The 69,775-nt window shown below is 32.3% G+C and overlaps 9 protein-coding genes and 1 pseudogene across 14 annotated transcripts in view; 5 read left to right on the forward strand and 5 right to left on the reverse strand.

Annotated features, from left to right (window-relative positions):
- The window catches only part of LOC124841834 (putative serine/threonine-protein kinase PBL15), a 3,223-nt gene extending 1,101 nt beyond the window's left edge, over positions 1 to 2,122 (reverse strand). Inside the window, exons 1-4 of the mRNA XM_047318198.2 lie at positions 1,659 to 2,122; positions 678 to 813; positions 169 to 302; positions 1 to 57 (exon numbers count right to left, since the gene is read on the reverse strand). The exon at positions 1 to 57 is cut by the window's left edge and continues 67 nt beyond it. Coding sequence (XP_047174154.1) covers positions 1 to 57; positions 169 to 302; positions 678 to 813; positions 1,659 to 2,075 — 744 coding nt within the window. The 5' untranslated portion in view covers positions 2,076 to 2,122. The remainder of the gene's footprint in view (positions 58 to 168; positions 303 to 677; positions 814 to 1,658) is intronic.
- A 7,926-nt stretch (positions 2,123 to 10,048) lies between these two features.
- Positions 10,049 to 10,681, reverse strand: LOC148193526 (uncharacterized). Its single transcript, XM_088098633.1, has one exon. It carries the CDS (start codon positions 10,528 to 10,530, stop codon positions 10,225 to 10,227), a length of 306 nt encoding a protein of 101 aa, XP_087954759.1. The 5' UTR covers positions 10,531 to 10,681; the 3' UTR covers positions 10,049 to 10,224.
- A 2,163-nt stretch (positions 10,682 to 12,844) lies between these two features.
- LOC124841769 (uncharacterized) lies at positions 12,845 to 14,041 on the forward strand. Its single transcript, XM_088098632.1, has one exon. The coding sequence runs from the start codon at positions 13,081 to 13,083 to the stop codon at positions 13,783 to 13,785; it is 705 nt and encodes a 234-aa protein (XP_087954758.1). The 5' UTR covers positions 12,845 to 13,080; the 3' UTR covers positions 13,786 to 14,041.
- A 1,056-nt stretch (positions 14,042 to 15,097) lies between these two features.
- LOC124841813 (SH3 domain-containing protein 1) lies at positions 15,098 to 20,056 on the reverse strand. Of its 3 annotated transcripts, none has more exons than XM_088098631.1 (11): positions 19,801 to 20,056; positions 19,630 to 19,697; positions 19,191 to 19,304; positions 19,035 to 19,104; positions 18,807 to 18,955; positions 18,336 to 18,437; positions 18,057 to 18,257; positions 17,304 to 17,366; positions 17,001 to 17,144; positions 16,323 to 16,397; positions 15,098 to 15,607 (listed from the first exon to the last, which is right to left on the reverse strand). In XM_088098631.1, exons 2-11 carry the CDS (start codon positions 19,687 to 19,689, stop codon positions 15,497 to 15,499), a joined length of 1,089 nt encoding a protein of 362 aa, XP_087954757.1. In that variant the 5' UTR covers positions 19,690 to 19,697; positions 19,801 to 20,056; the 3' UTR covers positions 15,098 to 15,496. The 3 variants fall into 3 exon arrangements, with proteins under 3 accessions (XP_087954757.1, XP_047174120.1, XP_047174129.1); XM_047318164.2 differs by having other exon boundaries at positions 19,630 to 19,718; XM_047318173.2 differs by having other exon boundaries at positions 19,630 to 19,721.
- A 5,221-nt stretch (positions 20,057 to 25,277) lies between these two features.
- Positions 25,278 to 33,524, reverse strand: LOC148193527 (LRR receptor-like serine/threonine-protein kinase FEI 2; annotated as a pseudogene). The gene is made up of 13 exons (XR_015782137.1): positions 33,086 to 33,524; positions 32,500 to 32,635; positions 31,819 to 31,890; positions 31,651 to 31,722; positions 31,150 to 31,221; positions 30,800 to 30,874; positions 30,621 to 30,692; positions 30,149 to 30,243; positions 29,253 to 29,419; positions 28,821 to 29,152; positions 27,310 to 27,555; positions 26,546 to 26,679; positions 25,278 to 25,973 (listed from the first exon to the last, which is right to left on the reverse strand). The product of XR_015782137.1 is annotated as an LRR receptor-like serine/threonine-protein kinase FEI 2 (transcript).
- A 789-nt stretch (positions 33,525 to 34,313) lies between these two features.
- LOC148193528 (LRR receptor-like serine/threonine-protein kinase FEI 1) lies at positions 34,314 to 42,527 on the forward strand. Its single transcript, XM_088098634.1, has 13 exons — positions 34,314 to 34,709; positions 35,162 to 35,297; positions 35,907 to 35,978; positions 36,076 to 36,147; positions 36,578 to 36,649; positions 36,925 to 36,996; positions 37,108 to 37,179; positions 37,557 to 37,651; positions 38,385 to 38,552; positions 38,653 to 38,985; positions 40,252 to 40,497; positions 41,126 to 41,259; positions 41,832 to 42,527. The coding sequence occupies exons 1-13, from the start codon at positions 34,613 to 34,615 to the stop codon at positions 42,048 to 42,050; spliced, it is 1,788 nt and encodes a 595-aa protein (XP_087954760.1). The 5' UTR covers positions 34,314 to 34,612; the 3' UTR covers positions 42,051 to 42,527.
- A 5,243-nt stretch (positions 42,528 to 47,770) lies between these two features.
- Positions 47,771 to 52,718, forward strand: LOC148193529 (SH3 domain-containing protein 1-like). 3 transcript variants are annotated; one of them, XM_088098636.1, is made up of 11 exons: positions 47,771 to 48,015; positions 48,098 to 48,186; positions 48,512 to 48,625; positions 48,712 to 48,781; positions 48,861 to 49,009; positions 49,379 to 49,480; positions 49,559 to 49,759; positions 50,450 to 50,512; positions 50,672 to 50,815; positions 51,419 to 51,493; positions 52,209 to 52,718. In XM_088098636.1, the coding sequence occupies exons 2-11, from the start codon at positions 48,127 to 48,129 to the stop codon at positions 52,317 to 52,319; spliced, it is 1,089 nt and encodes a 362-aa protein (XP_087954762.1). In that variant the 5' UTR covers positions 47,771 to 48,015; positions 48,098 to 48,126; the 3' UTR covers positions 52,320 to 52,718. The 3 variants fall into 3 exon arrangements, with proteins under 3 accessions (XP_087954762.1, XP_087954764.1, XP_087954763.1); XM_088098638.1 differs by having other exon boundaries at positions 47,986 to 48,015; positions 48,095 to 48,186; XM_088098637.1 differs by lacking the exon at positions 47,771 to 48,015 and having other exon boundaries at positions 48,037 to 48,186.
- A 1,056-nt stretch (positions 52,719 to 53,774) lies between these two features.
- On the reverse strand, positions 53,775 to 54,974 carry LOC148193530 (uncharacterized). Its single transcript, XM_088098639.1, has one exon. The coding sequence runs from the start codon at positions 54,733 to 54,735 to the stop codon at positions 54,031 to 54,033; it is 705 nt and encodes a 234-aa protein (XP_087954765.1). The 5' UTR covers positions 54,736 to 54,974; the 3' UTR covers positions 53,775 to 54,030.
- Positions 54,975 to 57,134: 2,160 nt separating this feature from the next.
- Positions 57,135 to 57,767, forward strand: LOC148193531 (uncharacterized). Its single transcript, XM_088098640.1, has one exon. It carries the CDS (start codon positions 57,286 to 57,288, stop codon positions 57,589 to 57,591), a length of 306 nt encoding a protein of 101 aa, XP_087954766.1. The 5' UTR covers positions 57,135 to 57,285; the 3' UTR covers positions 57,592 to 57,767.
- Positions 57,768 to 65,692: 7,925 nt separating this feature from the next.
- On the forward strand, positions 65,693 to 68,916 carry LOC148193532 (putative serine/threonine-protein kinase PBL15). Its single transcript, XM_088098635.1, has 5 exons — positions 65,693 to 66,157; positions 67,003 to 67,138; positions 67,514 to 67,647; positions 67,759 to 67,882; positions 68,346 to 68,916. The coding sequence occupies exons 1-5, from the start codon at positions 65,741 to 65,743 to the stop codon at positions 68,792 to 68,794; spliced, it is 1,260 nt and encodes a 419-aa protein (XP_087954761.1). The 5' UTR covers positions 65,693 to 65,740; the 3' UTR covers positions 68,795 to 68,916.
- Positions 68,917 to 69,775: the final 859 nt, after the last annotated feature.

The raw sequence follows: 69,775 nt of genomic DNA on the forward strand, positions 1-69,775 counted from the left end.
GGATCCCTCTGGCCCCATTTTAGCAAGTCCAAAATCTGACAATTTTGCTGTGAACTCCTATTTTAAACAGAAGCAGATGATGCATAAAAACTCATTGGATTTAGTTTGTTGTGTTATTTTACAGTTTTAATCAATAACAAAGAGAATGATCGGTAGTTGATCACGTACTGAATCAAGCAAAACATTGGAAGTCTTGAAGTCTCTATAAATGACTGGCTTCTCAGCTCCATGCAAGAAGGAAAGGCCTTTAGCAGCTCCTATTGCAATTTTTAATCTTGTCCCCCATGGAATTGATGTTAGCCCTGCAATTACATGCACTGAGTAACTGAGTAACTCATTGTTTGTTTAATGTTTTCAGAAACAAATTTCTACTTTCTCAAATTTCTTTGTTACCTCAACACTATTGCAAGTATTGTGTCATATGAAATGAACACATTTCTGTTTTCTAAGAATTTGTCTCTTCGGCATAAGAACAGAGAGGACTTGAAGAGATTAAAAAACATCTCCCAGTTGTTTCTGTAGTTTTGTTTTTTAAATACTTGCATTGGAAACAATTTTCATAATTTAACAGAATTTGGATGATAAATTGTTTGCCAAGTAAACTGTTTTAGAACACAGAAAATAGTAACAAGTGAAAATCAAACAAGTTAAAAATGTACAAGGATTTTGATGCATACTTCTGAAGAGGTGATTCTCCAAACTTCCTCGTGGCATGAATTCATAGACAAGTAATCGTTCTTCATCTTCACAACAATACCCAATCAACTTAACCAAATTGGGGTGTCTTAGCTGCCCAAGAAAAATCACTTCTGCCTGCAATCCAATGCAATTATTCATTTATACGTGGTTCATTCCCCAAATTTCAATATAAAAATAAGTACAAAACAGTTCATTTCTTTTCACTATTGATGGAAATTTGATAAATTAAAAATAAAAACAAAGAACATAATAAAATTGTCCCATGCATTTATGACATCTAATAGGATCATCCTTGTTTCTTTACTCTAGTTTCTCTCAGATATAATAAATAAAGGTCATTGCAGACTATTATACATTACAGTATATATACTAATTTATTTAACTTTTCTTGTACTATAAGCGATTGACTTGCATCCATCCTTCAAGAATCAAAATAATAAAATATGAACACAAAAATGATATAATAATAGTGCAGGACAATGCTAAAGTCTTGTAAGCTAGTATAAAATTCCCTGACTTTTCTCTTTGGATGCCCAATCAAATGAGTTGATGATGGGTTTAGTCAACTCCCACTAGTTGCATCACACTCATTCCTAAAAATAAATAGCCAAGATTCTGATTCCAACAACTACACCACCAAAATTAAACGACCCTGATAATGACTAGTAAATTTAATTACATGAATATATTAAAGGTTTCTTTTTTCCTCAAGCGAGTTAATATTCAAATTGAATCTGGTGAAAGAAAAGATGAAACACCACTAAAAAATAAACTTGTAATTGAAGAATGGTGTTTAAGATAATTATATAATAGTGGTGGGTTAAATATGATTTAGTAATGAACTTTATTAATTCATTTTTAGAATAGGTTAAGGATAGTAATGAATTAAGTTTAAGAGGGAAAAGAATTCCTGTAAAAACATAATATAATAGTTAATGAAGAATAAATGTGATACTCACCAGCCATTCACGGTGTCCTTGCAAGCCTTCAATGTCAAGAAGCTTGACAGCAACAGGTTGTGCCTTCAAACCAAGCCTGAGATTATCATCTACGTAGCCCTTATGCACAGTTCCAAACCCTCCTTCTCCCAGCAAGAAGTTGCTGCTGAAATTCTGAGTTATGGCACGCAGCTCACTCAGCTGAAAATCAAACAAATCCGACCCAAAAGACTGTGCAAGATCCTCATTGATTCGCACAGACGAGGAACGACTGAGATCAGAGAAGGAGAGCCTCCTGAACGATGGCAAAGGAGCAATGTTCTTTGACAAGTCAGAACGTGAAGGCTTGCACCTGCTGAAGTTCTTGAACACGGTTTGGTCCTCTGTGGAGCAGCAATTTGCAGTGAAGGGTCTCCATGCCTTTGATGGTTCCTTCATTTCCTAAGTTAAGGTCTTGTGAGAAAGAATTCTGATGTTCTGCAAAATATAAGTACCAAGAATATTGTACAATATATGGTAAAGTTTTCCTACATTTGATGGAGACTTAGGAAAATATATTCTTTCTTCAACTGCTCTAACCACTCTAGTAATTTTTGCAGACATTATTATTTGTTTCCATATGTTTGTTTACTTATGTGTAAGTTGTTTTGTTCTCTAATTTGTCATCTATGTCGTGTCTTCATGCACAATACACCAATGTCTTTTTGTACGTAGTATTACTATATAGGTCCACGCCACACACCTTCCTTTTCCTTTCCTTAATTGTTTCGAGTAATGTAAAAAGTATATATATATATATATATATATATATATATATATATATTTTGGTAAGACATATATATATATATATATATATATATATATTTTGGTAAGACCATTTAAATACTTTTTTCTTTTTTATACTCTTTGAAATGTTTTTTTAAAACAAGATCGTGAGGAAGTTTTAAAATTTTTAAACAGACAAAACCTCAAATGTACGGGATTAATTTTAACTATAATTGTCGATAAAATCTAAAACATATATAATATATTGGATATATGGTAATTAATTACAATAGTCACTAGTTACTATAATCATAGCTAGGTGGCATAAGGATTCATTTAATTATGGTGTATAATAATTCAGATAATAGAAGCTTATCTGTTCCATGAGGAGAACATATTAAGTTTGATGCATAATTTATGTTAACAGGTGTGATTAAGAAAAGTTAATGAATGTAATTGAATAGAGTATATAATGATTTGGTAACCTAAGTAACGTATAAATGAGAACAGTGTGACGAAGGGAATGACATCAATTTGTGTCTTCATTCAGAAATACAAGAATTAATGTGAAGAGGAGCAGTTGCATGTTGAAGTGCTGGATAAGGTATTCGACAAGCTGGTCCAAAAAGTCAATATTATAGTAAACAGAAAACTAGGTAGTGAATGAGGTATACACATAAGTATATATGCTACGTACTCATCACCACCAATTTCAACTACCAGATAAAAAGTTAAATCATTCATCAGTCCGATGTCAATTTTGTAAAACTTTGAAAACTTGGTCATATCATTTGAATCACTTTCAATGTTGCTTTGTGTTTATACCCTTGAAAAAAACTTAAATCAACTTTTTAATCTTATAGTTTTATGATGGTGTTATTTTACTCTCTAAACAAACCCACATTTGAAAATTATTGGAATTTTAATTCTTTTAATAGTTTATAGTCCATTTTCTAAAAAAAATGTATTTGTTTACATCTAATTGATGACATGAGACTTAGTGACAAATTATAAGTTAGAACGATGAATAGGTTATGTTGTCACTCACAATGCATTAACGTGTCAATAAGAACTAAAATTACATTCATCATGATATTTTAAAGATTAAATTTGAACAATTGCAGATTTAAAGGTCAAAATAAAAATTACATACTTAATTTTTTGTCCATTTTATTATTATCAAAATTAAATTTTCAAAAAATCAAATTCAAATTCAAATTCACAAATAAATAAATAAAATTTTAAAAATTTTAAAAAACAAGAAAAGAAAAAACACATGAAGAAAAAGGAATCTTACTTTTTAAATGTCATAACACTCAATTTTATCTGGATAAATCAAAATATTAAAGATAAAGTTTATTATGCCAAGTTGGTAATAGTTTATCAGAGAGGTTCTCCCTACATCTCACTCACTTTACCTTGCACTTTCCTTCTTTTTTTATTTACAATTGTACCCTTGTCAGAAAAAATCTTTTTCTTTCAAAAAAGCTGACCCATTCAATGATAAAAGAAGCATCAACCCTCCTCTGCCTTACGCATTTCAGAATCCTAAACCTACACTCCTTTCTCCTCCCTTCCTCCTCCTTGTCTCCTTGCCGCAATTTATATCAAGCTTACATTTTTTTTTCCTCTGTACTGGTTGTCGTCCCCTCTTCCCTCATCACCAACTTCATTTGTTTTTATTTTCTTCTGGTGGAGTGGTCCTCACTTCCTCCCATACTATTTGATTTGGTGGTTGTGTGGTGTTTAGTGCAACAGTGTAAATCTTCTTCTCCTCAGACAGTTCACTTTAAGTTTTAGGCGTCTAGGTTGGATTTTTTTTTCAGATTTCCTTAAGGTCATTGTATGATATAACAGAGTATATGATGCCTTGAGTTTGATAAAATGCTAGATCTATTGTTATTATAGAATATGTCTTTGATATGCGTTGATCTGTGCTTGTTTCGTTTTTTATCTCTTTGTTTCGTTTTTGATCTGCGTTAATCTAGGATAATGGAAAAAATTGGGACCTTAACCGCGCTTGGAATTGCAGATCAGGCCCCGCCACACATGGAAGTGTGGCTGCCACACATGAAACTGCGGCTGGGAGGGATGGGAACTGCACTTGGAGCTGCGGTTGATGGGCCACCGCAGTTGGACCTGCGGTTAGTGTTCGACTCTTTTGCATGCAGTCGTACTTGGAAGTGCGGATGAGCGGTTGCGTTTTTAGAGTTTCTTTTATTACTTTATTTTTCTTTATTATATTTAATTAAATTTGTTTTAAATTTATAAATTGTATTTCTTTATATTATTTATTATTTTGTATTTTTGATATTTATTTATAGTATTAAATTTATTTAAAAAATATATGTATGAAATATTATGTTAGTATATTTAATTTATTTTGGTTAATATTTTATATAATTTTTTGTTAATATTTTATATTTATATATTCTGTAAATTTTATTTATATCTTATATTTTATGGTTAAATAATATTTAGGTTTAATCCTTTTCGACATCCCTATTTATGTACGAATGTCTCAATTGGGTCCTCGTTTTTTAAAGTGTATCAAAATGGTCCTTAATTTTGAAAATTAATATCAATTGAGTCATTTCCGTTAAGTTGGCTGGACGGCGTTAAAAAAATTGATGAGTGGATGCTGAGATGACGAACGAACGCTCGTCCACCAGCGAACGAACGCTCGTCCAGCAGCGAACGAACGCTCGTCCACCAGAGAACGAACGCTCGTCGACCTCTTACTGTTGGACGACCGTTCGTTCCACACTGGACGACCGTTCGTTCAGTGGTCGACGAGCGTTCGTTCGCTGATGGACGAGCGTTCGTTCGCTGGTGGACGAGCGTTCGTTCGTCATCTCAGCATCCACTCATCAATTTTTTTAACGCCGTCCAGCCAACTTAACGGAAAGGACTCAATTGATATCAATTTTCAAAATTAAGGACCATTTTGATACACTTTAGAAAACGAGGACCCAATTGAGACATTCGTACATAAATAGGGATGTCGAAAAGGATTAAACCATAATATTTAATATGTTTTTGGAATATCTTTTCATTTTTTGATTTGTTTGTTATTTTTTTTAAATTGTTGTTTTTTTTTACTTAAAATTATGTTATATATTATTCATTATGTAAATTTTGTTGTTTAATTTTATTTTAGTTGTTTTTTAATTTGTTTTTAATCTGTAATTTTTTAAAATGATTTATTTAATTAAATAATAATTGTTATGGTTAAATTTTTTATTTTTGAGTTATTATTTGGTTTCCTAATTTATTTTTTATTTTTAATGTTTTTGTTATAATTTTTAATTATTTAAGTAATATTTATTAAGTAATTTTTGTTGTTATTAATTTTTTCTTCATTATTTTATTATTAATTTTTTATTTTATATTTATTATTTGTTTCAATATTTATTATTATGTAATTTTTTTATATCATTTGTTAATAATATAATTGGTTAATAAAAATGGTTAGAACGGTGGATCATCTTCTCATAGTGAGGCTTCATCTTCTCATGGTGAGGCTTCATCTTCTCGTGGTGAGCCTTCATCTTCATCTCACGATGAAAGGAGACGACCTACGGCATTTGCTCGTAGAAGACGCGTAGAAGAATATCGTGTGGATATTATTCATGAGGATGAGTATGAGGAGCATGACGAAATTATACAAGAGAGATATGGTGAGGACGACTATGTTGAGCAGGAGGATGTTCAACAACAGGATGACTATAGTGAGGAAGAAGATGAAAAGGAAGATGATGGATTTCCAGGAGGTCCACGTGACACCTCCTTGCTTACACATTATACCCAGCATGTTGCATTTGCTCACATAATCAAAAAATAGAGGTCATGATGTAGAGGCATACTCAAAACGATGAACATAAGCACCAAACATCGACTGGTCGTCACAATCCATCACATTTTCCCACACTTCCATCAACACATCCCATGCCTAAACATTATCCATTAACATCTTGCATTTCGCTTTCACATTCTTCATAATGTGGAATGTACATAGCATCTGATACATCTCAGGAAAGACATTGCTAATGTCATTTATCAAAGCAAGGTCTCTGTTAGTGACAACAACGCGTGGACCGTCCTCTAATGTCAATAGTAATCCTTTGAACTTTTCCAATGCCCAAGTGAAATTATTTTGGCATTCACTTGAAAGCAATGCAAAGACGGCTATGAATGTCAATCCAATGGATGTGACTCCTATAATCTCAAGCAACGGAAGACGATATTTGTTCGTCTTGTACGTCGTATCCATTAAGAAGACGATATTAAATGAATTTACTAGGTTCACTGAATCGGGATGTGTCCAAAACAGGTCACTTACTATGTCTGAATCGTCCAAACATCTACTTCTCTATATGTATTTGTCTCTATCTAACAACATCATCAATTGCTACATTTAAGTTCTCGACCCTCTCAAAGATCATTTGTAAGTGTATCTCGTTATATATTTGTTGTATAGTCGTCATGTTATCTTCATTATGTTCTTTAAGAGTCAAAAGAATATTTGAGGACTTAACTTGACTCTTAGTCATGTCAACAAAAATTGATTGTTCAACAGCATTTAACCTCCCCGCGAAAGGATGACCAACCAAAGTCTCTGCTAATTCATGGTTGTGATAGCCACACATAACCTTTAACACCCAACCGTGTCCTTTAGGTTTACCCCTCAACCTAAACGGACACTCACATTTTCTTGTGCCAGACACACTAGCTTGAACATCTGGCTTATACTTCCTATGCTTCCTATACTTCCCACTCCTTTCATAGCCTAACACAATGAATGTCTTTCTTCCAGCTTCACTAGTTGTTGTGTCAGATCTTATAATCACGACAACAAACCCAAGGTTGAATGCAATCTTTCGAACCCATTCAATTAAATCGATGCGTGATGGGAAGATTTGATTAGTGGAAAACTTATTTGTGTAATTACCCTTACCGACTTCATTTAGAAAAGAAGAAAATTTCAACATAAAATCAGAATTTATTTGAGAATTGAGAAATAGATAGTTATTCATCTTATATAATTAAATACGACCTACAATAAGCATTACAATATTAAAATTTAACAACTAATAATTAAAAATTTAAGGAAAGCATTTAAAATTTAAATAAAAATTACCAAATTAAACTTATTCTAAATTAAATATAACTTCAAATCATTAACACGTATAAAACATTGAAAAATGAATAACAAAAAAAGTTCATAACAAAATATTAACTATTACATAAAACAAACACTTAAATTATTAACTAATACATAAAAAAGATACAATACAATATAACATAAAATTTTTATAAACTAAATACTAAATAAAAAATTAAATGAAATAATAATTCATTAACACGTATAACAAAATCAAAGTTATATGTGTTAACATATAGTTTAATATAAATATAGTTTAAAATAACTTTAATATGTTAAAAATCTAACAAAATTTGGTAAATGAACTTTTGTTTCTAACTCTACTTAAAAAAAATTAGTTGAAGATTATCTTGCTTAGTTGCTTCAAATTTACGAGTAAGAAATATAATGAAGATGAGTAACCTTATGGAAATGTATTTGTAATATCTAATCTAACATGACTATAGCATGTTATCTAAAGATTAAAGCCATATAAATAGGTATCTCAACACTCAAAGTTAATAGACATTAGGTAAAGGAGTCTTGGATATGAAGCCAAGATAAAAAATGGTAACAAAACAGTTACACTTAGGTCTCTTTTGAAACTTATTGCTATCAACTTATTGTCAATCTAACATTCGCATGATGTAAATCAAACTGGATGCCAAACATACTCAAACATACTATAAGCCATAATATGACAATAAACGAACAACAAAAATGAGACATGATTCAGAATGCAATGTCCAAATAAACATCAAATTATCATAAGCAAGCATAAGCTATAATATCACAATAAACGAACAACAAAAATGAGAGATGATTCAGAATGTAATGTGCAAATAAACATCAAATGATCATAAGCAAGCCTGTGAAATTGTAGGCCTGGGTAAAAAAAAAAGTCCACACAATGAAACCGCACTTGGAAGTGCAGCACCCCTAAACTGCAGTTCGAAGTGCGGTTGAGGTGAGCTGAAATTTGAATTTCGGCGTTGTGTAACCGGCGTTCGAACTGTGCCACACTTAACCGCATCTCCAACGACGATTAAGGTGTTTACTTCAATAATATACTAACCCCGTGAGCTCTCGTTGCCTTCTTCCTCCTCCGTCCATAGCACCACCAGCACTGCCTTCTTCCTCTTATAGCACCACCAGCACGGGTACAACCACTACTGTATAATCTTACAATTCTGAACTTAGAAAACAATTTAACAGTACAAGTGAAGAAGTGAATAATGAAAGTCAAAAAATAAGAAGAGGGGAGAGGATGCATGTAGGATAACAGATGAGATTTAGGATTTATACAATCAATTGACATTTAAGGTTGTTGGTGGTTAGGAGGGTTGTTGGTGGTTACAAAATTATTAACTCATCATTAATTTTCATTTGAATTTAATAAATGAAGGATAAATGTATAAAATCTGAGGAGAAATAGGTGAGGGGAGGGAACATTGCTCTAGTTTATCTTTTGCTTTTGTACTTTTCTTTTTCTGTGTTGGATTTTCTTTCTTTTTAATCATTATCCAAACAAAATTGGTCGTAGATTTGTCACAGCAATGTGTTGCACTTTTTTTTTCATGACGTGGAATATAGTTAATAGGTATGATGTGTCTGACATATCATAACACAAGGAGAAGTTTACATCTTCATAATGTTCTTTCTTTTCATTTTTTTATATTTTCCAAACAAAATTGAGTGTTAACTAAAATATTATGTGTCTCCTTTCTTTTTTTTGCTATTTTTTCTTTATTTTATTTATAACCATTATTTAAATTTTAAAATGTCTCGTTTTAATAATTATAAAGAAAAAGAAAATTAAAAATAAACAAAAGTCAATTTATACTTTTGATGTTAAAATACAATTAATATATACATTTGAATCATTAATATCATAGACTTAGAGCTTATAAATACAGTTTTTTTTTTCAATCCCAAAATAAGAATTATAATTTTTTTAATTAAAATTTAATAAAAATGTATTAAACTTTAAATATAATCTAAAATCACAAAAATATAATACAATCCAAATACATTTAAACATAAAAAATATTTAACATTTTTATATTTTAATATAATTTAATATTTAGAATTTATAAATAAACTAACGAACAACAGTTCACCATGAATTCAATTTAAATAAACCGAATTTATATTAGAATAAATTATTTTTGTCCACGCTAAAATTTATAAAAAAATTTAGCCAATTTAATTTGAATAAAATTGCTGGCAAATTTTAATTTATTTTAAAAATTTATCGTAGACTAACTATAAAATCACAATACTAGCTAGAAAAAGTGGATTTCAAAAGGAGAGAAATTAAGATAGTATCTCTTTTAACCTTTCTTAATTTCACCAATAATTATGTATAAAAGTCTAATTTCAATTCTTCATGCATATAGATTTTTCTCTTGAAAAGTCCAACACAGTCCTTTGTGGACAAAGTCAACAGGCATATTTTCTTCAACAGTTCCTTCTACAATACCAATGATTCATAACTTGAAGCTAAAGAAACCAGAAATTATTAAACGATCCAATTTAAACTTGACAAATCTCAGCTATGTATGACACAAAAATTGATCTAAAATGAAAATTAAGGCACCCAACAAAGAAACCATAATACTATGAAACATGTACAATAATTTCTGAAAAGGAATGAACAAAGAAAGTGACAATTATCTTTTACACAACATTTGATTCTTTTTGGGGTTCATTAAGAACTGTTTTGACTGCAGAAAGATGAATTTTTGCTGATTCCTGCTTGACCCATTGGACAACCCTCTCTGCTTCCTTGCTAACCTTTTCTTCCTCTTCCAAAGCTTTCTTCAATCTCTTTTCTTGTTCTTTCACAGAAAACGTGCTTCTGTCAGATAGCATCTCATCATTCTTTTCCCACTGAACGTCTTTTGAACTGCTTCTGCCATTCCTTCCATCAACAACACTCTTCTTGCTGGAGAAGAAGCAAAAACAACATGCTGATTCCATCATCAAATTCTTGGGGTGACAGAATTTGTTGAATAACTAATTAAAGTTCAGATGATTGAAGAATGTGAAAATCTGTGGAGTTGTTGAGATGAGGTGTTATTTGAAGAATGTCTTGGTTTTGGTTGATTCATATGTGGTAGTGGGTGAGATGTTGGGACCCATTTGAAGCAATTTCATTTTTATAAATTGAATAGTACTCTTTGAATGGAATTGGATTACTTTTTAAATTAATGATATTTTAAATTTAAGATGAGGGGCTTAAGTCCTTAAAAATATTTATATAATTTCATTTAATTTAAATAAATTAAGGTTTAAAGGAAAACTTATAAAAATGTCATTTTTATAAGAATTCGTCAATAAAACATAAGTTATAAGAGTTATATGGATACTATGAAAGGATGAGACCTACTTAAATTAAAATAAAACCTACTTCAATAAAAGTGAAATGTATATTTATTTTATTTAAAATAAATAATTAATCTGGTGCTTAAAATTATGTTTTATAATCATATTTTAGTACGACAAAGTAACTAATATGAAAATAAAGTGTGACAGTCGATCATTTTTAGATATTTAGTTAATTTTTAAGTTAAAAAAATAGTTGAACATTTTTTATTTACTTTTGGTTTTGATGTGAGATATGTGTGAGATTTTCAGTTAAAAATTTGAAAAATTAATATATATTTAAAATTAACTAATTAATTAAAAATGTAGATATTTTTAAGAGAAGAAATAAAGTTGAGAAATAGACAATTTACTGTACTAATACTAATTAAAAAGTGTTTCGGTTGTAGGGGCTCAGTCGTCCAATGCCTCCACATCCTTCTCCTCTCGACTGTCTGACTCTCACTCCTTACTCCTTGATTTCCTCCTTTGCGTGTGTCAAAGTCAGTTTGAGAGCAATGACGTTTTTCGATAGAACAATAATAAATGTGCAGTAAATACAACTTATCTACCACTCACCCTAGATCTGTATTTATAGTTTTTGCTATGGGCTTGGGATTAGTGAAAAGTTAATCACGGCCCAAAATTCAACCCAATAGCTTTTAACCATTACTTACCTTAAACTTGATTAATTAACGATGTGGTCGGCGGTCTCCCAAAGTTTGGCCTTCCAACCAGTCGGTCCATATAGGCGATCTGGTTAGCGGGCGGTCTCGCATGAGTTGTAGTGTATCCGGATGGAGAGCGGCAAGGTCGCGTGATTATGGACATGAAGTCGTCCGGCCTATTCGATGCCCGATCCCTCCAGAGCGAGCAGAAGGGTAGCATGGCTGGCCCGTCATGGTTATGTGGACGTCCGGTTTGTTTGACGTCCGGTCCCTACTGATACAAAAGGAATTTATAATAACGTCAAAATTATTAATACCAATTAAATAATGACGGTAAAATTATATTTTTCTTCATAAAATTAAAGGTTAGAAAGGTATTTTACCTGGTTTATCATTGGGTAATATAATTTTTTAAAATTAGAGGAAAATAATTTAAGAATTTTAAGAAGAAAAAAGATCTTTCATGGCAACTTTATTTTGAATTTTGATAGTATTTTTTTTTTTAAATATGATTAAGAATATTAGAAGAAAATATTTAGAATATCAGTGATAAAGTAAAGGTACCTTTAAAAAAAATAAGGTTGATATTTAATTAATGATAATATTTTAAAATTTGTTCAAATAATTGTTTTAATTTTATGGTATAGATATTTATAAAGGAAGTAAATTGTGATATAGTAAATAATACACTCACTATAATTCTACTTTTATTCTCCATCACCATTTCTATTGTTTTATAACTCTAATTTTACATCCACCCTAATTCTATATTTCCTCTTACTTCCTTCTATACTTCTTGTTATATTTACTATTTTATCTATTTCTTTATTTTACCAAAGAATATATACCATTAATGTCAAATTTTCATTCTTCTAAAATAAATTACATTTTTTTCACCATGAACATTACATTTTTATCTCCAAAAAAGTATACATACTAAAGATTAATATATTTCACACTTTCACTTGAATTGAATTCCTATTTATTAAATTTAAAATTTTAGGAACTTTATTAAATTTAAAATTTTAGGAAATGGAACAAAATATTTGGTTGTAGTAAAACTGTACAGCAATTTCATTATATATATCATCAATTAGAAAACGGTACCAACAATATATAAATGTAAGTTTTGTCAATTAAATCATAACACATCAATTTAATCACATTAACTCTTCAATGTAATTACTCATTATAACTGTAATTAACATAAATACTTTTTTAATTTCATTACTGTAAGATGTAAAATTAGATAATAATAAAAAGTCATAGTGTTCAGGAGAAAAAAAGGCCACGTATCCGTATCTACAGGCAGTATGTGAAGTAGTGGGTCCCCAAAAATACGCGCGTGGCCCCACTCTCCAAAACGGCCCAATTAGCCGTTGGCAACCGAACCTCGTCACGCTCTTGTTACGGTCTCTCTTCTTCCTCTTTTCCATTTCACACAGACTTTACACAACAACACACACTCACCTTAAGCAACACAGTGCATTCCCAACAAAACATGGGTTTCTACGACTTCTCCGACACCGACAACGAGTCCGCCATAGAAGAAATTATCTCACTGGCCCAAGATGCATGCGTGTTGGACCAACTCTCCGCCATCAACTGCGCCGGAATCACCAACTCCGTCCTCCCTTCCCACCTCGAAACCCGTTTCCGCAACCTCAAATCCTTTCCACCAACCAAAGCTCGCACATTTCCCACCCCCACTTCAAGAAACGAAGCAAGTTTCAATTTTTCGCCCTCCAAACAGAACCCAGATTCTGGGTACACTTCTTCGCATGACAAAAAGGGAGTGGAAGAAAAATCTAAAGATGAGTCTGTTTCTTCGCCCCCTTTTACCCCTTCTTCCTCTGAGAAAAGTTCCATGTCTTCCATTTTCAAACCGGCGCAAAAGGACGGTTCCAAAAAGCACTCTCCTTTGCGGTCTTCAAGTTCCCCTTCTCCTTCGCCTCCTCGGAGGAGGGGTTGCTTGTGGTGCTCTCCCAAGAAGAAGGAGCAGAAGAAGAAAAGTAAGGAGAATTGGGGTGACGAGATTTTGTCTTCATTGGGAAGCTTCTCCATCAAGGAGCAGCAGAAGATGCTGAAGAAGGCGATGAAGGAAGAAGAGAAGGTTAGCCGCGAGGCTGAAAAGATCGTGCAGTGGGCCAAGCTAGCATCTGCAAGAATGAACGCTTCTGACATTGATGATGAACTCAGTGATTGAAGCATTGAATTTTGGGGTCTCTATATCACTTTACTCTTCTGATGTTCAGATAAAAGAAAAGCAAAATTGTATTTGTTGCCTTGTTTTTATGGGGGGGACAGTGGGTCTGTCAATTTCATTTTGCATATTGTTCCCAATATTGCGTTTGTTATACTTTGCATCAATATAAAGATTTTACATAGTTAGTGTGGATTACCTCATTTGGCTGTATTGAGTTTATACAAATGATAATAGAGATGTTTTTTTTGCAATGTTATTTCGATTTGGTGTATTTTAGATGTTATATTACTCTATTCGTGGCTTTACTATAGTTTGCAGATTGGTAATATGTCGCAGATTAAGTGGTGTAATATTCTTTGTTCCAATTTGATGTTTGTTTTGGACTTCAATCTTATGTGTCAAGGTTATATGATTAACCATAAGCATAATTTAGTTTTCTGAGTCGTTATGAACTTTAAAATATATATTGCACTGATTTTCAATCTAGTTTGTGGGTAGGGGGACTTCGATTATGTACAATTATTTTTTAATACTGTCCTTTGCTATATACATTAAAAAAATTGTAAATAGAAATAAAAGTACAATATTATATGCCTTTCATGACATTCTTAACTTTATCTTATTTATTTTTATACTCGATCTCATCTTTGATGGCAAGTCATGTCACTGTTGCCATACGGCATATTTCGGAGGTGCTGTTTACAAGGAAATTATCTAAACATTCTTGATAGTTTAACTTTGTCCTCTTGGAAGTTAACACGATGAAAAAGAAAACCATTTATGAATTTATCAGACTTTCTGCTCTCTTTTTCTGTCCAAAGAGACCTGTTTGGCTAGAAGTACATCAGCCGAAGGCTTTTGGTTGGAATGTGTGTTTAAATTAATTTCAACCACAGTAATTATATTTAGAACTTATGTTATAGCATAAGAAATTGATTTTATAAATGGTACAGATACAATATGTGATATTAAACAACAAGCTGCAAATGAATCCAAATTTATTAGCTGTCTCAGTCCGTCAAGCGCAGGTAACTTTATTTGAGTGCTCGAGTATGCAGGTATTGCATACATGTGAGAACATATAGATAGAGAAACTGCTATGCATTTCAGGGCAAAGATAAACCTTTCAGGAACTTATCCTGTAACTTGTAAGCTAACACGTGTGAAATCCAGTTTATTTGAATCTATGATTCTAGTCTTGTCTAAACCTTCATTTAGTTTTCAGATAATCCATTAACACCATTTAAATTTCTGGGTCCCAGTAACATGGCCCATAATTTATTTCTGCCAGACTAGAAAGACATCATGCAACTAAAAAATAAACTACTTTTTCCATATAGATAAATCGGAAGATTTCTTAATACAGTGGTTGTTGTCATGTCTTAAGAATTACAAACAATCCTATAGAATATGGACACATAAAAATAATATTTAGCCACCTCACTAAGCTTTTCATCTCCAAAACTAAGTTCCTTAGAATGACACAAGGGTCTAAGAAAATGCATATAATATATCAATCTACATATTCAAACAGCTATTTCCTATTGCAATTATGCTCACATCACATATACAACACACTGCACAGATGACAGAACCACCCAAAAATAATAGCAAGCATATGCTATGGCTTTTCAAATGCACCTATTCCGTGAGTGTAATATACAATTTTCACCTCACCTAGTCAAAAGACCAATGTTGGTATTGAGTGACGTTATTCTGGTACCTTACTGGCAGGTATCAAGTCCTGTCTCTGTACATAAGCAGTGGGAAACCATCCAGCATTGCCTTGGCATTCTCCTTCTGACCATCCATTTGGACCAACCTGCAAATGTAACATCCGAAAGGACAAGACAAAGGCAGCTCAAATCAGTTAGCCTGGTACTGGCAATATAGACTGTAACTTAATGTCTGAAAAGGTAAAATCGCAATATCTTCTGTAAATACTGAATCAAGTGTGGCAACAAAAGGTCTTAGTCGAAATTAGATTCTGACTCCATAAAACCAACTAGTAAAGTAAGAACTGCCCAAGCTTTTAGACTAAATTAGTTATACTCAATGTGAGATCTCTAAAGTATGAAAATGATGCATATTGTACACTTCGGCACAATAATATATTAAGGAGTAAAGGTGTTGCCAGTATTTGCATGTTACCAACATATAGTGGTGAAAAGCTTCAATATTTCAGTAATCTATTTCTTATGTTTAAGTAACAGATATAAGGTATTAGAGCAGTTGAATGTATGAAAATCAAATAAATAAATTAACTTCAAAAGATTATTCACTTTTGGTAATTTTATCTTGGAATAAATATTTTATACAAGTGAATTTTGATTTAATTTGAATGATATCTCTACTTTGCCCCTCTGCTTCTGCATCAAAAGCCAAATGCTTTTATGAATCACAAGTTCAACCAACGGCAAAAAAGGTCCATCTTTAGCTCTTTATACAAGCTTAAAAGTAACCTTACAAAGGGTCTGTTTATGTAGAGTACGAGTGAAGATGGATCACAAATAGCTGAACAGTTCTTAAAGAAATACCTGACGAACTATAACAAAATCATCAACTGATAGGCTTAACTCCCCCTCAGCTTGAGCGTCAAATGGATGTACCACCTACAAGACAGATAATGAGGAACATAAATCAGTCTAGAAGATTAACATAAATGGAAGACTGCACGGCACTGAGTTCTAACAAATTTTGGATTATATCATATGACGAGACAAACTTTTATTTTGTACAAGTTTTCTTTGTCCTAGACCTCAGGTGAGACAATTATGCTATAATTGGGAAAGATAAGAACACTATTATTAGCAGAAAATACTTTGCACAAAGAATCGTCAATGTTTGTGTATGAACGTGAATGTAATGATCTCATAACATTCATTATTTTACACATATTGTTTTCAGCAGTACCTTCCTCAAAAAGTATATGACAATTTGATAATGAAAAGAGGTATCTGGAGTTAGAAGCCAAATACTTTATGGCTTAAAATATATATAATGTAACAAATATCCATAAATTCAAATATGCTGATACAGGAAAAATCAGTATTAGCTAGTAATAGTAATATGAAGATCTGCATAAGAAATTGGTACCATTTAAAACAAAAAAAAATGTAGGTCTCATCTTGAGTTACAGTGAACTGCAAGAATATAGCTGTGCATTATAAGAATATGTAGAGATAGTATTATTCATATGTTCACACATGACTTACCTTCGCAAAAAAGTAGGCGCCTGTTTGACTGTTGTGTTTATAATCAATGCCATTTGAAGCAGTATTCTCATCTGCAGGTTGATTATGTCCATCTCTTGGCAGTGGAATTGATGTAGCCTCTTTTGGTTGTCTCTCCTCAGTTATCTAATTCCACATGACATCCAATATAGGATCCAGATTATTAACTTGGTCGGTAACCTAAATAATGGTTAGAATATATTCCAGAATACAGAATGGGCACAGGAACTAGTATTTATTTATTTTTCTGATTTGAAGGAAGAGTAAGGCTATGTGCCGACTGACCTCAGTATATACTTTCTCTAGAATAATAAGGACATGTTGATGATAGGCTCTCTCTGCATCCACCTGCCATAAGGGGGAACAGATGAAACAAGAATAGGTTTAGGGGAGGAAGATTTCCTCAAGGTTCAAGAACCATACAACACAAAATTTAACCAGAAAATAACACAACCAACATATTCAGTTAAGCAAACATCAGTTACTATAATGAATTTAGATTGTCGTTATGGTTTTAATCATCATCATGTCAAGAAATCTAATTAGTTCATAACCAACCAAACCATAAGTATAGTGTAAAGATATTTTCTTTTCTTATCCTAGTTTTCATATAGGAAGCAACTTGGTCAATGGCACAGTAAAAAAGAGTACAAGACTCCCACCTAGTGGGATCTGTTGTGGGCAAGTCCTACCCACACAACCACAAGTAGAGATAGTCCTAGGATTTAAACCCATGACCTCTAGGTCACAAGGGCTGCACTAAGGCTCACCCTCTGGTCAATGGCAACAACTTTTGTAAATGTAACATCATCTCTTGTATGAACAACAAATATTGATGTTAGAATCCTGTGGATATGTTAGAATCCAACAGATATAGTTGATATTAGAATGAATTATTAGGTTGGCTCTATATTTATATTATATATAATAATAATACTATAATACTAAATTTTATTGTCAACCACCAGTCAGGCACATTAAAGTCCAATCAGCAATCACATTGCCAAGAGAGTAACTGCCACAAGGAATTAGAAATACCATTGTACGAAGGCTCTGGAGAGTCATCTGTTGCTGTTGTTCTTCAACGGACAACATCGCAGCGGTAGCTTCTTTACCAAGTGCTGCCAAGGCAGATTTAAGTTCTTTCAACCTTGTTTCTGCATTTTGAAGCCTCGCAGAACTCTCTGCAGAAACAGAAGAATTCCTCAACTTTGATCGACGCCTCAAAACTTCAGCAGCCTGATGAGAAGATATCTATGATAAATATCATGCATAGCATACCACCACATGCATGCCATTGTAGCAGTAGATTATTACCTGTGCTTCTACTTCTTGATGAAGTTTATCATACCGGTGAGTGAGATGGCGTGCATCCTCCAAAGGAGCTCCTGTTATCTGTGCCCGCAGTGGTTCAGAGATCTATACAGAACCTGAAGCAGAGTTAGAAGCAAGAAAATTGGGGATGGAACATGATTGCTAGTCTTTATGTTTGTTTTTATCAAACAAAGAAAAAACTAATATCCTAATACAAATATGGAGAAGTTGAATTCCAGACTCCATGTACAATGTACTAATCTTGGCAAAAAGTATTTATGCAGAAATGCAACCACCAGTAAATCAGTTAGATATAATGTTACACTAAAAAATATTAATTGAAAATATATATATATATATATATATATATATATATATATATATATTATATGGTTCACTGAAAGGCTATATTTCACAAAATGACCTCTTCAAGACTATACTTGAGGGTACAAAAGAAAGTCCCCAAAAGATTACCTGATCACCTAAGATCCCGAGCAAAGTCTCCCTCTCATTTTCCATCATATCATACGAGTTACCAAATTGAAGAGAAGCCCTTGCAAGGGGATAACCACTACCAAGATTCTCGGTCCCATACCTACAGCAGTCCCTAGCCAACTTCCTCACTGAATCACAGAGAACAAAATATTAACTGAGGCATAAACCAAAATAACAGAGGTGCAAAAGGCCAAAAGCAAAAGTTACCTATCTCCATCTGCTTGGAGCTAACTGAGATGAACCCTTCAATAGCTCGAACAATATGCCGCTGAAAATGCTGTTGAAAGACACAGGTTAAAAACATGACAAAAAAGTTTGCTGAACCAGTTAAAGAAGATACATGGAGTGAAAATACAAAAGCACCTTAGCTGTCTTTGTGGAAGTGTATAACTTATGAAGCTGCTGGTGACGTTCAATTTCAGATTCATCAGTCATGAGCGGTTCATTGCTAATTTGACCCAACTGTCTAAGTATGGCCTGCAAAACAACAACATCATGGTAGAAGACCAAAGTCAAATAAATAAAACCACTAGATTGACCAGAAAAACCAAACCCAAATACAACCAATAGAAACAAACACGCAGAATAAATACTTCTTGTTTAAGGTTCCCACTCCCATCACTTCAAATCAAACCAAAAGTAAAAATTATCATTTCCTACAAAATCCCACTATTAAAAATTCATGGTGAAATAAAAAAAAAATTGATATTATGATCCCACGCTACAGAAGCACTCATAACCCAAAGAGTCACAAAAGAAATTTCCAGTTTCATCTAAAAAGATGGATAGGAATGATAATGACCTGCTGTTGCCTTGCAACTTGCTCCCTTAACTTGCTTGCTTGCTTCCTTATAGCATCCATTCTTCACCCTTTATTGACAATAAAAACAGCTACTTTGTTGCAGTCCAAACAGAAAATCATCAGAAAAAGATAGTCTTGTATTGGGTTTTCAATAAGAGGATTGATAATTACCTGTAACTACCTGGCTGGCTGGGTCTTTCTAGATAGAGAGAGGAAGTAAAAAAAATAAAAAGGTGCCCACTTTGGAATAGTTATGAGAAGAGAACAGAAGAAAACAGAGAAATTGTGATAATAATTGAATGAATGAGTTATGAGTATGAAAGTGAAAACTGAATCATGTTGTAGGAGAAAGGAGAGAGAGAATCTTGGGGCAAAAAAGCGTTCTTTTTAGACTTTCGCAGCACCGCACACGGACACGCGCTTGACTTTTGGACGAAAACCTAGTTAAAAAATGTTTCTTTGCTTCTTTTTTTAATTATAGAAATGAAAGATAAAAGAACAAATAAGACCATGTTATAATTTATTACTATAATTTAAAATATTTTTCTTCGGCCAAACTCGAACTCTATATTTTACAATTCTACCACTTAAATAAATGATTTTCCGTTGACAAGGTTAAATGGATTAAAACGACTTTTTTTCTAATAAAATCAATTACATTCCAAAAAAATACTATTTAGCACATGCATTTACTAAAAAGTCGATACATAAATACTTTTTCTCTGTGCTATACACAAAAAATTAAATGATTGGAAATTAAAATTATTTTTATTATGTGTATAATAAAAAGAAATTGTTTTTTATTCATAACTAAAAAAACAAAAGTTTATGTAGTTAAACCACTTCTGGATATTACACTTTAAACAATTATTCAAATATATAAAAGATTTTCTTAGTGACAAGGGTTAAATGAAGTAAATAAATTTCTAGGAAAGAATATTACATTGGGATAAAATATGCTTTTAATGTAAAGTTCCATTTAAAAAAAAAAACCGTCAAGATTACTTTTTATTCCCAATAAAAAAATTTGCCTTTCTGATTTTAAAATTTCCTGAAAGTAAAAAAAGAAAAAGTATAGGTATAGTTTTAGTTTATTAAATTCAGACCTTGTGACCATGACAATATATGTTTAATTTAAATCACAAGAAAGGAACTTGACTAGTAATCCATCAAAATAGCCACCATTTAGAAAACTTGATCAGAAAGAGCAACATCAATTAGATTGTTTTTGTTTATGAAAACATTTGATTTCATTTTAAAAATACTAAAAAAATTTCTTATTTTATATATACCATACACTTGGTTAAATTAATTTCTTATCTATTATTTTTGTAAAAAAATAATGAAAAAATATTTATTTCCCTTATTTTATATAATTTATAATATATATGTGTCAGACCTCGTTAAACGCACCCAAAAATCCCTCCTGTCAGACTCATTAAAACGCACCCAAAACCCCTCTGAGCGGATGCCAGGTGTCCAACAACAAGGATTTGGAAATCAGATAGTGGAAGGCAGGTGTCAGCAGACGAGTGGACGTTCGTCTTTGACGTGGGAAGCAAAACTGATTTTTCTGAAACACCGTTCCACTCTCTGCATGCACCCTCCTTCCCCAAAACTCTGAACTTCTCATCTTCTCCTCCTTCTCACTAAAAGTTCTCCCTTCTTTTTAAGCAATCTTACCCTTTCTTTTCTCCGATCACCATTCAGGCACCGTAGAAACGTTTCCGGCGCCTTAAGCTTCATTCTGAACCGAACAGTTCCGAGTTTTGAACTGGTAAGTCTTCTCGCCTTTAGTCGTTCGTTTCCGGGCACATGCAAACCAACTCCTGGTTGCATGAGCTCATAGTATCATTCTGAACCTGTTTTTCTGTCGTTTGTTTCGGTTTGAAGAGTTGATTGAACGTGAGGGTAGAAGAAATTTTAGTCAGGCAAATCATACTTCTGCCTCTAGGACGATCGTTCACACTAGAAGTAAGGGAAGCTTATCTAATTTAATTATATGTTGTTTATACGTTCGTTGATAATAAATGCATGTTGCTGAGTGGTTGAATGTATATAAAGTATGATACTGATATGATTGTTTATGTGGAAAATGATTTATTGGTATGATATGGATTGGATGAAGCATGCAAATTGATTTTGATATGTATTTTATATAGTTATGAAATTATGTACTGAGAAATGAATTGAAGATAAATGAATTTCTGGATATGAATTTTCCTATGATAGTTTACGTTCGTCATTGAACGGTCCTTGACCGTTCGATGTTTCTATTAAAATTTGTTTGGAATTGAAGTCTTTCATTTGGAAAGAATTCTAGTTGAGGACGAGCGTCTTCTTGTAATAGTACTGTGCTTGAGCGTTCGGCCAAGCGTAGTTGCATCTGAGTATTCGGTGATAAACTTAAACTTTGTAAATATATGTATTTGTATATAGTAGTTATTCTTAAACACAATTCCGATAATATCTCATTTATAAATATTTCTATTATAAATTTTAGTAGCGCTCGGTCTCACACCAAGCTCTCGAAATGAGTGCTGCTCGGTCTTATACCAAGCGCTTGTACTCGTTTATAATTAATCAATCATGATGAAATAACGTTCGTCCAACTTCAGTAGAATTCCCTTTTACCGCGTTCGGTCATTGACTGGCGTTGGGTTTCTGTATATGAATTATTATAAGTATTGGTTTGAGCTCACGAGAGTCAGTTCATTTAACTGATTCATGTTACAAGTAACGTTCGTCATATATTATATAATTGTATTTGGGTTCTTCCTACCTCTAGCAGTAATCCTCTCGGTTTTATTCTATTCTGGAATGGGATACTTCTCAGTCCCGTTCCTAGTGTTCATCCTTGTTCCGAGTGAGGATTGAACGTTCGGTATTTGATGTTATTAAAATTGGTGATAAAGATGAAATTAAAATGATGGATAATAAAAGATGAAGAGTATATGAGATGGATGAAATGTTGTGGAATATGAACGAGCGTTCCGGGGAGGAACGACTCATGAGTGAATATTGGAATTGGTAAAGTATGACTGTGGTAATGCTAAGCTGTCGATTCATCCTGATGTTCCGTGAGTACTCGTCCTCGCGTAGAGGAGGGTAGGTCATGTGTGGGAACGACAGGAGGTCCTAGTCCTTAGGGGTACTTTGGACAGATAGGGCTAACCTCGAGTGGCAGCTGATGAGAGTATTCCAGTTACTACATCACCCGGGTGCACGAACGTCGTAGCTACACATATTTCATACAGTCCGGACAGTCAGTCTAGTAGTAGGACTTGCTTGAAATGTATATTGAAATGTATCTTATGTGTGTGAATGTGAGAAATGTATGTTTATACTTGAATTAAATTACATAAGCTTACCCTGTGTTTTTCTTGTGTTGTCTCGTTTTGTACGTCCGTCTTTGTCATTGCAATGATCATCCTTGTGGATGTGAGCAGAAGGAGACGAGCTGCTGGAAGAGGCGCTGGAAGAAGAAAATTTGGTAGAAATTGAAGTAAAGACCGAACAGTAGAACGTTCGGTCAGTAGTGTAGTATAGCAAGGTGGTTGTTCGACCACCTTCCCTTTTGTTTATATTTGACCGTTCGGTAGTTCCTTGGTAAATCGTTCGGTCAGACTCGTACTTGTATTGTTTATTTATGAAAACTCTTTATGAAAGGCCGTTCGGCCGAGACCGTACGTTCTTGTATAATGTAAGACTGATCAGCTATATTATTAAATGTAATTATTCGATTATATGGTTTATTACTGTATTTTTGGGATGTTACAATCTGTATTTCATATCTTTGATTAAAGTAAAAAAAAACATAAATAGTATTTAAATGATAAAAATTTTAAACAGAATAAAATTAAAATTAAAAACCAATCTGCTAAGATTAAAAATCTTAGAAAAATACTGGTGTACAAGAACAGATGAAAATGCATTAAGTGGGACAAAAGATTTTATAAAAGTTTTAACATATAATATATCCTTCACTTTTACTTTCAATCATTTTCCTTATGACACTCAAAAGAAAGGCTATTCTAAAATTCTTTCTCTTTCACGACTTAAAACATTAACTCATAGATCTTTATAACATAAATTTGATAAAAACAATTACCTTCTTTTTTTTAAAATAAAGTTACTCTCATAGTTATATATAACTGCATAAATACATGTACTTCCACACGTCACCAATTATGTTTTATATTAAAAATATAAAAATAAAATTTAAGAAAATATACAAGTATTTGTAAATTAAGAGACATTCCATTAGTTTCTTAGACAAAAAAAATGTGTAATTATATATTTTATCAAATAATAAAATTATTTAATTAAATAAAAATAAAATTATCTAATTAAAAGTGAAAAAAAAACGCTTATAAAAATTTATATTGTTTATGTAACCTTTTATATATATATATATACACATATATGTATATACATATATGTATATATATATATATCTATATGTATAATATATATATATATATCTATATGTATACATATAGATATATATATGTAAACATATATACATATACATATATACATATATACATATACATATATACATATACATATGTATACATATATACATATACATATGTATACATAGACATATACATATGTATACATAGACATATACATATGTACATATACATATATATATGTATATATATATATGCATATGTATATGTACACATATGTATATTGTATATGTACACATATATATATGTATACATATACATATACATATACATATAGGTATACATATACATATGTATATGTATATGTATATGTATATGTATGTATATGTATACATATGCATATGTATACATAGACATATGCATATGTACATATGCATATGTATATGTACATATGCATATGTATATGTATACATATGCATATGTCTATGTATACATATGCATATGTCTATGTATACATATGCATATGTCTATGTATACATATGTATATGTATATATGTATACATATGCATATGTATATATGTATACATATGCATATATATATATATGCATATGTATACATATGCATATATATGTGTATATGTATATATATATATATATATATAAGTTTACATCGCATTGATAATAATTTGGCCTATTCTTGAAAATTATCGTAAAAAATTAAGGGATCCGTAATCTAATTTGATTAAGAAATAGTATTGCATATCTTCTTTCACGGTGAATGAATATTAGTTTAAATAGCTTTACTGTAAATAAATAATTTGTTCTTTTTGAACGCCTCTAGTGTATATGTATTCCTTAAAAAATTCATTTAAGTTCCTAGAACTATAACAAATTAGTAATTACTTCGCATTATTAAGTTTTAAAAAAGTATTTCATTGTTAAAATATAATTTTAAAAACTAATTTAACAGAAACAGGTATACTATTTTATTATTAAACTATAATAATTAGGAATCATTTTTGTAAATTTTACATAGTCAGATACTAAGATGTTTTATTATTTCACTAAATTAACAATGTACCACACATTTAAGAATCAATTGATAATTTACCTTTTGTTTTAATCAATAGAGAGTGAACGTTGGTCCAAAGCAGTAAGTTTAAGACAAGCACAAGTCGATAAAAAAAATGTAAAACACTAGACCAACCTGAAAGGTGAGAAGCACAGTAGTTAGATGAATTCTTTTATGGGACATATATTACAAAAATAAATCACAAGAATCACCTGCAATTGTAAGCCATCTGCACTTGTACACATTCATATACACTTAAATTGGAGTGAACAAATAGTAACAAAGATTACAATGCTAGCAAATAGAAAGGGGAAAAATAAAAAGGTAAAAGAACAACACAAGGGGGAAGACTGGAACGGCAACCGATCGAGTAACACAAGCAACTCCATTCACAAAGACTTAGAAATGTTTGAACATGTCCAATGATGACATGTGACAGGGAACCACAACTTCTATCGTGACGTGGTGTAATGAAGGACCTCTTTCACTAAATTCCAGTTAAGAATGAATGCAACCGAGATGAAAAGTGACACTGCAGACTCCGAGCCTCTTTCATAGCTTCTGACTTTCAAGTAATTTGCAGTGACATGGATGCAATCACAATAGCATGCTTTTAGTTTGTTTTTGCAAGCTTTCTAATCGGAGTTGGAATCATAGAAGTCACTAGGGCATGGAGTTACGACCTCTGATTCAAACAATTGCACTACTCGATGCATAGTGGGTCGATCTTCTGGACTTGAGGAGACACACTGAATAGCCACAGAGAGCAAGGCATCTAGGCTCTCCACTTGCACCCCATCACATAGTGGGTCAACAATTTCCCTCGGCCTATTTTCTGTAATTAGAAAATTCAACTGCAAAGATAGAAAATATGTTGAATTGGAGTGGTGATCCATTACATTGGAATAGCAACATGATCGGCTTGCTTAATAATCACCTAAAAACTACGCAGCAGCTGTATATACTAAAACATAAAATTTGGCTCCTCTGAAGTGCACTGCACTATAAAGCGTATTGTGCGGAGTGATAACCATTTATTAGAAAACAATGCGTTGGTAGTGGTAAAATTTATGCATATGCTGAACAAATTATGAAATTGTTAAAAGCCTCAGTTATTGATTTTCCAGTGAATTATTATCACTCTACACTTTACTCTCTAAGTGTGGGATACCTTTTAAGAGAGCCAAGCCCAACAAGATGACAATAAATTTCAATTACTCACTCAACCCACTGTATGCTGATTATATTGGCAGCCATAAGGAAACCCATTGAACAACATAACGTGTTATACTATCTAAGTTAACAATAGATACCTTAATGGGTGTTTATATAAAAAAAAGAATTAAATATTTAGTTATTAAAAAACAAAACAAAAAATGGAGATCAGAACTTGTACTAAAATCTAATATTTAGGTAAATGACATACCCAACCAACAATATTGAGACCCTTTTCAATGAATGCTGCATCTGTTGGCCGCTTTCCACTCAGCACTTCGAGTGTCAACACACCAAAACTATACACATCAGACTTCTCAGTTGCTCTGCCACTTTGCATATACTCTGCCATGAAATAACACATGCTTGGTTAGACAACCATGGAGTTAAAAGGAGTGAAAAATGAAAGAAAAATTGAAAATAACTTCTCCATAGATAAAATTAGTTTACGCAAAAACTAATTTCTAGGAGTTTTCTTATGTAATTTTTCTAATTTTTACTTTTAACTTGCACTATTATTAGCCTATAGAGAAAGTCCATGTTATTTTTTATTTTCACTTTTTCCCCCACAACTATGGAGCTTATGTGAATTCAATCCTATGCACTACTTTATTCAAATTATTTTCTAAACAGAGTAGGAACAAAATTTGATTGTTTGACACCCATATTCTAATAACAGAAGCAACATTTTAACACTAAGGCATTTATTCATAAACCCCATCATATAGAGTTTCGCATCCACTTACTACAGAAAGATAGTCATGTGAATTATTATGTTATATGAACTGGCAACCTCTCTTCATACAAATGCTACATGACAAAAGAGATAACGGAGTACACGTCCATGCAGTTTAAAACATCCTAGTGACTAGTTATACACATACACTTAACAACAAAAGAACTTCATTAATAGTTTAAATGCTAAATACCACCAACCATGCCCCCAGTGGTAATCAGAACTTCTACATTGCTTACCTGGAGCAAGATAACCAAATGTTCCAGCAACAATAGTGGTGATGTGCGATTCTTCATCCTCCAGAAGTTTGGCAAGTCCAAAATCAGATACTCGAGCATCCAAGTTTCCATCAAGTAAAATGTTACTAGATTTTATGTCTCGGTGTATAATCCTAGGGGAGCAATCATGGTGCAAGTAAGCAAGCCCTTTTGCAGCACCCATGATTATATTTAAGCGTGAATCCCAGTCTAGTTGCTCAGCCCTTTCTGTGTGATGCATCAAAAACATCATTATCGCACCAAAATGATTTAATCAAAGATAAGATCAAGTGAAAATGTAAGTTCAAAATGAAAACTCGTTTTCTGAAATGATTATAGTTGATATCGATACACAACACAACGTAACATCCACTTCAAACATATTAGTATCTGTATGACACTTCAGCAATGAACAAAGCTTTAGAAAATATATCCAATTAAACAAACTAAAAAGAATAATGCATTGTATTGGAAACCAAGGAAAGCCACATTGAGCAATATTTAATACCTTTAAGAAATACCGCTTTTAGGCTCAAATATATGTAAAAATACATAATTTAACACTAATTAAAGAAATTACTTAAGTTCATTTGATTTTCTTGATATCTTATAATAAAAGAACTACATGCTCCAAACTATCCATAATCAAATTTATTTTGAAGATGCTGCTCACATTTGAATTAACTTAAGAGTATTTTTTGAATAATGACATTAAATAGGGTTCAACTAGTTTAAAATTGCTTATATTTAAGTCCACCAAACCTTTTACTTATATTTTTCAGTCCAAAGGAATGACTATTAAATAAAATGGAACTTCCTTTTTAGGACAGATCGAAGGACAGATCGTGCTTCCTGTAAATGAACCCTTTTCCAGGAAAACTAGTTATAAAGCATTTCCCATTTGGAGTAAACACTATTATACAGAATATAAATTCACAAATAATATTTTCAGATTATTGATGTCTACTTATATCCACTATTTAATCTGATATTGTGCTCCTGGAACTAGAAAGAATGTCAACTAGGTTGAGCAACAATGGCTGCTGTACTAGCTTCCATTTTAATTGAATTTGTACCAACTAGTGCAGCATAAATAAAAAGACCTTATTTAACAACCAAACAACCAAAGCATGATATCCCAAGCAAATATAAGCTATAATAACCAAATCCTGATTCATAAAAAAACGTTCCACATAAATAATCATCAGTTGAGTAGGTATTTCATATCCAAAAAGCATTGAAGATTCACATGAGCTGCTTTGGTGAAACAATGGTTGCCATATTTGGTTAATAATGAATGCTCATAACAAATTACATAGATATTTATGTTTTGACCTATTTTCAGAGAGTTACTAAGCGTTCTTAAGTGATCAGTTAGTTTATAAGGAGAACTAAATGATAACTACCACATGGACCATTTACTCTGTAAGTACCAGATGCCCACCTTAAAGTTCCATACTTCTACCCAAAAATACAGGAACTAGAGATCTTACCATGAAGAGCTTCATCAAGACTACCACCTGATAGGTAGTCATATATTAACAACTTCGATGTTGGTGAATTGCAATATCCTCGTAAGTTCACTAGATAACGATGTTTGATGCTACCAAGAATTTCAAGCTCCCTCTCAAAAAAACGATCAAACCCCTCATTCAACTTTACAATCCTTTTCAAAGCAAAGACATTCCCATCATCCATTGCAAGCTTGTATACAGTTCCAAATCCCCCAATTCCTATTATGTGTTCTTCATTCAAAGTCTCTAGTTTCTTAATGATGTCTTTGAAGAATATGGAAGGTCTCCATGAAACATCACAATTGATGCACCTACAAGACATTTGGACATTTTAATTAGCATATAAATTAGAAAAAAAATAGAAAACTCAAATGGGCCTATGTGCAAGCTAAAGAGAGATAAGGAGTAAACCTGCGCCAACATCCATTGCCAGGCTTATTCTGTCATTTTTACCAAACTTCTTGTAAAGGAAACAGCCCCAGAAGCACATAAGTGCCACCAAAAGTAGAGCTCCCACAGTTGCTGATGCACTGATGAGTAGTCGGCCAGAATATTTTTCTTTCCCATTTGATTTTGGTCTATAAGTGTAAAATAATAAAAATCAAAATGGTATTTTGACAATGTAATTAAATTGTCTGTATTATATACAACAGAGTCAAAACCATTGTCATGAAGACAAAATTGAGTTAGTAAATCTTTTTCAGGCAGTGACAACAGACAAAAAAATGAGACATGATAGGACCTGATAATTATGAAGTGCCTAAGTCCCGCATCAAATAGTATAGGATACTCAGTGGAGTAATTAAATGCTTTGTTCCCTCCCTTACCAGCTAGCTTTCATATTTTACTTAATGTGTCACGTGACTCACACGTGTATCCCCTAGTATGCAATTATTTTGAGCATGTTTTGATTAAAGTTTGTAAACTTAAATTTGAATAAAATTCAATTTGCAAACTGAGTTTGCAAAAGCAGACTCAATACTGAATCTTGTTTGATGCCTAATAAGTATCCAATCAAATCATATCTCAACACTATCATTCCCATTTTTTGTTACCCCTTTAAAGCTTGCCATTTACTACCATAGAACATAGTTGGTCATATAACAGTACAATAAAACCTCCACTTGAGCTTGGTAGGCTTTGGGGTCACAAATAAACCCCCCGGATGCCTTTCTCTATTTCAACCACCGTGTATCTACTTGAAATAAATTATATTAAAATAACAATGCATCATTAAACAAAAGAAGGAAAACTTGATCTGAGATCCAATAAACGATAAATACTAGATTAAATAAACACAGCTTTACCTGAGGAAGTAGATTGAGTATTGGTCCCCGGTGAACCATCATCTTTACATGTTGAATTGGTTTTCACTCCGCACAGACCACGATTTCCAACAAAGCTGCAAGAAAGCATAATATGCTTGTCTCAATATTGTAAATGGATTTAATTCCTTTGAAATTGACTGCTATATTTGGAGTGTATAGTATCATTGATCACAAAAGGCAAAGTAAACATTAAAAACATAATTATTGACAATATTAATCTCAAGACTTAATATATCTATTAAAATACCAACTGGCATAACAACATAAAAATAAAAATTATCATAAAACTAGATTCTCTCTGAAAACAAAATATTGCTTTTAAATTCTCTCTGAAATCTAATAGTGTAAATAGATTAGTATTAATATATTTAATTAAAACTCAACTTTAATAAAAGAAAAAAATCAGCACTTAGCTTACAGAACATCTATAAACAGGAAAGGCCATACTTACGAGCTTCCAGTAAAGTTGCCAAGGACACCATCAGAAGGTATGGGTCCGACCAGAAAATTGGTGGATACATTGCTTCAAAAACACAATCACAATGGTAAAAAATTCATTTTGGTGTAAAATAACAAATTAATAAAATATTCATGGAGAAAGAAGTATCACAGTGGAAAAGAAAAGCCTACATACAAATTTTGAGATTGTACAACTTCCCAAGTGATGCAGGAATATTCCCACTGAGGGAATTGCTCGATATGTCCCTGTAAAATAGGGAGATATATTGTTAAATATGATGTCTGTATGACTGTAACACCAATATTAAAGAATTTGAATTTGTTTAAAAAAGGACGAACTAGAAAATTCACTAAATAACTAAAAAGATAATCGTCTTAAATATTACTTTTTCTTTCCCTTTATTCTTTCAGTGCCAACTTTTAGGCCATTTATTCTTCAAAAGAAAACAGAATGACAATACAATACGCCCAAATAATTAAATACAAACAACCAAGAGAAGCAAGAACTAAAAGAAACTCACAAATTTACGAGTAGCGAAAGGTTTCCTATTTCACTTGGAATGATTCCACTAAGGTAATTACCCTGTAAAAATCTGCACAACAAAAATTAGTAGTTATTACCAAGTAGTAATAGAACAATTGGGTTTACCAAATTTAAACATGGACATAAAGAACGAGTTATAGTAGTTATATAACTTCTATTACAGAAATTAGTTTAAGAAAAGTTAGTGTGTGAATAAGATAATAAAGCAAATGTCATACTAGAAGTTAAAATGAAAAATATAATAACTCTAGCATAAATGATAAATAGAATGCAAACACACAGAGACATATACACATATATGTAACAAGCAATCTGAATAAGTATGTGCATCACTAAAGTTAACGTAAGTAATATGATTTATAAATTTGCATTATCTTGACATCAACAACTAAGATAAACGCATGTAATTTTCTGAGGTAAATAGGAAAAAAAAAAGGATGGAACAGAACTAGGCAAATGATCCGAACTTAGTACATACATTCCCTCCAATGCAGTGCAATTTCCCAATTCTGAAGGAATTGTCCCATAGAAATTGTTGTTATGCAGAGCACTACAAAAGATACATAATCGTTAAATAAGAAAATACAAAAAAAGCACAAATTACTTAAAAGAAATTTATCTACAATCAAATTTTAAAATTACGCACAGAACCCTCAGATTCTCGAGCTTCCCAAGGTCAGGTGATATAGACCCACTTAACTTATGGTGAGATAGACTCCTAGAATAGTACCAAGGAAAGCAAAGTTAGATAAAGAATTCATACAAAACTGCCAGCAAGTCTCCTGTCATGTATTGATGAAACTATTTTCTAAAGTTAAGAAGTTCTTGAACCAATATATCACACAGATGCAATCTTTCAAGGAAATTTACACATAAAAACAGTGCATTCTATTCTGATTTAGTGAAACCCTACCCCAATGCAAAACCCAGAAAATAAAGGGGTTACTAACTCACTAGGTGTATGAATTTGAGTCTAGCATTGAACTATGACAAGATCATACACTAAAGAAGTAAGAAACTGAAAGTAGCCAAATGGTTCATGAGAAACATCAATCAGCCCTAGCTACAGGAATTAGGCAATAGTTTTGTGTACAAAATCTATAGTCTAAATCAGATTATAAATGTTCCAGATGTGGTAAAAATTCGATTAAGCTTAGTATTAGTCTGGTTTTCTGTATTTATGAACACCAAACCAACATAATACGGTCTATTTACCTTTTAAATAATAAACGTGACTAATTACACTCATCAATTAAACACTTTCATCGCTAATAAAATGTCAGTAAGTCTAGACAAGAAATATCTCATAATCATTATAAACACTCACAGATGTGTTACTCTTTTGGTTTTGGGATCACATTTCACTCCTTTCCATTTACATGGGTCAGGATCCTCTGGCCTCCACTGTAATAGGATACCATCAGAATTAACAACTGATGTCCTAAAGCTGAGAAGCACCTCACCTACAGATGTCAGAGTATATGATATCAAAATGATCATGTATCAGCCAAATGAAACTAGTAAAATTCTAATTAATCAAGTACCATCAGAGAACAAATACACACAAGATGCTTGTAAAGATCAATAGTAGATTTCGCAAAATGTTTTTAGTCCAATAAAATTATTATGGAATCAAAGAGAAAATTAGCACTAGTTTCCATCAACAGAGAGACATAACGGATATATGTAAAATACGACGACAACAAAGTTTTATCTCTCTGGATGAAGTCGACTACATAGATCACGCAACGTAATTTAGAGTGATTAAAAACCAAATATATCTATGGTTGTGTCCAGATTGTGATATGCATGATATAAATGTGATAATATTAGAAGCAGAAATTTATCCTAATTGACATCAACCTCAAACGCAATAAGTTAAATAGAAGTGTAAGAAATAAATATGATCATACCATCGGGAGTGATAGCATTGCTCTTAATGATTACAACATGTATCAGCACAATCAAAAGAAGCCACGGCCACTGCCATTTCAAAAGACAAATGCCCATAGCAACACTGCTCAGTAATAATATAGCTAATAGAAGTCATATGAGAAAAATGTCTCGCTCCACCATGTAGTTATCTAGTTGGCACGAACATCAACGCCGCAAACAAACGTAGACACCGCCTGCAACAGAACAAAAAAATAAATGTTAACCGTAATGAAACTACTACAAACAGGAATCATAATTGTTATTTATAACAAACATATCAACGGAAATTAAACCTGACAAGAAAAGAAAATATTTCGGCAGTTATGAAAATCAATTGCTTACACTTCCAAACACTTCACAATCAGAATATACATAACCACTGAAACGAATGAATAAATAAATTCAATAAATAAAAAATACTTAATAAGGTTTCTATATTTGAACTTTTGATGCACATGAACAAAAGCAGTAACAAGCACTTGCAGCATAGCAAATGCTTCAACCTGAGTTCAAAATTTTCAACTGAAACGCAGTCAAAGAACGGAAAGTAGCACCGAAGCACACTAGGTAAACAGCTAGAAAAGCTTCACAGTTCAGTTATAGAACTAGAGTGAAGAGAAATTGAATTCAGCATTTCAAATCAACAAACAGCACTGAATGTGCAACCATCGAATCGAAGCTGATTAACACACCACGAACAGCGATTGCGAATTTGTAGCGTTTTTAAGTTTTCAGAAAATCGAGGTAACTGAAGATAGAACGAGAGTGAGAGATTGCACGAAATGACCTGCAGGTCATTTCGTGCAATCTCTCACTCTCGTTCTATCTTCAGTTACCTCGATTTTCTGAAAACTTAAAAACGCTACAAATTCGCAATCGCTGTTCGTGGTGTGTTAATCAGCTTCGATTCGATGGTTGCACATTCAGTGCTGTTTGTTGATTTGAAATGCTGAATTCAATTTCTCTTCACTCTAGTTCTATAACTGAACTGTGAAGCTTTTCTAGCTGTTTACCTAGTGTGCTTCGGTGCTACTTTCCGTTCTTTGACTGCGTTTCAGTTGAAAATTTTGAACTCAGGTTGAAGCATTTGCTATGCTGCAAGTGCTTGTTACTGCTTTTGTTCATGTGCATCAAAAGTTCAAATATAGAAACCTTATTAAGTATTTTTTATTTATTGAATTTATTTATTCATTCGTTTCAGTGGTTATGTATATTCTGATTGTGAAGTGTTTGGAAGTGTAAGCAATTGATTTTCATAACTGCCGAAATATTTTCTTTTCTTGTCAGGTTTAATTTCCGTTGATATGTTTGTTATAAATAACAATTATGATTCCTGTTTGTAGTAGTTTCATTACGGTTAACATTTATTTTTTTGTTCTGTTGCAGGCGGTGTCTACGTTTGTTTGCGGCGTTGATGTTCGTGCCAACTAGATAACTACATGGTGGAGCGAGACATTTTTCTCATATGACTTCTATTAGCTATATTATTACTGAGCAGTGTTGCTATGGGCATTTGTCTTTTGAAATGGCAGTGGCCGTGGCTTCTTTTGATTGTGCTGATACATGTTGTAATCATTAAGAGCAATGCTATCACTCCCGATGGTATGATCATATTTATTTCTTACACTTCTATTTAACTTATTGCGTTTGAGGTTGATGTCAATTAGGATAAATTTCTGCTTCTAATATTATCACATTTATATCATGCATATCACAATCTGGACACAACCATAGATATATTTGGTTTTTAATCACTCTAAATTACGTTGCGTGATCTATGTAGTCGACTTCATCCAGAGAGATAAAACTTTGTTGTCGTCGTATTTTACATATATCCGTTATGTCTCTCTGTTGATGGAAACTAGTGCTAATTTTCTCTTTGATTCCATAATAATTTTATTGGACTAAAAACACATTTTGCGAAATCTACTATTGATCTTTACAAGCATCTTGTGTGTATTTGTTCTCTGATGGTACTTGATTAATTAGAATTTTACTAGTTTCATTTGGCTGATACATGATCATTTTGATATCATATACTCTGACATCTGTAGGTGAGGTGCTTCTCAGCTTTAGGACATCAGTTGTTAATTCTGATGGTATCCTATTACAGTGGAGGCCAGAGGATCCTGACCCATGTAAATGGAAAGGAGTGAAATGTGATCCCAAAACCAAAAGAGTAACACATCTGTGAGTGTTTATAATGATTATGAGATATTTCTTGTCTAGACTTACTGACATTTTATTAGCGATGAAAGTGTTTAATTGATGAGTGTAATTAGTCACGTTTATTATTTAAAAGGTAAATAGACCGTATTATGTTGGTTTGGTGTTCATAAATACAGAAAACCAGACTAATACTAAGCTTAATCGAATTTTTACCACATCTGGAACATTTATAATCTGATTTAGACTATAGATTTTGTACACAAAACTATTGCCTAATTCCTGTAGCTAGGGCTGATTGATGTTTCTCATGAACCATTTGGCTACTTTCAGTTTCTTACTTCTTTAGTGTATGATCTTGTCATAGTTCAATGCTAGACTCAAATTCATACACCTAGTGAGTTAGTAACCCCTTTATTTTCTGGGTTTTGCATTGGGGTAGGGTTTCACTAAATCAGAATAGAATGCACTGTTTTTATGTGTAAATTTCCTTGAAAGATTGCATCTGTGTGATATATTGGTTCAAGAACTTCTTAACTTTAGAAAATAGTTTCATCAATACATGACAGGAGACTTGCTGGCAGTTTTGTATGAATTCTTTATCTAACTTTGCTTTCCTTGGTACTATTCTAGGAGTCTATCTCACCATAAGTTAAGTGGGTCTATATCACCTGACCTTGGGAAGCTCGAGAATCTGAGGGTTCTGTGCGTAATTTTAAAAATTTGATTGTAGATAAATTTCTTTTAAGTAATTTGTGCTTTTTTTGTATTTTCTTATTTAACGATTATGTATCTTTTGTAGTGCTCTGCATAACAACAATTTCTATGGGACAATTCCTTCAGAATTGGGAAATTGCACTGCATTGGAGGGAATGTATGTACTAAGTTCGGATCATTTGCCTAGTTCTGTTCCATCCTTTTTTTTTTCCTATTTACCTCAGAAAATTACATGCGTTTATCTTAGTTGTTGATGTCAAGATAATGCAAATTTATAAAATCATATTACTTACGTTAACTTTAGTGATGCACATACTTATTCAGATTGCTTGTTACATATATGTGTATATGTCTCTGTGTGTTTGCATTCTATTTATCATTTATGCTAGAGTTATTATATTTTTCATTTTAACTTCTAGTATGACATTTGCTTTATTATCTTATTCACACACTAACTTTTCTTAAACTAATTTCTGTAATAGAAGTTATATAACTACTATAACTCGTTCTTTATGTCCATGTTTAAATTTGGTAAACCCAATTGTTCTATTACTACTTGGTAATAACTACTAATTTTTGTTGTGCAGATTTTTACAGGGTAATTACCTTAGTGGAATCATTCCAAGTGAAATAGGAAACCTTTCGCTACTCGTAAATTTGTGAGTTTCTTTTAGTTCTTGCTTCTCTTGGTTGTTTGTATTTAATTATTTGGGCGTATTGTATTGTCATTCTGTTTTCTTTTGAAGAATAAATGGCCTAAAAGTTGGCACTGAAAGAATAAAGGGAAAGAAAAAGTAATATTTAAGACGATTATCTTTTTAGTTATTTAGTGAATTTTCTAGTTCGTCCTTTTTTAAACAAATTCAAATTCTTTAATATTGGTGTTACAGTCATACAGACATCATATTTAACAATATATCTCCCTATTTTACAGGGACATATCGAGCAATTCCCTCAGTGGGAATATTCCTGCATCACTTGGGAAGTTGTACAATCTCAAAAATTTGTATGTAGGCTTTTCTTTTCCACTGTGATACTTCTTTCTCCATGAATATTTTATTAATTTGTTATTTTACACCAAAATGAATTTTTTACCATTGTGATTGTGTTTTTGAAGCAATGTATCCACCAATTTTCTGGTCGGACCCATACCTTCTGATGGTGTCCTTGGCAACTTTACTGGAAGCTCGTAAGTATGGCCTTTCCTGTTTATAGATGTTCTGTAAGCTAAGTGCTGATTTTTTTCTTTTATTAAAGTTGAGTTTTAATTAAATATATTAATACTAATCTATTTACACTATTAGATTTCAGAGAGAATTTAAAAGCAATATTTTGTTTTCAGAGAGAATCTAGTTTTATGATAATTTTTATTTTTATGTTGTTATGCCAGTTGGTATTTTAATAGATATATTAAGTCTTGAGATTAATATTGTCAATAATTATGTTTTTAATGTTTACTTTGCCTTTTGTGATCAATGATACTATACACTCCAAATATAGCAGTCAATTTCAAAGGAATTAAATCCATTTACAATATTGAGACAAGCATATTATGCTTTCTTGCAGCTTTGTTGGAAATCGTGGTCTGTGCGGAGTGAAAACCAATTCAACATGTAAAGATGATGGTTCACCGGGGACCAATACTCAATCTACTTCCTCAGGTAAAGCTGTGTTTATTTAATCTAGTATTTATCGTTTATTGGATCTCAGATCAAGTTTTCCTTCTTTTGTTTAATGATGCATTGTTATTTTAATATAATTTATTTCAAGTAGATACACGGTGGTTGAAATAGAGAAAGGCATCCGGGGGGTTTATTTGTGACCCCAAAGCCTACCAAGCTCAAGTGGAGGTTTTATTGTACTGTTATATGACCAACTATGTTCTATGGTAGTAAATGGCAAGCTTTAAAGGGGTAACAAAAGAAATGGGAATGATAGTGTTAGAGATATGATTTGATTGGATACTTATTAGGCATCAAAACAAGATTCAGTATTGAGTCTGCTTTTGCAAACTCAGTTTGCAAATTGAATTTTATTCAAATTTAAGTTTACAAACTTTAATCAAAACATGCTCAAAATAATTGCATACTAGGGGATACACGTGTGAGTCACGTGACACATTAAGTAAAATATGAAAGCTAGCTGGTAAGGGAGGGAACAAAGCATTTAATTACTCCACTGAGTATCCTATACTATTTGATGCGGGACTTAGGCACTTCATAATTATCAGGTCCTATCATGTCTCATTTTTTTGTCTGTTGTCACTGCCTGAAAAAGATTTACTAACTCAATTTTGTCTTCATGACAATGGTTTTGACTCTGTTGTATATAATACAGACAATTTAATTACATTGTCAAAATACCATTTTGATTTTTATTATTTTACACTTATAGACCAAAATCAAATGGGAAAGAAGAAATATTCTGGCCGACTACTCATCAGTGCATCAGCAACTGTGGGAGCTCTACTTTTGGTGGCACTTATGTGCTTCTGGGGCTGTTTCCTTTACAAGAAGTTTGGTAAAAATGACAGAATAAGCCTGGCAATGGATGTTGGCGCAGGTTTACTCCTTATCTCTCTTTAGCTTGCACATAGGCCCATTTGAGTTTTCTATTTTTTTTCTAATTTATATGCTAATTAAAATGTCCAAATGTCTTGTAGGTGCATCAATTGTGATGTTTCATGGAGACCTTCCATATTCTTCAAAAGACATCATTAAGAAACTAGAGACTTTGAATGAAGAACACATAATAGGAATTGGGGGATTTGGAACTGTATACAAGCTTGCAATGGATGATGGGAATGTCTTTGCTTTGAAAAGGATTGTAAAGTTGAATGAGGGGTTTGATCGTTTTTTTGAGAGGGAGCTTGAAATTCTTGGTAGCATCAAACATCGTTATCTAGTGAACTTACGAGGATATTGCAATTCACCAACATCGAAGTTGTTAATATATGACTACCTATCAGGTGGTAGTCTTGATGAAGCTCTTCATGGTAAGATCTCTAGTTCCTGTATTTTTGGGTAGAAGTATGGAACTTTAAGGTGGGCATCTGGTACTTACAGAGTAAATGGTCCATGTGGTAGTTATCATTTAGTTCTCCTTATAAACTAACTGATCACTTAAGAACGCTTAGTAACTCTCTGAAAATAGGTCAAAACATAAATATCTATGTAATTTGTTATGAGCATTCATTATTAACCAAATATGGCAACCATTGTTTCACCAAAGCAGCTCATGTGAATCTTCAATGCTTTTTGGATATGAAATACCTACTCAACTGATGATTATTTTATGTGGAACGTTTTTTTATGAATCAGGATTTGGTTATTATAGCTTATATTTGCTTGGGATATCATGCTTTGGTTGTTTGGTTGTTAAATAAGGTCTTTTTATTTATGCTGCACTAGTTGGTACAAATTCAATTAAAATGGAAGCTAGTACAGCAGCCATTGTTGCTCAACCTAGTTGACATTCTTTCTAGTTCCAGGAGCACAATATCAGATTAAATAGTGGATATAAGTAGACATCAATAATCTGAAAATATTATTTGTGAATTTATATTCTGTATAATAGTGTTTACTCCAAATGGGAAATGCTTTATAACTAGTTTTCCTGGAAAAGGGTTCATTTACAGGAAGCACGATCTGTCCTTCGATCTGTCCTAAAAAGGAAGTTCCATTTTATTTAATAGTCATTCCTTTGGACTGAAAAATATAAGTAAAAGGTTTGGTGGACTTAAATATAAGCAATTTTAAACTAGTTGAACCCTATTTAATGTCATTATTCAAAAAATACTCTTAAGTTAATTCAAATGTGAGCAGCATCTTCAAAATAAATTTGATTATGGATAGTTTGGAGCATGTAGTTCTTTTATTATAAGATATCAAGAAAATCAAATGAACTTAAGTAATTTCTTTAATTAGTGTTAAATTATGTATTTTTACATATATTTGAGCCTAAAAGCGGTATTTCTTAAAGGTATTAAATATTGCTCAATGTGGCTTTCCTTGGTTTCCAATACAATGCATTATTCTTTTTAGTTTGTTTAATTGGATATATTTTCTAAAGCTTTGTTCATTGCTGAAGTGTCATACAGATACTAATATGTTTGAAGTGGATGTTACGTTGTGTTGTGTATCGATATCAACTATAATCATTTCAGAAAACGAGTTTTCATTTTGAACTTACATTTTCACTTGATCTTATCTTTGATTAAATCATTTTGGTGCGATAATGATGTTTTTGATGCATCACACAGAAAGGGCTGAGCAACTAGACTGGGATTCACGCTTAAATATAATCATGGGTGCTGCAAAAGGGCTTGCTTACTTGCACCATGATTGCTCCCCTAGGATTATACACCGAGACATAAAATCTAGTAACATTTTACTTGATGGAAACTTGGATGCTCGAGTATCTGATTTTGGACTTGCCAAACTTCTGGAGGATGAAGAATCGCACATCACCACTATTGTTGCTGGAACATTTGGTTATCTTGCTCCAGGTAAGCAATGTAGAAGTTCTGATTACCACTGGGGGCATGGTTGGTGGTATTTAGCATTTAAACTATTAATGAAGTTTTTGTTGTTAAGTGTATGTGTATAACTAGTCACTAGGATGTTTTAAACTGCATGGACGTGTACTCCGTTATCTCTTTTGTCATGTAGCATTTGTATGAAGAGAGGTTGCCAGTTCATATAACATAATAATTCACATGACTATCTTTCTGTAGTAAGTGGATGCGAAACTCTATATGATGGGGTTTATGAATAAATGCCTTAGTGTTAAAATGTTGCTTCTGTTATTAGAATATGGGTGTCAAACAATCAAATTTTGTTCCTACTCTGTTTAGAAAATAATTTGAATAAAGTAGTGCATAGGATTGAATTCACATAAGCTCCATAGTTGTGGGGGAAAAAGTGAAAATAAAAAATAACATGGACTTTCTCTATAGGCTAATAATAGTGCAAGTTAAAAGTAAAAATTAGAAAAATTACATAAGAAAACTCCTAGAAATTAGTTTTTGCGTAAACTAATTTTATCTATGGAGAAGTTATTTTCAATTTTTCTTTCATTTTTCACTCCTTTTAACTCCATGGTTGTCTAACCAAGCATGTGTTATTTCATGGCAGAGTATATGCAAAGTGGCAGAGCAACTGAGAAGTCTGATGTGTATAGTTTTGGTGTGTTGACACTCGAAGTGCTGAGTGGAAAGCGGCCAACAGATGCAGCATTCATTGAAAAGGGTCTCAATATTGTTGGTTGGGTATGTCATTTACCTAAATATTAGATTTTAGTACAAGTTCTGATCTCCATTTTTTGTTTTGTTTTTTAATAACTAAATATTTAATTCTTTTTTTTATATAAACACCCATTAAGGTATCTATTGTTAACTTAGATAGTATAACACGTTATGTTGTTCAATGGGTTTCCTTATGGCTGCCAATATAATCAGCATACAGTGGGTTGAGTGAGTAATTGAAATTTATTGTCATCTTGTTGGGCTTGGCTCTCTTAAAAGGTATCCCACACTTAGAGAGTAAAGTGTAGAGTGATAATAATTCACTGGAAAATCAATAACTGAGGCTTTTAACAATTTCATAATTTGTTCAGCATATGCATAAATTTTACCACTACCAACGCATTGTTTTCTAATAAATGGTTATCACTCCGCACAATACGCTTTATAGTGCAGTGCACTTCAGAGGAGCCAAATTTTATGTTTTAGTATATACAGCTGCTGCGTAGTTTTTAGGTGATTATTAAGCAAGCCGATCATGTTGCTATTCCAATGTAATGGATCACCACTCCAATTCAACATATTTTCTATCTTTGCAGTTGAATTTTCTAATTACAGAAAATAGGCCGAGGGAAATTGTTGACCCACTATGTGATGGGGTGCAAGTGGAGAGCCTAGATGCCTTGCTCTCTGTGGCTATTCAGTGTGTCTCCTCAAGTCCAGAAGATCGACCCACTATGCATCGAGTAGTGCAATTGTTTGAATCAGAGGTCGTAACTCCATGCCCTAGTGACTTCTATGATTCCAACTCCGATTAGAAAGCTTGCAAAAACAAACTAAAAGCATGCTATTGTGATTGCATCCATGTCACTGCAAATTACTTGAAAGTCAGAAGCTATGAAAGAGGCTCGGAGTCTGCAGTGTCACTTTTCATCTCGGTTGCATTCATTCTTAACTGGAATTTAGTGAAAGAGGTCCTTCATTACACCACGTCACGATAGAAGTTGTGGTTCCCTGTCACATGTCATCATTGGACATGTTCAAACATTTCTAAGTCTTTGTGAATGGAGTTGCTTGTGTTACTCGATCGGTTGCCGTTCCAGTCTTCCCCCTTGTGTTGTTCTTTTACCTTTTTATTTTTCCCCTTTCTATTTGCTAGCATTGTAATCTTTGTTACTATTTGTTCACTCCAATTTAAGTGTATATGAATGTGTACAAGTGCAGATGGCTTACAATTGCAGGTGATTCTTGTGATTTATTTTTGTAATATATGTCCCATAAAAGAATTCATCTAACTACTGTGCTTCTCACCTTTCAGGTTGGTCTAGTGTTTTACATTTTTTTTATCGACTTGTGCTTGTCTTAAACTTACTGCTTTGGACCAACGTTCACTCTCTATTGATTAAAACAAAAGGTAAATTATCAATTGATTCTTAAATGTGTGGTACATTGTTAATTTAGTGAAATAATAAAACATCTTAGTATCTGACTATGTAAAATTTACAAAAATGATTCCTAATTATTATAGTTTAATAATAAAATAGTATACCTGTTTCTGTTAAATTAGTTTTTAAAATTATATTTTAACAATGAAATACTTTTTTAAAACTTAATAATGCGAAGTAATTACTAATTTGTTATAGTTCTAGGAACTTAAATGAATTTTTTAAGGAATACATATACACTAGAGGCGTTCAAAAAGAACAAATTATTTATTTACAGTAAAGCTATTTAAACTAATATTCATTCACCGTGAAAGAAGATATGCAATACTATTTCTTAATCAAATTAGATTACGGATCCCTTAATTTTTTACGATAATTTTCAAGAATAGGCCAAATTATTATCAATGCGATGTAAACTTATATATATATATATATATATATACATATACACATATATATGCATATGTATACATATGCATATATATATATATGCATATGTATACATATATACATATGCATATGTATACATATATACATATACATATGTATACATAGACATATGCATATGTATACATAGACATATGCATATGTATACATAGACATATGCATATGTATACATATACATATGCATATGTACATATACATATGCATATGTACATATGCATATGTCTATGTATACATATGCATATGTATACATATACATATACATATACATATACATATACATATGTATATGTATACCTATATGTATATGTATATGTATATGTATACATATATATATGTGTACATATACAATATACATATGTGTACATATACATATGTATATATATATATACATATATATATGTATATGTACATATGTATATGTCTATGTATACATATGTATATGTCTATGTATACATATGTATATGTATATATGTATACATATGTATATGTATATATGTATATGTATATATGTATATATGTATATGTATATATGTTTACATATATATATCTATATGTATACATATAGATATATATATATATATATATACATATAGATATATATATATATATACATATATGTATATACATATATGTGTATATATATATATATAAAAGGTTACATAAACAATATAAATTTTTATAAGCGTTTTTTTTTCACTTTTAATTAGATAATTTTATTTTTATTTAATTAAATAATTTTATTATTTGATAAAATATATAATTACACATTTTTTTTGTCTAAGAAACTAATGGAATGTCTCTTAATTTACAAATACTTGTATATTTTCTTAAATTTTATTTTTATATTTTTAATATAAAACATAATTGGTGACGTGTGGAAGTACATGTATTTATGCAGTTATATATAACTATGAGAGTAACTTTATTTTAAAAAAAAGAAGGTAATTGTTTTTATCAAATTTATGTTATAAAGATCTATGAGTTAATGTTTTAAGTCGTGAAAGAGAAAGAATTTTAGAATAGCCTTTCTTTTGAGTGTCATAAGGAAAATGATTGAAAGTAAAAGTGAAGGATATATTATATGTTAAAACTTTTATAAAATCTTTTGTCCCACTTAATGCATTTTCATCTGTTCTTGTACACCAGTATTTTTCTAAGATTTTTAATCTTAGCAGATTGGTTTTTAATTTTAATTTTATTCTGTTTAAAATTTTTATCATTTAAATACTATTTATGTTTTTTTTTACTTTAATCAAAGATATGAAATACAGATTGTAACATCCCAAAAATACAGTAATAAACCATATAATCGAATAATTACATTTAATAATATAGCTGATCAGTCTTACATTATACAAGAACGTACGGTCTCGGCCGAACGGCCTTTCATAAAGAGTTTTCATAAATAAACAATACAAGTACGAGTCTGACCGAACGATTTACCAAGGAACTACCGAACGGTCAAATATAAACAAAAGGGAAGGTGGTCGAACAACCACCTTGCTATACTACACTACTGACCGAACGTTCTACTGTTCGGTCTTTACTTCAATTTCTACCAAATTTTCTTCTTCCAGCGCCTCTTCCAGCAGCTCGTCTCCTTCTGCTCACATCCACAAGGATGATCATTGCAATGACAAAGACGGACGTACAAAACGAGACAACACAAGAAAAACACAGGGTAAGCTTATGTAATTTAATTCAAGTATAAACATACATTTCTCACATTCACACACATAAGATACATTTCAATATACATTTCAAGCAAGTCCTACTACTAGACTGACTGTCCGGACTGTATGAAATATGTGTAGCTACGACGTTCGTGCACCCGGGTGATGTAGTAACTGGAATACTCTCATCAGCTGCCACTCGAGGTTAGCCCTATCTGTCCAAAGTACCCCTAAGGACTAGGACCTCCTGTCGTTCCCACACATGACCTACCCTCCTCTACGCGAGGACGAGTACTCACGGAACATCAGGATGAATCGACAGCTTAGCATTACCACAGTCATACTTTACCAATTCCAATATTCACTCATGAGTCGTTCCTCCCCGGAACGCTCGTTCATATTCCACAACATTTCATCCATCTCATATACTCTTCATCTTTTATTATCCATCATTTTAATTTCATCTTTATCACCAATTTTAATAACATCAAATACCGAACGTTCAATCCTCACTCGGAACAAGGATGAACACTAGGAACGGGACTGAGAAGTATCCCATTCCAGAATAGAATAAAACCGAGAGGATTACTGCTAGAGGTAGGAAGAACCCAAATACAATTATATAATATATGACGAACGTTACTTGTAACATGAATCAGTTAAATGAACTGACTCTCGTGAGCTCAAACCAATACTTATAATAATTCATATACAGAAACCCAACGCCAGTCAATGACCGAACGCGGTAAAAGGGAATTCTACTGAAGTTGGACGAACGTTATTTCATCATGATTGATTAATTATAAACGAGTACAAGCGCTTGGTATAAGACCGAGCAGCACTCATTTCGAGAGCTTGGTGTGAGACCGAGCGCTACTAAAATTTATAATAGAAATATTTATAAATGAGATATTATCGGAATTGTGTTTAAGAATAACTACTATATACAAATACATATATTTACAAAGTTTAAGTTTATCACCGAATACTCAGATGCAACTACGCTTGGCCGAACGCTCAAGCACAGTACTATTACAAGAAGACGCTCGTCCTCAACTAGAATTCTTTCCAAATGAAAGACTTCAATTCCAAACAAATTTTAATAGAAACATCGAACGGTCAAGGACCGTTCAATGACGAACGTAAACTATCATAGGAAAATTCATATCCAGAAATTCATTTATCTTCAATTCATTTCTCAGTACATAATTTCATAACTATATAAAATACATATCAAAATCAATTTGCATGCTTCATCCAATCCATATCATACCAATAAATCATTTTCCACATAAACAATCATATCAGTATCATACTTTATATACATTCAACCACTCAGCAACATGCATTTATTATCAACGAACGTATAAACAACATATAATTAAATTAGATAAGCTTCCCTTACTTCTAGTGTGAACGATCGTCCTAGAGGCAGAAGTATGATTTGCCTGACTAAAATTTCTTCTACCCTCACGTTCAATCAACTCTTCAAACCGAAACAAACGACAGAAAAACAGGTTCAGAATGATACTATGAGCTCATGCAACCAGGAGTTGGTTTGCATGTGCCCGGAAACGAACGACTAAAGGCGAGAAGACTTACCAGTTCAAAACTCGGAACTGTTCGGTTCAGAATGAAGCTTAAGGCGCCGGAAACGTTTCTACGGTGCCTGAATGGTGATCGGAGAAAAGAAAGGGTAAGATTGCTTAAAAAGAAGGGAGAACTTTTAGTGAGAAGGAGGAGAAGATGAGAAGTTCAGAGTTTTGGGGAAGGAGGGTGCATGCAGAGAGTGGAACGGTGTTTCAGAAAAATCAGTTTTGCTTCCCACGTCAAAGACGAACGTCCACTCGTCTGCTGACACCTGCCTTCCACTATCTGATTTCCAAATCCTTGTTGTTGGACACCTGGCATCCGCTCAGAGGGGTTTTGGGTGCGTTTTAATGAGTCTGACAGGAGGGATTTTTGGGTGCGTTTAACGAGGTCTGACACATATATATTATAAATTATATAAAAAAAAAAAAAAAAATAGGGAAATAAATATTTTTTCATTATTTTTTTACAAAAATAATAGATAAGAAATTAATTTAACCAAGTGTATGGTATATATAAAATAAGAAATTTTTTTAGTATTTTTAAAATGAAATCAAATGTTTTCATAAACAAAAACAATCTAATTGATGTTGCTCTTTCTGATCAAGTTTTCTAAATGGTGGCTATTTTGATGGATTACTAGTCAAGTTCCTTTCTTGTGATTTAAATTAAACATATATTGTCATGGTCACAAGGTCTGAATTTAATAAACTAAAACTATACCTATACTTTTCTTTTTTTACTTTCAGGAAATTTTAAAATCAGAAAGGCAAATTTTTTTATTGGGAATAAAAAGTAATCTTGACGGTTTTTTTTTTTAAATGGAACTTTACATTAAAAGCATATTTTATCCCAATGTAATATTCTTTCCTAGAAATTTATTTACTTCATTTAACCCTTGTCACTAAGAAAATCTTTTATATATTTGAATAATTGTTTAAAGTGTAATATCCAGAAGTGGTTTAACTACATAAACTTTTGTTTTTTTAGTTATGAATAAAAAACAATTTCTTTTTATTATACACATAATAAAAATAATTTTAATTTCCAATCATTTAATTTTTTGTGTATAGCACAGAGAAAAAGTATTTATGTATCGACTTTTTAGTAAATGCATGTGCTAAATAGTATTTTTTTGGAATGTAATTGATTTTATTAGAAAAAAAGTCGTTTTAATCCATTTAACCTTGTCAACGGAAAATCATTTATTTAAGTGGTAGAATTGTAAAATATAGAGTTCGAGTTTGGCCGAAGAAAAATATTTTAAATTATAGTAATAAATTATAACATGGTCTTATTTGTTCTTTTATCTTTCATTTCTATAATTAAAAAAAGAAGCAAAGAAACATTTTTTAACTAGGTTTTCGTCCAAAAGTCAAGCGCGTGTCCGTGTGCGGTGCTGCGAAAGTCTAAAAAGAACGCTTTTTTGCCCCAAGATTCTCTCTCTCCTTTCTCCTACAACATGATTCAGTTTTCACTTTCATACTCATAACTCATTCATTCAATTATTATCACAATTTCTCTGTTTTCTTCTGTTCTCTTCTCATAACTATTCCAAAGTGGGCACCTTTTTATTTTTTTACTTCCTCTCTCTATCTAGAAAGACCCAGCCAGCCAGGTAGTTACAGGTAATTATCAATCCTCTTATTGAAAACCCAATACAAGACTATCTTTTTCTGATGATTTTCTGTTTGGACTGCAACAAAGTAGCTGTTTTTATTGTCAATAAAGGGTGAAGAATGGATGCTATAAGGAAGCAAGCAAGCAAGTTAAGGGAGCAAGTTGCAAGGCAACAGCAGGTCATTATCATTCCTATCCATCTTTTTAGATGAAACTGGAAATTTCTTTTGTGACTCTTTGGGTTATGAGTGCTTCTGTAGCGTGGGATCATAATATCAATTTTTTTTTTATTTCACCATGAATTTTTAATAGTGGGATTTTGTAGGAAATGATAATTTTTACTTTTGGTTTGATTTGAAGTGATGGGAGTGGGAACCTTAAACAAGAAGTATTTATTCTGCGTGTTTGTTTCTATTGGTTGTATTTGGGTTTGGTTTTTCTGGTCAATCTAGTGGTTTTATTTATTTGACTTTGGTCTTCTACCATGATGTTGTTGTTTTGCAGGCCATACTTAGACAGTTGGGTCAAATTAGCAATGAACCGCTCATGACTGATGAATCTGAAATTGAACGTCACCAGCAGCTTCATAAGTTATACACTTCCACAAAGACAGCTAAGGTGCTTTTGTATTTTCACTCCATGTATCTTCTTTAACTGGTTCAGCAAACTTTTTTGTCATGTTTTTAACCTGTGTCTTTCAACAGCATTTTCAGCGGCATATTGTTCGAGCTATTGAAGGGTTCATCTCAGTTAGCTCCAAGCAGATGGAGATAGGTAACTTTTGCTTTTGGCCTTTTGCACCTCTGTTATTTTGGTTTATGCCTCAGTTAATATTTTGTTCTCTGTGATTCAGTGAGGAAGTTGGCTAGGGACTGCTGTAGGTATGGGACCGAGAATCTTGGTAGTGGTTATCCCCTTGCAAGGGCTTCTCTTCAATTTGGTAACTCGTATGATATGATGGAAAATGAGAGGGAGACTTTGCTCGGGATCTTAGGTGATCAGGTAATCTTTTGGGGACTTTCTTTTGTACCCTCAAGTATAGTCTTGAAGAGGTCATTTTGTGAAATATAGCCTTTCAGTGAACCATATAATATATATATATATATATATATATATATATATATATATATATTTTCAATTAATATTTTTTAGTGTAACATTATATCTAACTGATTTACTGGTGGTTGCATTTCTGCATAAATACTTTTTGCCAAGATTAGTACATTGTACATGGAGTCTGGAATTCAACTTCTCCATATTTGTATTAGGATATTAGTTTTTTCTTTGTTTGATAAAAACAAACATAAAGACTAGCAATCATGTTCCATCCCCAATTTTCTTGCTTCTAACTCTGCTTCAGGTTCTGTATAGATCTCTGAACCACTGCGGGCACAGATAACAGGAGCTCCTTTGGAGGATGCACGCCATCTCACTCACCGGTATGATAAACTTCATCAAGAAGTAGAAGCACAGGTAATAATCTACTGCTACAATGGCATGCATGTGGTGGTATGCTATGCATGATATTTATCATAGATATCTTCTCATCAGGCTGCTGAAGTTTTGAGGCGTCGATCAAAGTTGAGGAATTCTTCTGTTTCTGCAGAGAGTTCTGCGAGGCTTCAAAATGCAGAAACAAGGTTGAAAGAACTTAAATCTGCCTTGGCAGCACTTGGTAAAGAAGCTACCGCTGCGATGTTGTCCGTTGAAGAACAACAGCAACAGATGACTCTCCAGAGCCTTCGTACAATGGTATTTCTAATTCCTTGTGGCAGTTACTCTCTTGGCAATGTGATTGCTGATTGGACTTTAATGTGCCTGACTGGTGGTTGACAATAAAATTTAGTATTATAGTATTATTATTATATATAATATAAATATAGAGCCAACCTAATAATTCATTCTAATATCAACTATATCTGTTGGATTCTAACATATCCACAGGATTCTAACATCAATATTTGTTGTTCATACAAGAGATGATGTTACATTTACAAAAGTTGTTGCCATTGACCAGAGGGTGAGCCTTAGTGCAGCCCTTGTGACCTAGAGGTCATGGGTTTAAATCCTAGGACTATCTCTACTTGTGGTTGTGTGGGTAGGACTTGCCCACAACAGATCCCACTAGGTGGGAGTCTTGTACTCTTTTTTACTGTGCCATTGACCAAGTTGCTTCCTATATGAAAACTAGGATAAGAAAAGAAAATATCTTTACACTATACTTATGGTTTGGTTGGTTATGAACTAATTAGATTTCTTGACATGATGATGATTAAAACCATAACGACAATCTAAATTCATTATAGTAACTGATGTTTGCTTAACTGAATATGTTGGTTGTGTTATTTTCTGGTTAAATTTTGTGTTGTATGGTTCTTGAACCTTGAGGAAATCTTCCTCCCCTAAACCTATTCTTGTTTCATCTGTTCCCCCTTATGGCAGGTGGATGCAGAGAGAGCCTATCATCAACATGTCCTTATTATTCTAGAGAAAGTATATACTGAGGTCAGTCGGCACATAGCCTTACTCTTCCTTCAAATCAGAAAAATAAATAAATACTAGTTCCTGTGCCCATTCTGTATTCTGGAATATATTCTAACCATTATTTAGGTTACCGACCAAGTTAATAATCTGGATCCTATATTGGATGTCATGTGGAATTAGATAACTGAGGAGAGACAACCAAAAGAGGCTACATCAATTCCACTGCCAAGAGATGGACATAATCAACCTGCAGATGAGAATACTGCTTCAAATGGCATTGATTATAAACACAACAGTCAAACAGGCGCCTACTTTTTTGCGAAGGTAAGTCATGTGTGAACATATGAATAATACTATCTCTACATATTCTTATAATGCACAGCTATATTCTTGCAGTTCACTGTAACTCAAGATGAGACCTACATTTTTTTTTGTTTTAAATGGTACCAATTTCTTATGCAGATCTTCATATTACTATTACTAGCTAATACTGATTTTTCCTGTATCAGCATATTTGAATTTATGGATATTTGTTACATTATATATATTTTAAGCCATAAAGTATTTGGCTTCTAACTCCAGATACCTCTTTTCATTATCAAATTGTCATATACTTTTTGAGGAAGGTACTGCTGAAAACAATATGTGTAAAATAATGAATGTTATGAGATCATTACATTCACGTTCATACACAAACATTGACGATTCTTTGTGCAAAGTATTTTCTGCTAATAATAGTGTTCTTATCTTTCCCAATTATAGCATAATTGTCTCACCTGAGGTCTAGGACAAAGAAAACTTGTACAAAATAAAAGTTTGTCTCGTCATATGATATAATCCAAAATTTGTTAGAACTCAGTGCCGTGCAGTCTTCCATTTATGTTAATCTTCTAGACTGATTTATGTTCCTCATTATCTGTCTTGTAGGTGGTACATCCATTTGACGCTCAAGCTGAGGGGGAGTTAAGCCTATCAGTTGATGATTTTGTTATAGTTCGTCAGGTATTTCTTTAAGAACTGTTCAGCTATTTGTGATCCATCTTCACTCGTACTCTACATAAACAGACCCTTTGTAAGGTTACTTTTAAGCTTGTATAAAGAGCTAAAGATGGACCTTTTTTGCCGTTGGTTGAACTTGTGATTCATAAAAGCATTTGGCTTTTGATGCAGAAGCAGAGGGGCAAAGTAGAGATATCATTCAAATTAAATCAAAATTCACTTGTATAAAATATTTATTCCAAGATAAAATTACCAAAAGTGAATAATCTTTTGAAGTTAATTTATTTATTTGATTTTCATACATTCAACTGCTCTAATACCTTATATCTGTTACTTAAACATAAGAAATAGATTACTGAAATATTGAAGCTTTTCACCACTATATGTTGGTAACATGCAAATACTGGCAACACCTTTACTCCTTAATATATTATTGTGCCGAAGTGTACAATATGCATCATTTTCATACTTTAGAGATCTCACATTGAGTATAACTAATTTAGTCTAAAAGCTTGGGCAGTTCTTACTTTACTAGTTGGTTTTATGGAGTCAGAATCTAATTTCGACTAAGACCTTTTGTTGCCACACTTGATTCAGTATTTACAGAAGATATTGCGATTTTACCTTTTCAGACATTAAGTTACAGTCTATATTGCCAGTACCAGGCTAACTGATTTGAGCTGCCTTTGTCTTGTCCTTTCGGATGTTACATTTGCAGGTTGGTCCAAATGGATGGTCAGAAGGAGAATGCCAAGGCAATGCTGGATGGTTTCCCACTGCTTATGTACAGAGACAGGACTTGATACCTGCCAGTAAGGTACCAGAATAACGTCACTCAATACCAACATTGGTCTTTTGACTAGGTGAGGTGAAAATTGTATATTACACTCACGGAATAGGTGCATTTGAAAAGCCATAGCATATGCTTGCTATTATTTTTGGGTGGTTCTGTCATCTGTGCAGTGTGTTGTATATGTGATGTGAGCATAATTGCAATAGGAAATAGCTGTTTGAATATGTAGATTGATATATTATATGCATTTTCTTAGACCCTTGTGTCATTCTAAGGAACTTAGTTTTGGAGATGAAAAGCTTAGTGAGGTGGCTAAATATTATTTTTATGTGTCCATATTCTATAGGATTGTTTGTAATTCTTAAGACATGACAACAACCACTGTATTAAGAAATCTTCCGATTTATCTATATGGAAAAAGTAGTTTATTTTTTAGTTGCATGATGTCTTTCTAGTCTGGCAGAAATAAATTATGGGCCATGTTACTGGGACCCAGAAATTTAAATGGTGTTAATGGATTATCTGAAAACTAAATGAAGGTTTAGACAAGACTAGAATCATAGATTCAAATAAACTGGATTTCACACGTGTTAGCTTACAAGTTACAGGATAAGTTCCTGAAAGGTTTATCTTTGCCCTGAAATGCATAGCAGTTTCTCTATCTATATGTTCTCACATGTATGCAATACCTGCATACTCGAGCACTCAAATAAAGTTACCTGCGCTTGACGGACTGAGACAGCTAATAAATTTGGATTCATTTGCAGCTTGTTGTTTAATATCACATATTGTATCTGTACCATTTATAAAATCAATTTCTTATGCTATAACATAAGTTCTAAATATAATTACTGTGGTTGAAATTAATTTAAACACACATTCCAACCAAAAGCCTTCGGCTGATGTACTTCTAGCCAAACAGGTCTCTTTGGACAGAAAAAGAGAGCAGAAAGTCTGATAAATTCATAAATGGTTTTCTTTTTCATCGTGTTAACTTCCAAGAGGACAAAGTTAAACTATCAAGAATGTTTAGATAATTTCCTTGTAAACAGCACCTCCGAAATATGCCGTATGGCAACAGTGACATGACTTGCCATCAAAGATGAGATCGAGTATAAAAATAAATAAGATAAAGTTAAGAATGTCATGAAAGGCATATAATATTGTACTTTTATTTCTATTTACAATTTTTTTAATGTATATAGCAAAGGACAGTATTAAAAAATAATTGTACATAATCGAAGTCCCCCTACCCACAAACTAGATTGAAAATCAGTGCAATATATATTTTAAAGTTCATAACGACTCAGAAAACTAAATTATGCTTATGGTTAATCATATAACCTTGACACATAAGATTGAAGTCCAAAACAAACATCAAATTGGAACAAAGAATATTACACCACTTAATCTGCGACATATTACCAATCTGCAAACTATAGTAAAGCCACGAATAGAGTAATATAACATCTAAAATACACCAAATCGAAATAACATTGCAAAAAAAACATCTCTATTATCATTTGTATAAACTCAATACAGCCAAATGAGGTAATCCACACTAACTATGTAAAATCTTTATATTGATGCAAAGTATAACAAACGCAATATTGGGAACAATATGCAAAATGAAATTGACAGACCCACTGTCCCCCCCATAAAAACAAGGCAACAAATACAATTTTGCTTTTCTTTTATCTGAACATCAGAAGAGTAAAGTGATATAGAGACCCCAAAATTCAATGCTTCAATCACTGAGTTCATCATCAATGTCAGAAGCGTTCATTCTTGCAGATGCTAGCTTGGCCCACTGCACGATCTTTTCAGCCTCGCGGCTAACCTTCTCTTCTTCCTTCATCGCCTTCTTCAGCATCTTCTGCTGCTCCTTGATGGAGAAGCTTCCCAATGAAGACAAAATCTCGTCACCCCAATTCTCCTTACTTTTCTTCTTCTGCTCCTTCTTCTTGGGAGAGCACCACAAGCAACCCCTCCTCCGAGGAGGCGAAGGAGAAGGGGAACTTGAAGACCGCAAAGGAGAGTGCTTTTTGGAACCGTCCTTTTGCGCCGGTTTGAAAATGGAAGACATGGAACTTTTCTCAGAGGAAGAAGGGGTAAAAGGGGGCGAAGAAACAGACTCATCTTTAGATTTTTCTTCCACTCCCTTTTTGTCATGCGAAGAAGTGTACCCAGAATCTGGGTTCTGTTTGGAGGGCGAAAAATTGAAACTTGCTTCGTTTCTTGAAGTGGGGGTGGGAAATGTGCGAGCTTTGGTTGGTGGAAAGGATTTGAGGTTGCGGAAACGGGTTTCGAGGTGGGAAGGGAGGACGGAGTTGGTGATTCCGGCGCAGTTGATGGCGGAGAGTTGGTCCAACACGCATGCATCTTGGGCCAGTGAGATAATTTCTTCTATGGCGGACTCGTTGTCGGTGTCGGAGAAGTCGTAGAAACCCATGTTTTGTTGGGAATGCACTGTGTTGCTTAAGGTGAGTGTGTGTTGTTGTGTAAAGTCTGTGTGAAATGGAAAAGAGGAAGAAGAGAGACCGTAACAAGAGCGTGACGAGGTTCGGTTGCCAACGGCTAATTGGGCCGTTTTGGAGAGTGGGGCCACGCGCGTATTTTTGGGGACCCACTACTTCACATACTGCCTGTAGATACGGATACGTGGCCTTTTTTTCTCCTGAACACTATGACTTTTTATTATTATCTAATTTTACATCTTACAGTAATGAAATTAAAAAAGTATTTATGTTAATTACAGTTATAATGAGTAATTACATTGAAGAGTTAATGTGATTAAATTGATGTGTTATGATTTAATTGACAAAACTTACATTTATATATTGTTGGTACCGTTTTCTAATTGATGATATATATAATGAAATTGCTGTACAGTTTTACTACAACCAAATATTTTGTTCCATTTCCTAAAATTTTAAATTTAATAAAGTTCCTAAAATTTTAAATTTAATAAATAGGAATTCAATTCAAGTGAAAGTGTGAAATATATTAATCTTTAGTATGTATACTTTTTTGGAGATAAAAATGTAATGTTCATGGTGAAAAAAATGTAATTTATTTTAGAAGAATGAAAATTTGACATTAATGGTATATATTCTTTGGTAAAATAAAGAAATAGATAAAATAGTAAATATAACAAGAAGTATAGAAGGAAGTAAGAGGAAATATAGAATTAGGGTGGATGTAAAATTAGAGTTATAAAACAATAGAAATGGTGATGGAGAATAAAAGTAGAATTATAGTGAGTGTATTATTTACTATATCACAATTTACTTCCTTTATAAATATCTATACCATAAAATTAAAACAATTATTTGAACAAATTTTAAAATATTATCATTAATTAAATATCAACCTTATTTTTTTTAAAGGTACCTTTACTTTATCACTGATATTCTAAATATTTTCTTCTAATATTCTTAATCATATTTAAAAAAAAAAATACTATCAAAATTCAAAATAAAGTTGCCATGAAAGATCTTTTTTCTTCTTAAAATTCTTAAATTATTTTCCTCTAATTTTAAAAAATTATATTACCCAATGATAAACCAGGTAAAATACCTTTCTAACCTTTAATTTTATGAAGAAAAATATAATTTTACCGTCATTATTTAATTGGTATTAATAATTTTGACGTTATTATAAATTCCTTTTGTATCAGTAGGGACCGGACGTCAAACAAACCGGACGTCCACATAACCATGACGGGCCAGCCATGCTACCCTTCTGCTCGCTCTGGAGGGATCGGGCATCGAATAGGCCGGACGACTTCATGTCCATAATCACGCGACCTTGCCGCTCTCCATCCGGATACACTACAACTCATGCGAGACCGCCCGCTAACCAGATCGCCTATATGGACCGACTGGTTGGAAGGCCAAACTTTGGGAGACCGCCGACCACATCGTTAATTAATCAAGTTTAAGGTAAGTAATGGTTAAAAGCTATTGGGTTGAATTTTGGGCCGTGATTAACTTTTCACTAATCCCAAGCCCATAGCAAAAACTATAAATACAGATCTAGGGTGAGTGGTAGATAAGTTGTATTTACTGCACATTTATTATTGTTCTATCGAAAAACGTCATTGCTCTCAAACTGACTTTGACACACGCAAAGGAGGAAATCAAGGAGTAAGGAGTGAGAGTCAGACAGTCGAGAGGAGAAGGATGTGGAGGCATTGGACGACTGAGCCCCTACAACCGAAACACTTTTTAATTAGTATTAGTACAGTAAATTGTCTATTTCTCAACTTTATTTCTTCTCTTAAAAATATCTACATTTTTAATTAATTAGTTAATTTTAAATATATATTAATTTTTCAAATTTTTAACTGAAAATCTCACACATATCTCACATCAAAACCAAAAGTAAATAAAAAATGTTCAACTATTTTTTTAACTTAAAAATTAACTAAATATCTAAAAATGATCGACTGTCACACTTTATTTTCATATTAGTTACTTTGTCGTACTAAAATATGATTATAAAACATAATTTTAAGCACCAGATTAATTATTTATTTTAAATAAAATAAATATACATTTCACTTTTATTGAAGTAGGTTTTATTTTAATTTAAGTAGGTCTCATCCTTTCATAGTATCCATATAACTCTTATAACTTATGTTTTATTGACGAATTCTTATAAAAATGACATTTTTATAAGTTTTCCTTTAAACCTTAATTTATTTAAATTAAATGAAATTATATAAATATTTTTAAGGACTTAAGCCCCTCATCTTAAATTTAAAATATCATTAATTTAAAAAGTAATCCAATTCCATTCAAAGAGTACTATTCAATTTATAAAAATGAAATTGCTTCAAATGGGTCCCAACATCTCACCCACTACCACATATGAATCAACCAAAACCAAGACATTCTTCAAATAACACCTCATCTCAACAACTCCACAGATTTTCACATTCTTCAATCATCTGAACTTTAATTAGTTATTCAACAAATTCTGTCACCCCAAGAATTTGATGATGGAATCAGCATGTTGTTTTTGCTTCTTCTCCAGCAAGAAGAGTGTTGTTGATGGAAGGAATGGCAGAAGCAGTTCAAAAGACGTTCAGTGGGAAAAGAATGATGAGATGCTATCTGACAGAAGCACGTTTTCTGTGAAAGAACAAGAAAAGAGATTGAAGAAAGCTTTGGAAGAGGAAGAAAAGGTTAGCAAGGAAGCAGAGAGGGTTGTCCAATGGGTCAAGCAGGAATCAGCAAAAATTCATCTTTCTGCAGTCAAAACAGTTCTTAATGAACCCCAAAAAGAATCAAATGTTGTGTAAAAGATAATTGTCACTTTCTTTGTTCATTCCTTTTCAGAAATTATTGTACATGTTTCATAGTATTATGGTTTCTTTGTTGGGTGCCTTAATTTTCATTTTAGATCAATTTTTGTGTCATACATAGCTGAGATTTGTCAAGTTTAAATTGGATCGTTTAATAATTTCTGGTTTCTTTAGCTTCAAGTTATGAATCATTGGTATTGTAGAAGGAACTGTTGAAGAAAATATGCCTGTTGACTTTGTCCACAAAGGACTGTGTTGGACTTTTCAAGAGAAAAATCTATATGCATGAAGAATTGAAATTAGACTTTTATACATAATTATTGGTGAAATTAAGAAAGGTTAAAAGAGATACTATCTTAATTTCTCTCCTTTTGAAATCCACTTTTTCTAGCTAGTATTGTGATTTTATAGTTAGTCTACGATAAATTTTTAAAATAAATTAAAATTTGCCAGCAATTTTATTCAAATTAAATTGGCTAAATTTTTTTATAAATTTTAGCGTGGACAAAAATAATTTATTCTAATATAAATTCGGTTTATTTAAATTGAATTCATGGTGAACTGTTGTTCGTTAGTTTATTTATAAATTCTAAATATTAAATTATATTAAAATATAAAAATGTTAAATATTTTTTATGTTTAAATGTATTTGGATTGTATTATATTTTTGTGATTTTAGATTATATTTAAAGTTTAATACATTTTTATTAAATTTTAATTAAAAAAATTATAATTCTTATTTTGGGATTGAAAAAAAAAACTGTATTTATAAGCTCTAAGTCTATGATATTAATGATTCAAATGTATATATTAATTGTATTTTAACATCAAAAGTATAAATTGACTTTTGTTTATTTTTAATTTTCTTTTTCTTTATAATTATTAAAACGAGACATTTTAAAATTTAAATAATGGTTATAAATAAAATAAAGAAAAAATAGCAAAAAAAAGAAAGGAGACACATAATATTTTAGTTAACACTCAATTTTGTTTGGAAAATATAAAAAAATGAAAAGAAAGAACATTATGAAGATGTAAACTTCTCCTTGTGTTATGATATGTCAGACACATCATACCTATTAACTATATTCCACGTCATGAAAAAAAAAGTGCAACACATTGCTGTGACAAATCTACGACCAATTTTGTTTGGATAATGATTAAAAAGAAAGAAAATCCAACACAGAAAAAGAAAAGTACAAAAGCAAAAGATAAACTAGAGCAATGTTCCCTCCCCTCACCTATTTCTCCTCAGATTTTATACATTTATCCTTCATTTATTAAATTCAAATGAAAATTAATGATGAGTTAATAATTTTGTAACCACCAACAACCCTCCTAACCACCAACAACCTTAAATGTCAATTGATTGTATAAATCCTAAATCTCATCTGTTATCCTACATGCATCCTCTCCCCTCTTCTTATTTTTTGACTTTCATTATTCACTTCTTCACTTGTACTGTTAAATTGTTTTCTAAGTTCAGAATTGTAAGATTATACAGTAGTGGTTGTACCCGTGCTGGTGGTGCTATAAGAGGAAGAAGGCAGTGCTGGTGGTGCTATGGACGGAGGAGGAAGAAGGCAACGAGAGCTCACGGGGTTAGTATATTATTGAAGTAAACACCTTAATCGTCGTTGGAGATGCGGTTAAGTGTGGCACAGTTCGAACGCCGGTTACACAACGCCGAAATTCAAATTTCAGCTCACCTCAACCGCACTTCGAACTGCAGTTTAGGGGTGCTGCACTTCCAAGTGCGGTTTCATTGTGTGGACTTTTTTTTTTACCCAGGCCTACAATTTCACAGGCTTGCTTATGATCATTTGATGTTTATTTGCACATTACATTCTGAATCATCTCTCATTTTTGTTGTTCGTTTATTGTGATATTATAGCTTATGCTTGCTTATGATAATTTGATGTTTATTTGGACATTGCATTCTGAATCATGTCTCATTTTTGTTGTTCGTTTATTGTCATATTATGGCTTATAGTATGTTTGAGTATGTTTGGCATCCAGTTTGATTTACATCATGCGAATGTTAGATTGACAATAAGTTGATAGCAATAAGTTTCAAAAGAGACCTAAGTGTAACTGTTTTGTTACCATTTTTTATCTTGGCTTCATATCCAAGACTCCTTTACCTAATGTCTATTAACTTTGAGTGTTGAGATACCTATTTATATGGCTTTAATCTTTAGATAACATGCTATAGTCATGTTAGATTAGATATTACAAATACATTTCCATAAGGTTACTCATCTTCATTATATTTCTTACTCGTAAATTTGAAGCAACTAAGCAAGATAATCTTCAACTAATTTTTTTTAAGTAGAGTTAGAAACAAAAGTTCATTTACCAAATTTTGTTAGATTTTTAACATATTAAAGTTATTTTAAACTATATTTATATTAAACTATATGTTAACACATATAACTTTGATTTTGTTATACGTGTTAATGAATTATTATTTCATTTAATTTTTTATTTAGTATTTAGTTTATAAAAATTTTATGTTATATTGTATTGTATCTTTTTTATGTATTAGTTAATAATTTAAGTGTTTGTTTTATGTAATAGTTAATATTTTGTTATGAACTTTTTTTGTTATTCATTTTTCAATGTTTTATACGTGTTAATGATTTGAAGTTATATTTAATTTAGAATAAGTTTAATTTGGTAATTTTTATTTAAATTTTAAATGCTTTCCTTAAATTTTTAATTATTAGTTGTTAAATTTTAATATTGTAATGCTTATTGTAGGTCGTATTTAATTATATAAGATGAATAACTATCTATTTCTCAATTCTCAAATAAATTCTGATTTTATGTTGAAATTTTCTTCTTTTCTAAATGAAGTCGGTAAGGGTAATTACACAAATAAGTTTTCCACTAATCAAATCTTCCCATCACGCATCGATTTAATTGAATGGGTTCGAAAGATTGCATTCAACCTTGGGTTTGTTGTCGTGATTATAAGATCTGACACAACAACTAGTGAAGCTGGAAGAAAGACATTCATTGTGTTAGGCTATGAAAGGAGTGGGAAGTATAGGAAGCATAGGAAGTATAAGCCAGATGTTCAAGCTAGTGTGTCTGGCACAAGAAAATGTGAGTGTCCGTTTAGGTTGAGGGGTAAACCTAAAGGACACGGTTGGGTGTTAAAGGTTATGTGTGGCTATCACAACCATGAATTAGCAGAGACTTTGGTTGGTCATCCTTTCGCGGGGAGGTTAAATGCTGTTGAACAATCAATTTTTGTTGACATGACTAAGAGTCAAGTTAAGTCCTCAAATATTCTTTTGACTCTTAAAGAACATAATGAAGATAACATGACGACTATACAACAAATATATAACGAGATACACTTACAAATGATCTTTGAGAGGGTCGAGAACTTAAATGTAGCAATTGATGATGTTGTTAGATAGAGACAAATACATATAGAGAAGTAGATGTTTGGACGATTCAGACATAGTAAGTGACCTGTTTTGGACACATCCCGATTCAGTGAACCTAGTAAATTCATTTAATATCGTCTTCTTAATGGATACGACGTACAAGACGAACAAATATCGTCTTCCGTTGCTTGAGATTATAGGAGTCACATCCATTGGATTGACATTCATAGCCGTCTTTGCATTGCTTTCAAGTGAATGCCAAAATAATTTCACTTGGGCATTGGAAAAGTTCAAAGGATTACTATTGACATTAGAGGACGGTCCACGCGTTGTTGTCACTAACAGAGACCTTGCTTTGATAAATGACATTAGCAATGTCTTTCCTGAGATGTATCAGATGCTATGTACATTCCACATTATGAAGAATGTGAAAGCGAAATGCAAGATGTTAATGGATAATGTTTAGGCATGGGATGTGTTGATGGAAGTGTGGGAAAATGTGATGGATTGTGACGACCAGTCGATGTTTGGTGCTTATGTTCATCGTTTTGAGTATGCCTCTACATCATGACCTCTATTTTTTGATTATGTGAGCAAATGCAACATGCTGGGTATAATGTGTAAGCAAGGAGGTGTCACGTGGACCTCCTGGAAATCCATCATCTTCCTTTTCATCTTCTTCCTCACTATAGTCATCCTGTTGTTGAACATCCTCCTGCTCAACATAGTCGTCCTCACCATATCTCTCTTGTATAATTTCGTCATGCTCCTCATACTCATCCTCATGAATAATATCCACACGATATTCTTCTACGCGTCTTCTACGAGCAAATGCCGTAGGTCGTCTCCTTTCATCGTGAGATGAAGATGAAGGCTCACCACGAGAAGATGAAGCCTCACCATGAGAAGATGAAGCCTCACTATGAGAAGATGATCCACCGTTCTAACCATTTTTATTAACCAATTATATTATTAACAAATGATATAAAAAAATTACATAATAATAAATATTGAAACAAATAATAAATATAAAATAAAAAATTAATAATAAAATAATGAAGAAAAAATTAATAACAACAAAAATTACTTAATAAATATTACTTAAATAATTAAAAATTATAACAAAAACATTAAAAATAAAAAATAAATTAGGAAACCAAATAATAACTCAAAAATAAAAAATTTAACCATAACAATTATTATTTAATTAAATAAATCATTTTAAAAAATTACAGATTAAAAACAAATTAAAAAACAACTAAAATAAAATTAAACAACAAAATTTACATAATGAATAATATATAACATAATTTTAAGTAAAAAAAAACAACAATTTAAAAAAAATAACAAACAAATCAAAAAATGAAAAGATATTCCAAAAACATATTAAATATTATGGTTTAATCCTTTTCGACATCCCTATTTATGTACGAATGTCTCAATTGGGTCCTCGTTTTCTAAAGTGTATCAAAATGGTCCTTAATTTTGAAAATTGATATCAATTGAGTCCTTTCCGTTAAGTTGGCTGGACGGCGTTAAAAAAATTGATGAGTGGATGCTGAGATGACGAACGAACGCTCGTCCACCAGCGAACGAACGCTCGTCCATCAGCGAACGAACGCTCGTCGACCACTGAACGAACGGTCGTCCAGTGTGGAACGAACGGTCGTCCAACAGTAAGAGGTCGACGAGCGTTCGTTCTCTGGTGGACGAGCGTTCGTTCGCTGCTGGACGAGCGTTCGTTCGCTGGTGGACGAGCGTTCGTTCGTCATCTCAGCATCCACTCATCAATTTTTTTAACGCCGTCCAGCCAACTTAACGGAAATGACTCAATTGATATTAATTTTCAAAATTAAGGACCATTTTGATACACTTTAAAAAACGAGGACCCAATTGAGACATTCGTACATAAATAGGGATGTCGAAAAGGATTAAACCTAAATATTATTTAACCATAAAATATAAGATATAAATAAAATTTACAGAATATATAAATATAAAATATTAACAAAAAATTATATAAAATATTAACCAAAATAAATTAAATATACTAACATAATATTTCATACATATATTTTTTAAATAAATTTAATACTATAAATAAATATCAAAAATACAAAATAATAAATAATATAAAGAAATACAATTTATAAATTTAAAACAAATTTAATTAAATATAATAAAGAAAAATAAAGTAATAAAAGAAACTCTAAAAACGCAACCGCTCATCCGCACTTCCAAGTACGACTGCATGCAAAAGAGTCGAACACTAACCGCAGGTCCAACTGCGGTGGCCCATCAACCGCAGCTCCAAGTGCAGTTCCCATCCCTCCCAGCCGCAGTTTCATGTGTGGCAGCCACACTTCCATGTGTGGCGGGGCCTGATCTGCAATTCCAAGCGCGGTTAAGGTCCCAATTTTTTCCATTATCCTAGATTAACGCAGATCAAAAACGAAACAAAGAGATAAAAAACGAAACAAGCACAGATCAACGCATATCAAAGACATATTCTATAATAACAATAGATCTAGCATTTTATCAAACTCAAGGCATCATATACTCTGTTATATCATACAATGACCTTAAGGAAATCTGAAAAAAAAATCCAACCTAGACGCCTAAAACTTAAAGTGAACTGTCTGAGGAGAAGAAGATTTACACTGTTGCACTAAACACCACACAACCACCAAATCAAATAGTATGGGAGGAAGTGAGGACCACTCCACCAGAAGAAAATAAAAACAAATGAAGTTGGTGATGAGGGAAGAGGGGACGACAACCAGTACAGAGGAAAAAAAAATGTAAGCTTGATATAAATTGCGGCAAGGAGACAAGGAGGAGGAAGGGAGGAGAAAGGAGTGTAGGTTTAGGATTCTGAAATGCGTAAGGCAGAGGAGGGTTGATGCTTCTTTTATCATTGAATGGGTCAGCTTTTTTGAAAGAAAAAGATTTTTTCTGACAAGGGTACAATTGTAAATAAAAAAAGAAGGAAAGTGCAAGGTAAAGTGAGTGAGATGTAGGGAGAACCTCTCTGATAAACTATTACCAACTTGGCATAATAAACTTTATCTTTAATATTTTGATTTATCCAGATAAAATTGAGTGTTATGACATTTAAAAAGTAAGATTCCTTTTTCTTCATGTGTTTTTTCTTTTCTTGTTTTTTAAAATTTTTAAAATTTTATTTATTTATTTGTGAATTTGAATTTGAATTTGATTTTTTGAAAATTTAATTTTGATAATAATAAAATGGACAAAAAATTAAGTATGTAATTTTTATTTTGACCTTTAAATCTGCAATTGTTCAAATTTAATCTTTAAAATATCATGATGAATGTAATTTTAGTTCTTATTGACACGTTAATGCATTGTGAGTGACAACATAACCTATTCATCGTTCTAACTTATAATTTGTCACTAAGTCTCATGTCATCAATTAGATGTAAACAAATACATTTTTTTTAGAAAATGGACTATAAACTATTAAAAGAATTAAAATTCCAATAATTTTCAAATGTGGGTTTGTTTAGAGAGTAAAATAACACCATCATAAAACTATAAGATTAAAAAGTTGATTTAAGTTTTTTTCAAGGGTATAAACACAAAGCAACATTGAAAGTGATTCAAATGATATGACCAAGTTTTCAAAGTTTTACAAAATTGACATCGGACTGATGAATGATTTAACTTTTTATCTGGTAGTTGAAATTGGTGGTGATGAGTACGTAGCATATATACTTATGTGTATACCTCATTCACTACCTAGTTTTCTGTTTACTATAATATTGACTTTTTGGACCAGCTTGTCGAATACCTTATCCAGCACTTCAACATGCAACTGCTCCTCTTCACATTAATTCTTGTATTTCTGAATGAAGACACAAATTGATGTCATTCCCTTCGTCACACTGTTCTCATTTATACGTTACTTAGGTTACCAAATCATTATATACTCTATTCAATTACATTCATTAACTTTTCTTAATCACACCTGTTAACATAAATTATGCATCAAACTTAATATGTTCTCCTCATGGAACAGATAAGCTTCTATTATCTGAATTATTATACACCATAATTAAATGAATCCTTATGCCACCTAGCTATGATTATAGTAACTAGTGACTATTGTAATTAATTACCATATATCCAATATATTATATATGTTTTAGATTTTATCGACAATTATAGTTAAAATTAATCCCGTACATTTGAGGTTTTGTCTGTTTAAAAATTTTAAAACTTCCTCACGATCTTGTTTTAAAAAAACATTTCAAAGAGTATAAAAAAGAAAAAAGTATTTAAATGGTCTTACCAAAATATATATATATATATATATATATATATATGTCTTACCAAAATATATATATATATATATATATATATATATATATATATACTTTTTACATTACTCGAAACAATTAAGGAAAGGAAAAGGAAGGTGTGTGGCGTGGACCTATATAGTAATACTACGTACAAAAAGACATTGGTGTATTGTGCATGAAGACACGACATAGATGACAAATTAGAGAACAAAACAACTTACACATAAGTAAACAAACATATGGAAACAAATAATAATGTCTGCAAAAATTACTAGAGTGGTTAGAGCAGTTGAAGAAAGAATATATTTTCCTAAGTCTCCATCAAATGTAGGAAAACTTTACCATATATTGTACAATATTCTTGGTACTTATATTTTGCAGAACATCAGAATTCTTTCTCACAAGACCTTAACTTAGGAAATGAAGGAACCATCAAAGGCATGGAGACCCTTCACTGCAAATTGCTGCTCCACAGAGGACCAAACCGTGTTCAAGAACTTCAGCAGGTGCAAGCCTTCACGTTCTGACTTGTCAAAGAACATTGCTCCTTTGCCATCGTTCAGGAGGCTCTCCTTCTCTGATCTCAGTCGTTCCTCGTCTGTGCGAATCAATGAGGATCTTGCACAGTCTTTTGGGTCGGATTTGTTTGATTTTCAGCTGAGTGAGCTGCGTGCCATAACTCAGAATTTCAGCAGCAACTTCTTGCTGGGAGAAGGAGGGTTTGGAACTGTGCATAAGGGCTACGTAGATGATAATCTCAGGCTTGGTTTGAAGGCACAACCTGTTGCTGTCAAGCTTCTTGACATTGAAGGCTTGCAAGGACACCGTGAATGGCTGGTGAGTATCACATTTATTCTTCATTAACTATTATATTATGTTTTTACAGGAATTCTTTTCCCTCTTAAACTTAATTCATTACTATCCTTAACCTATTCTAAAAATGAATTAATAAAGTTCATTACTAAATCATATTTAACCCACCACTATTATATAATTATCTTAAACACCATTCTTCAATTACAAGTTTATTTTTTAGTGGTGTTTCATCTTTTCTTTCACCAGATTCAATTTGAATATTAACTCGCTTGAGGAAAAAAGAAACCTTTAATATATTCATGTAATTAAATTTACTAGTCATTATCAGGGTCGTTTAATTTTGGTGGTGTAGTTGTTGGAATCAGAATCTTGGCTATTTATTTTTAGGAATGAGTGTGATGCAACTAGTGGGAGTTGACTAAACCCATCATCAACTCATTTGATTGGGCATCCAAAGAGAAAAGTCAGGGAATTTTATACTAGCTTACAAGACTTTAGCATTGTCCTGCACTATTATTATATCATTTTTGTGTTCATATTTTATTATTTTGATTCTTGAAGGATGGATGCAAGTCAATCGCTTATAGTACAAGAAAAGTTAAATAAATTAGTATATATACTGTAATGTATAATAGTCTGCAATGACCTTTATTTATTATATCTGAGAGAAACTAGAGTAAAGAAACAAGGATGATCCTATTAGATGTCATAAATGCATGGGACAATTTTATTATGTTCTTTGTTTTTATTTTTAATTTATCAAATTTCCATCAATAGTGAAAAGAAATGAACTGTTTTGTACTTATTTTTATATTGAAATTTGGGGAATGAACCACGTATAAATGAATAATTGCATTGGATTGCAGGCAGAAGTGATTTTTCTTGGGCAGCTAAGACACCCCAATTTGGTTAAGTTGATTGGGTATTGTTGTGAAGATGAAGAACGATTACTTGTCTATGAATTCATGCCACGAGGAAGTTTGGAGAATCACCTCTTCAGAAGTATGCATCAAAATCCTTGTACATTTTTAACTTGTTTGATTTTCACTTGTTACTATTTTCTGTGTTCTAAAACAGTTTACTTGGCAAACAATTTATCATCCAAATTCTGTTAAATTATGAAAATTGTTTCCAATGCAAGTATTTAAAAAACAAAACTACAGAAACAACTGGGAGATGTTTTTTAATCTCTTCAAGTCCTCTCTGTTCTTATGCCGAAGAGACAAATTCTTAGAAAACAGAAATGTGTTCATTTCATATGACACAATACTTGCAATAGTGTTGAGGTAACAAAGAAATTTGAGAAAGTAGAAATTTGTTTCTGAAAACATTAAACAAACAATGAGTTACTCAGTTACTCAGTGCATGTAATTGCAGGGCTAACATCAATTCCATGGGGGACAAGATTAAAAATTGCAATAGGAGCTGCTAAAGGCCTTTCCTTCTTGCATGGAGCTGAGAAGCCAGTCATTTATAGAGACTTCAAGACTTCCAATGTTTTGCTTGATTCAGTACGTGATCAACTACCGATCATTCTCTTTGTTATTGATTAAAACTGTAAAATAACACAACAAACTAAATCCAATGAGTTTTTATGCATCATCTGCTTCTGTTTAAAATAGGAGTTCACAGCAAAATTGTCAGATTTTGGACTTGCTAAAATGGGGCCAGAGGGATCCAACACACATGTTTCAACCAGAGTAATGGGCACTTATGGATATGCAGCACCAGAATACATCTCAACAGGTAGGACTAATAAATCTAATCTGTACCTATTTTCTGGCATGCTTATTACTTCCATAAGGAGGAAAAAAAAGGAATTCAACTAATAACTGCTTTCAATTGGGGATAAATTATTATATGATTTACAATCATGACCAATCTCCACATGGCATGTTGATAATTCTTTTTGGAAAATTGAAAATGTTTGGCACTTAAAAATCTGTGGGATAAATCAGTCCTATTACATGTTCATTATTTTTAAGAAAATTAGTTTTAAGATGAGGTTTGCATACACTTTTATATTGTTTACCTCTAATCGATGTAGAATCTCCAACAATTCTTTACATAGTTTGACATTTACTTTTTGTTGATGAGAACTAAGTTTCATGTGGAGATTGGTCAAACTATGTGGAACCAACCATGTAATAGTTTATTATCAAATTTGGTATGTTTTGCAGATTTTAATGTAACATATGATTATTTACAGGGCATTTAACAACCAAAAGTGATGTCTACAGCTTTGGGGTAGTCCTGCTAGAACTGCTGACAGGAAGAAGAGCAACGGACAAAACAAGACCAAAGACTGAGCAAAACCTTGTGGATTGGTCAAAACCTTACTTGAGTAGCAGTAGGAGGTTGAGGTACATTGTCGATCCAAGGCTTGCAGGCCAATATTCTGTGAAGGGTGCAAAGGAAATTGCCCGTTTGGCATTGCAATGCATAAGTTTGAATCCTAAAGACAGACCAAGAATGCCAATGATTGTTGAAACTCTTGAAGGCTTACAACAGTACAAGGACATGGCTGTTACCAGCGGACACTGGCCAGTGTCACAAAAATCTACTAGGAATAAAGTCTCCAACAATAAGACGAATGTCAACACTAGAGCCGGTGCAAACCACAAGCAACCATCACCAGTTCTGAGCAAAAAAACTTGATTGCTACCTTTTAGAAGATTGCTTTTTAATGAAGTATCATGTGGTGTAAGAGTAATTATCAAGCCACCCTATATATATGTAATTAAATGTATAAAACATAAATGCAATATATATTGAGTGTAGATTGAAATCTTCCTTTGACAGTTCAGATTTCTTCTCGCCCATCACAATGAATATCAGCTAGCTTTTTAAATCAACAGACAACATAACTAATTTCTTCAAGTCAAAGCTTTTCCATGTGATTTACAGATCAAGGGAGATTCCAAGAGCATGTAAATGTTATATACTCAATGTTATATGCAATGCTTGAGAAGAAGAATCACCAAGCCAGAAAGACGAGTAAATTTTCAAATGTTTTAGGACTGGACAAATCCTACAATTACGTCACAGATTTGACTAGCATTAATATATTCCAAAATTGGAGAGAAGGGACCAAATTATGTACGCAAATTGCAATAACCCCATCAGGCTCAGCGGCTCTCCAGGAAGCACATGTCACAAATCTAATATAAAAATAGGCTTCTTTACAGAGTTGATAGAGTGATAATGATAGAAAGTTAAAATGATCATGATAATTATAAGCGTGTAACAACTTCTATGACACAGGATCCACCCCACTTTTTTACTAGGATATGCTATTCAAGTGATGTAGAAAAAATAATGTGTGAATTTCTTAAGCTAGCTACTCTGCTTCAGTTTGTTTGGCATCAGAACATGAAAAGTTCTAAATTACAATAAGAACACGTTGTAAATTTATAATTAATCACAAGTTGTGGTTTCCTTCTTTCTACATAAGATAAAACTTAACCAGGAATTCAGCATGTTAATAATGACTCTAAATTTCTCTCAAGTCCATTCTGGCATGAGTGTGGATGTTAAATAAGGTTCCTGATTCGGAAACCTACGAAACCTCGGCCACATGAATCCCCTTTTTTCCCTCTAAAGGGGCGTGAGAAATGCAATTAAAGTAAAATCTAACTA

This window comes from Vigna umbellata, chromosome 9, assembly GCF_029865625.1.
Source record: "Vigna umbellata cultivar VRB3 chromosome 9, Vumbellata_1.0, whole genome shotgun sequence".
Lineage (NCBI taxonomy): Eukaryota > Viridiplantae > Streptophyta > Magnoliopsida > Fabales > Fabaceae > Vigna > Vigna umbellata.

Excerpts from the sequence above, each read along its gene's own strand:
- LOC148193526 (XM_088098633.1), bottom strand. The coding sequence starts at position 10,530 with ATGATGGAATCAGCATGTTGTTTTTGCTTCTTCTCCAGCAAGAAGAGT.
- LOC124841769 (XM_088098632.1), top strand. The coding sequence starts at position 13,081 with ATGGGTTTCTACGACTTCTCCGACACCGACAACGAGTCCGCCATAGAA.
- LOC124841813 (XM_088098631.1), bottom strand. The coding sequence starts at position 19,689 with ATGGATGCTATAAGGAAGCAAGCAAGCAAGTTAAGGGAGCAAGTTGCA. Across the intron at positions 17,145-17,303 it reads TAGAGAAAGTATATACTGAG|ATAACTGAGGAGAGACAACC; the intron begins GTCAGTCGGCAC and ends ATGTGGAATTAG. Across the intron at positions 16,398-17,000 it reads GCGCCTACTTTTTTGCGAAG|GTGGTACATCCATTTGACGC; the intron begins GTAAGTCATGTG and ends TCTGTCTTGTAG.
- LOC148193528 (XM_088098634.1), top strand. The coding sequence starts at position 34,613 with ATGGGCATTTGTCTTTTGAAATGGCAGTGGCCGTGGCTTCTTTTGATT. Across the intron at positions 35,979-36,075 it reads CTCGAGAATCTGAGGGTTCT|TGCTCTGCATAACAACAATT; the intron begins GTGCGTAATTTT and ends TATCTTTTGTAG. Across the intron at positions 36,650-36,924 it reads CTTTCGCTACTCGTAAATTT|GGACATATCGAGCAATTCCC; the intron begins GTGAGTTTCTTT and ends CCTATTTTACAG.
- LOC148193529 (XM_088098636.1), top strand. The coding sequence starts at position 48,127 with ATGGATGCTATAAGGAAGCAAGCAAGCAAGTTAAGGGAGCAAGTTGCA. Across the intron at positions 48,626-48,711 it reads CTTCCACAAAGACAGCTAAG|CATTTTCAGCGGCATATTGT; the intron begins GTGCTTTTGTAT and ends GTCTTTCAACAG. Across the intron at positions 49,760-50,449 it reads TCCAGAGCCTTCGTACAATG|GTGGATGCAGAGAGAGCCTA; the intron begins GTATTTCTAATT and ends CCCTTATGGCAG.
- LOC148193530 (XM_088098639.1), bottom strand. The coding sequence starts at position 54,735 with ATGGGTTTCTACGACTTCTCCGACACCGACAACGAGTCCGCCATAGAA.
- LOC148193531 (XM_088098640.1), top strand. The coding sequence starts at position 57,286 with ATGATGGAATCAGCATGTTGTTTTTGCTTCTTCTCCAGCAAGAAGAGT.
- LOC148193532 (XM_088098635.1), top strand. The coding sequence starts at position 65,741 with ATGAAGGAACCATCAAAGGCATGGAGACCCTTCACTGCAAATTGCTGC. Across the intron at positions 67,139-67,513 it reads GGAGAATCACCTCTTCAGAA|GGCTAACATCAATTCCATGG; the intron begins GTATGCATCAAA and ends ATGTAATTGCAG. Across the intron at positions 67,883-68,345 it reads ACCAGAATACATCTCAACAG|GGCATTTAACAACCAAAAGT; the intron begins GTAGGACTAATA and ends GATTATTTACAG.